Consider the following 57213-nt stretch of genomic DNA (forward strand, 5'->3'; position numbering starts at 1 on the left):
GTCGGTGTGCGGTCCGGCGAATCTACCCCGATCGGCACTTGTGGTTCGCTCTGAGTCGGAAGGCTGGGGTCTCTTCGACGTTTCCGCCGAACTTCCAGTGGGGGGTCCCCGGCCTGGGGGACTCCCAGCTCTGCTGGAGCAGAGGAAACAGGATCCGCTTCAACCTCCGTTGAAGCGGCTGAGGTGACTTCTGTTTCAGGGGCGGATAAGACCCCGCTCGGCGAGTTCTCTTTTAGTCGCCGCTTCGATTTCCACGGACTTCAACTTCAGATGATCGGTGGCCTTGGAGCGCCACATGACTTCAGCTGCAGTAAAAGAAATTAAAATCAATTAGACAAAAAAGACTAAGAGTAAAGAATCCTTACTCATGCGGATGGGGAGGTTTGCCCGAACGGGAGACAATCCGAAAATATACAACACCCCCTTGAGAAGCAACTGGTCGATCTTGTATCGCTGACCGGATAACCAGTTCGCCGCATGAAGATAGGATGGGTTGCTTCTGAACTTGCCGAGCTCCGGCTGAGTCGGCACAGCGGTCTGCCATTTGGTGCGGAAGGCTGGCCGCTTGGGAAGTCGGATGTAGAAGAAAAACTCCTTCCAATGTTTGTTGGAGGTCGGCATATTATCAAAAAATCTAAAGCCTATTCTACTTTGGAAGATAAAGGTGCCCGGCTCAGATTGTTTAGGGTAGAAAAAGAAGTGGAATATTTTGGGGTCGAGAGGGATACTGTGCAGCTTAAAGAGGACGACTACCCCGCTCAGCAGCCTAAAGGAATTCGGCACAAGTTGGCCGAGCGGGATGCGAAAATAATTACAAACCTCCAAAATAAAGGGATGGGTAGGAAACCTAAGGCCGCCCTGGAATTGGTCCAGAAAGAAACAAATGGTGCCGATCGGCGGGTCATGGGGCCGATCAGACGGGTCGGCTACAACTATTTCATAGTCATCGGGAATCCCGTACGTCCGAACAAGGCGCCGAGCGCCCTCCTCATCAAATCGGCTCTCCATAGTCAGGTACCAAGGGCCCTGAACTCCAACAGCGGGTTCAGAGGAGCTTGCCATCTCGAAGGAGCAAAAAGACAGCGAGAAATCGAAGGAATGGGAGCAAAGAAGGTAGAACAAGTGGGGAGGGCCTTGTAAGGGGAGGGGAAAAGCTTACTGAGGAAAGGTAGACAGAAAGGATCACCAAAGAGCCGAAGACCACCGAGAGGCGAAAGCTGGGACGGCCGGAATGATGCAGCAGCAGCGGGCACCTTCGACTGAAAATTCGCGATGAAACAGAGAATGCGGCGTAAAAAGGCGAAGACGAGGGCTTTATACGAACGAGGCTGGTCGGCCTCGTCCGTTGGATGCAGGTCACGGAAGACGAAGTCATCATCTAGCCGTCCGTTTCGAAATAACCAGCGTCCCATCGTACGGATCATCACCGCCGCGCAAGAGGAGCCACGTGGCGCTCTGTCGCCAGACACAATTAATGCGCCCATACCGCGCATGCTTCGACTTAATGAAAAGGATTTGCGTGATTTTCGAGAAGATCTAGACAAGCAAACATCTATGTTGAGCGACAAGACAACCGGAATGAAGAGCCGAACGGCTGAATTTGGAGGAAGGGCCGAACGGCCCCACGGATACTATAAGCGACGGAAAGGCGACGACCGCCCGCTCGGACACATAGTCCAGTCAGTCGGACTCACTGCCTCCTTCGACTAGACTTGAAGGGAAGGCAAGTGATCCAGCGGTAAGAATGGGGGGCCCACCCTCTGAAGGGTCCCAGCCTAAGGATGGAGGGAGGGCTGGCCCAGCGGATAATGGTCCGAGCAGAGCTATAGATAACCCATCCATGGGCTTGGGTTTCTGACGCCAAGGCAGGAGGATCTAAGGGCCGAGCAGGAGTCCGATCGGCTAGGACCTAAGGGCCGAGCAGGAGTCCGCTCGGCTGGGACCTAAGGGCCGAGCAGGTGGTCCGCTCGGCCAAGATAAGGGCGAGGGTACAAAGGTAGCCGAGCGGCCTATGCGCTTGTCTCGAGATATGGGATGTCAGAGAAGGCACGTCTGATGATAAGGCCGTACCCGAGATTGCACGATGGAAGCTCCCGCCGTCACATCAGGGAGAGGTGGATACAGTAGCAGTATGGCCTCATATATGCTCTTCTGACAGGCCCATACTTGGGTATGGTCTGAAGTAGATGACTGCTTCGATCGACGTGCCTGGGCTCTTTCGATAGCTCTATATAAGGCCTCCATTTCTTCACCGGAGGTACGCGCGTCTGGATCTCTGAAGCCACTTCTTTGCTATTTCCTCGCCTGACTTGAGCGTCGGAGGGCCGTCGCCGGGACACCCCCCCCCGGCTCGGTCTTGTTGCAGGTTCGCCGGAGCACTCAAGGATCCAGCAGGGAGCGCCACGTCCCCAGCGTCCGTTGACTCCTAGTTCAGACAGGATCAGAGTATTTGGGTGTAAGGTCTATATTCTAAACACCAAGGATCACTTGGGAAAGTTTTCCGCTAAGGCGGATGAGGGGATTCTTGTAGGTTACTCAAGTCATAGCAAGGCATACCGAATTTACAACAAAAGATCAAAACTAGTTGAAGAATCACTAAATGTTGTATTTGAAGAAAATCCTTCTTTAAACTCTATAAGAATAAACGATGAAGAATTACAATTTAAGTTAGAAAAACTAACACTAAATGAGGTAAATCATCAAGGAGAAGAAAATCAAGAAAGTGATGGTGAGAAAAAAGAACCTTTGCCACTTGAACCCGAAATTATAACAAATCAAGACTCAAGACCTACTAGGATTCATGTAAATCATCCCTTAGATCAAGTAGTAGGAGACATTACTCAAGGAGTGAGAACTCGATCTTACTTTAGAAATGAAGGAAGTCAAGTTGCCTTAATATCTCAAATAGAACCAAAAACCATTGATGATGCTTTGTTTGATCCGGATTGGATTTTAGCAATGCAAGATAAATTATCTCAATTTGAGAGAAGTCAAGTTTGGGATTTAGTTCCTAGGACTACCAACAAATCAATTATTGATACAAAATGAGTCTTTAGGAACAAACTTGATGATAACGGGATTGTGGTGAGAAACAAAGCTAGATTGGTCGCTAGGGGTTTCAATCAAGTAGAAGGGTTGGACTATGATGAAACTTATGCACCTGTAGCAAGATTGGAGTCAATTAGAATGATGTTGGCCTTTGCCGCCCACAAGGGCTTCAAATTGTACCAAATGGATATAAAATCAGCATTTTTAAATGGTGTTATAAAAGAAGAAGTATATGTTGAGCAACCACCAGGATTTGAGAATTTGGAGTGTCCAACCCATGTATATAAACTTAAAAAGGCCTTATATGGACTAAAACAAGCTCCTCGGGCTTGGTATGAATGATTGTCAACATTTCTAGTCTCAAAAGGGTTTCATAGAGGAAAAATTGATCCTACTTTATTCTTGAAAAATAGTGGTAATGATATGTTTGTGGCCCAGGTATATGTAGATGACATTATTTGTGGTTCCACAAATAAAGATTTTTTATATGAATTCATTAATCACATGGAGAGTGAATTTGAAATGAGTTTGGTTGGTGAGTTGACATTTTTCCTAGGATTACAAATTAAGCAAACAAAAGAAGGCATTTACATTCATCAATCCAAATATGTCAAAGAGCTATTTAAGAAATTTGGGATGGAAAATGCAAAGGAAATATCTACTCCCATGGCCACAAATACTAAATTGGATAAAGACATTGAGGGGAAAGAAGTTGACTCCAAGGTGTATCATAGTGCTATAGGAAGTCTTCTCTATCTCACGGCTAGTAGACCCGATATACTTTTCGCCTTAGGTATATGTGCTAGGTATCAATCTTGTGCCAAGGAGTCACATTTGAGTGCCGTTAAGCGAATTCTTCGTTATCTCAAGGGGACTCAAAATGTTGGTCTTTGGTATCCTAGAACTGAAACTTTTGACCTAGTGGGCTATACCGATTCTGATTATGCCAGATGCAAATTGGATCGCAAAAGTACTAGTGGTAGTTGTCAATTTCTAGGGTCCTCTTTGGTAAGTTGGTCAAGTAGAAAACAACATTGTGTAGCTCTCTCCACAACCGAAGCGGAATATATTGTCATGGGAGAGTGTGTATCACAATTATTGTGGATGACTCATACTCTAGAGGACTATAAACTTACTTATAGCAATATTCAAGTTCTTTGTGATAATGTGAGTACAATCAACTTGACCAAAAATCTCGTTCATCATTCAAGAACGAAACACATAGAGGTTAAACATCATTTTATTCGTGATCATGTCACTCGAGGAGATATCATTTTAAATTATATTGGATCAAAATCAAACCTAGCCGATATCTTCACTAAACCTCTTCCCGAAGTTGAATTTAGCTTTCTTAGAAGGGAATTAGGAATGTGTTGTATTGATTAAATCACATCCTCCATGATCATTTCATCGGTAGAGTTCTTTAAGGTTTATTTACCTTAACATTGCCTCTCACAAAAACATGGATTGTCCCCTTAATATGATTTAGATGGGGTGAGAGGTTAGGGACATTTATCTTAGTCATGATACTTGTTATGATGCATTATTTTGGTCAAGATAAGTGGTTTTCATATGAAACATTCATTTTGTCCAATCATAGGGAAAGCATATGTACAAATCATGTGCACGTTGCCCTACGATTATGATTGGAAATTTTTAAAATCACCATAGGCACCATACTTATTTTTGAAACCTTGATAAGACTCACTCGAATCATTGCTGTTTTCAACAATTTTTAATTTTGGTAATTTTGTTTTTAATTTTTAATTTTGTGTAAATTTTTCCTTGATGATATGAGACATGAATAGTGTTTACACCAAATTTCATGATTTTTAGAGGAATATACAATTATTTGTGCATTTCCAAATCTTGGATCTGAAAGGCTTTCAGAAATGCAGAAATATCAGACTTCCCAATCGATCCGTCGATCGATTGGGAGGTTCACGTTTCACTCCAGAGAGCATCTGAATCGATCAATGGATCGATTCAGATCGTCTGAATCGATTACGACGCATTTTCATTTAACTACAGAACGCGTACTCGAATTTTTTTCCAGAAGGCATCTGAATCGATCAATGGATCGATTCAGACCATTTAAATCGATCAATGGATCGATTGGACAACGTTATTCGATTTCCACATAAGGCATTTTAATCGATCAATGGATCGATTCATCCCGTTTGAATCGATCATTGGATCGATTGAGACGCCTGTTCACTTTCTCACAGAAGCGTCGTGAATCGATCGACCGATCGATTCACTTGTTCTCAATCGACCGATCGATTCACTTGTTCTCAATCGATCGGTCGATCGATCAAGAACTTAAAACCCGTCTTAATCCCCTAAATCCGAATCGATCCACTTATTCTCCTCTCTTCTTTTTCTCTCTCTCGACGTTGTCTTGCCCTAGGCGACTTTCCAGGCGATTCTTCTGTTTGCCTCGCTCGTTCACTCCGGCGTGCTTCTCCGACGAAGGGGAGCTCTTCCACTTCTCTTCCAGTTCTACTCGACGTACTGGGCAGCCCTTCTTCCTCGTCACCGCGTCCTCACAAACCATGCGGTCTCAAAACCCTAAGCCTAAGTAAATTTCTCTGCTCTCTTCTTCTTCTTCTTTTTTTTTTTTTGGGTTTTGCTCCTATATTTGACCTAATCTATATGTATTTTGTGTGTCCTTCTGCATTATTCCTCATGCATTGCATTATCTGCACTGTCCTTGCGTTTTTGCATCTCCTTTCCTGTTTATGGTTCTGGTTCATTTCCTATCCCGCAGAAAGAAACAAAAGGTTCGTGCATCGGGTGAAGGATCATCCGTTCCTCCTTCCCGTCCTCAACCTCCTACTGATCAAAGATTTCCTAATGCTGTAATGCAGCACGCCTTTAGCAAACACGCTTTCAAACTCATAACCCCTAGATCAGTTGATTTGCAATACTATAGGACATCCTGTTTTGACACCTATAACCGTTTCAAGCACTACAAACTTGATTCCTTATTAACCTATGAGAGGGATGTCAATGTAAGTCTTGTCTTCGAATTTTATAATAATTTGCACACTTCTGATGGTGTAAATTATCGCACTCGTGTTGCGAAACGGAGCTTGGACTTCTCCTATGAGATTCTTCAATGTTATCTCGAATGTCTACCTTCAAACAATGATTTTGTCTTTTATCCCAATCTTCCCGATGAGCTGTCTCCACCTTTTGAGCATATTAGCATTGCATCCATGCATCAGTTCCTCTTTGGTCATCCTCGTCCGGATGGGCCAAATGCTCAAATCACTAAATTCTCTTCGCTTGAGTTGTCGGCTGAAAACAATGCCTGTTTAAAGTGATCATCAACTGCCTTTTCCCCATTGTCTCTCGTGCCTTGGCCGCTCTGCGACCTCCTCACATGTTTGCTCTCTATGCCATTCGTCATTCCCTTGACATCAACATCACTCTGAACATTTTTCATTACATCATTCATTTTACCTAGCCCATGCAGCAGACGATCCATATGCCTTTCGGGCATCTTATCACAGACTGGCTGGAATCTCAGAAGATTGATGTCTCCCGGGGACGGCTGGAGCACATGACCGTGGCTTATTCTCGGATTTCTTCTCGCTCTTTCAAGAAGACGGGCTTGATTGGTGGTCCAGCAGGCGTTCGATGGCTCGATGGTCGTGCTTTTGGTGAGGGACCCCGGACTCGCCACAGGGGGGATGCACAGGCCTTGGTCCCTGTGGCGGATGATGCTGAGGAGGATATTCCCGAGCCAGCTTCTCCGACATTCGAGGAGACCGTCGACACTCGTCTGGAGGAGCTGACCATGGAGGTAGCCGACTTGCGTATCTCGATGGATACCATGGTCCAGCAACAGACTTCGATGCAGGCGACTCTGAAGACACTGGTGGACTTGGTGGGCTCGTGGGTGACGGTTCACCCGTCTCAGTCTGGTCCATCCACCGCCCCTGTTCCTGCGTCTGCGGTTGCTCTAGCTCCGGCCACTACGTCTGCTCCTTCTGCTGAGCCTGATCCCACTCCTCCGAGGGATGATCTTATTGAGTTCTATATCCCGCTATGACATGTTATTGTATGCTATATGGATGGTTGTTGTTATAGAGTCACTGTGTGAACTTCGTCTCTTTTTGAATGTATGATATACTCCTTATGATGTATTTCATTTTTTTATATTTCAGTGTTGTTCTATTCTGTGGATATATGTGTTTTAGGGTGAGTATCCCTCGGATTTATCGTATTTGCCTCGTGCACTTATTGAGGGGGAGTTCTGTTTTTTTTTTTTTTTGACAAAGGGGGAGATATATGTTGAAGTTTACGCTTAAGATAATTAAAATCAAGCTTACTGCTTAAATATGTTCATGTTTATTGCTTATGTTTAATTTAGATGATTTTCAGCGTTGTTGCAATCATTATCTATCATTGTATCATTATGATATTTTGGAAGTTGGCTTAAACTTAAATAGATTGTCAAACATCAAAAAGGAGGAGATTATTGGTGCAATCATGCCCTGAAAGTTTCAATGTGTTGACAATTATTTAAGTTTAGGTTAATACGTTGAAACTAACATGCATTGTGAGTTTGCAGGAAGAGTTTCTTGCAGGTTGGAAGACCAGATGCAAGAAGTCCAAGAAGGTCGAGGACTGGATTCTTGGTAAAAAGGTTTCTTGCAGGTCAGAAGACCAAATGCAAGAGAAGTCCGAGAAGGTCGGGGATCGGATTCTTGGCAAAAGAAGTTCCTGCAGGTCACAAGATTATATGTGTGTTAGGCTCACTATCAGAGATCGATTGGTGAATCGATTCAGACATGGTTGTGAGGCAGAATGCCTTTGAATCGATCAGCCGATCGATTGAAAGTAAGTCAATCGATCGGCCGATCGATCGGAAAGGATCTGCGCGAAACATAGAACCCTTCTGAATTGATCAGCCGATCGATTCAAGGTATTGAATCGATCGGCCGATCGATCCGTGAACATTCTGTGAAGCACAGAATCATCCTGAATCGATCAACCGATCGATTCAAGGTATTGAATCGATCGGCCAATCGATTCACAAAGCTGCGATTTCATGAGCAAATGGCTGAATCGATTCAAACTTTGCCCCAATCGATTCAAGTCAAATAAAAGAATCTGCACCGTTGATCTTGACGCGATGGCTTCCAACGGATACTTGTGAATCAATTGGGACATAATCTCAATCGATTCACGGCGACGGCAGCGTGAGAAACGGCTAGTTTTCTTGATGTTTAAAACGCTGGAAGAAAGAGGAATAAGCACCGATTAACGAAAAATACTGTTCTATTTCTCTGGTGTGAAGAATCCTTGAAGTGCTCAAGATCTCTCAAGCGTTGGAAGTTAAAGCTCTCAATCTCTCCAAGCTTTCAAATCTCACGCCACAAGGAAGAAGCTATTTCAAGTTTGTAAATCTTTTCTCTTCCTCATTGTAGTGAGTGTGAGCCATTTCCTTTTGAAGAGGAAGTTTTGTAAGTGTTGTAAGGTTTCTCCACCTTCGGTGTGATTCCGAGAATGAGGGTTTTTGAATAGTGGAAGTGTGGTAAGTGACGTGGATCCTTGGACTAGTCACCTCCTTGAAGAGGTGGATACCAAGTAAATATCGGAGTTAGCATTGGCTTCAAGTTTCCGCTGTGCAAAATCAAAGATCAAGAAAACGAAGTGAGTCATTCACCCCCCCCCCCCTCTAGCTCAACCGATCCTAACATTCCTCACCGCTTTCGAAGGGGCGCGGGCCGGTCAGCTAATGTTGACGTCATCCGAATCTCCTCGTGATACATGCAAATCAGTTCCATTAAGACCGAGCATGCGCCCATTAAATGTTGTCCTGTGGGATGACGACATGTGTCATCGGCCCAGTTGTCGCACGTCCGAGGTGACAGCTGTTGATGTGACATTTGGCGGTTCAAATTCGACGGTCGGATGTGTGCTCCGATTCCTGTGCCCTAGATCGGACGGCCCCGATCGGTCGCGCCCATCTTTATAAAGCCGCGTTGACGACTCCTACTTCCTAGTTGTTGCTTTCGTGTTCGTGTGTTCCGGCGATTGTCCGCGTCCAGTGCTCTGGCAATCGTTTGCGTTCGGCGCTCCGACGATTCCCTACTCTCTCCTTCGGCACTCCATTCTCCTGTAAGCTTTGAGTTCTATTCCGTCATCTTCCTTTCTTGCCTTTTGGCATTTTCTGGTGTGCCGTCGTTCTGTCCAGTGATCTTCCGCTTTATTTTTCCAGTGATTCCCTCAGCGACTCCTTCTGCTTCTCTGTTTTTTTATTATGGTCGGCTCCTCCCGCTTTATTTTTTCGGTTAACTAAAAATTTGTTATGTATATCTTTCCTTGACAGTTTTTTAATTTTCCCTTTGTGATATTTAAATTTCCAATGTAGTTCTTCATAATTTCTAAAATTCGAAGCAGAGAATTTTGAACATGTATGATTTTTCAAATTTTCTACTTCTATTTTCAAATTATCATTTTCTAGCTTTAATTTATCAAAATCTTCTAATGGACAAGATTTTGCTGGAATTAATTTTAACTCTATAATTTCTTTTTCTAATTTATAATAATCTTTAGTTAGTAATTTAACAAATTTAAATAACTTGTCAGGTGAGAGAGATAGTACCTGACTTAGCTTGCTGATCTCGTTGTCCGTAGCTCCCCTGAACTGCTGCTTTCTTCTGATGTAACTCCCCCTTCATCGATGCTCTCGATGCTCATTTTAGACGAGCTTTCTTCGTGTTCGTCTTCTGTTAGGTACTCGGCTATTAGAGTTGTTCCAACGATTTCCTCAGTCTCAGATTCTTCTGATGACTTGGTGTCCATCGAGGAATTGAATTCGGCTGCTTTTGGTTCTTCATGAAACTTCAAGAACTTTTCCCAAAGTTCTTTTGCACTCTAGCAGTCGCCGATTTTATCGAGATCTTCAAGCGATAGTACGCTTAAAAGATGAAATTCAGCCTTACCATTTGACGTAAAATCACCATGCTGCTTTTTGGTCCAGAGGCGTTCTTCGATTTCTTCTCCGTTCGTATTCTTCGGTGCTTCATAATCATATTTCATTATTAATAAAATATTAAAATCTATTTTAAGAAATACCTCCATTCGTCGCTTCCAAAATGTAAACTCCCTCTCGAACATTGGTGGGTAGATGTTAGCTCCGGTCATCTCATTGCTTCAGTCGGCAGTTAGTCATTCTGAGGCGTTCTGGCTCTGATACCACTTGTTAAGACCGTTGGCCGACTAGAAGGGGGGTTGTATAGCCCCTACACAAAAAATAGAGCAAACCTTTCTCAGACTTAAAAGAACACTTGCATAAACAAAATAAGAAATTAACTGAAAGACAGAGGCACTGAAGTTTTACTGGGTTACAACCAGGGAGATTGTTAATCCAAGGAAGTGGAATGCACTAATATCTCCTTCAGGCGGAGAAGTCTCTTTACAGCAGTGAAAGCTCAGAAAAGAAGAAGCTAAATGAAAACTGAAAACATACAAGTGTTGTTACTCAAAATGCTTGTTCTCTCTAGTTTCTGGGACCAAGGCTGTATTTATAGCCTTGGTCGGGGCGTTTGGAAGGGTTTCAAGCGCCTGGAGAGGAATAAAATTTTATCCCCTTTGCAACGGATCGCAGTCAAAAGTGATCCGGATATAATTTAATTTCGGGCGCCCGGAAGGGTTCCAGGCACTCGGAGTTTGGGCGCCCAGATTGAGTCAGGGCGTCCGAAACTAGAAAGTCAACCACATTGACTTTTTCAGTCCGGGCCTTCCGCTCCGACCGCACGCTTGGATGATTTTGGTCATCCGGAACAGAGCTCACCCCAACCCAACTTCCAGCCTTCTCCTCGAGCAAGCTTCCACTCCAGCTTCTCGTACCTCGGAATCGTCGCATGCTTCCTTCTCGTCCGCCAGCGTATTTTTCCACAGCTTCGTCCCTCGGACGCATTGAGCCCATCAGCTCTCTCCCGTGCTGACTTTCTTACTAGCTGCGTCTTTTGCTCCCCGAGCAATCTTCCGCTCTAGCTTCTCGTCCCTCAGAAACATCGCACGTTCCCTTCTTATCCATCGGTGTACTCTTCCGCAACACCCCGTCCCTCAAACACACCGAGTCCGTCGGCTCTCTCCCGTGTTGTCATTCTCGCTAGTTGCATCTTTTGCTCGACTTTCTGTCTTTCTAAGTTCCTGCACACTTAGACACAGGGTTAAACACAACAAGACATAATCTAACTTAGTTGATCACATCAAAACCACCTTGGGGCTCCAACACCTTCCACCAATAGGAGGCCACCGTACATCCTCTCTCACCCGACAAACCCTGACATTCGACATTCTCTAACAATATACAGACTTTGAAGGTATGCAGCGTTATATAAAAAGGGAGGTCATCTTCCTTAGCCAGGTACGCACTCGTCTTCAACAGTTCTTTTTCCATCATGCATTGTTCTTCTGGGGAAAAAGGACTTGACTTGAGCCTCGGAGGGCTGCGCCGGGAAATTTTTTTCTGATTTCTGATCTCTAACACTCCGGTTGTTTATCTGAGTGTATGTTGAGTTCAGGTACTACCGGTCCTCATACTTAGATTAGGGTGTTCCACGTGAGAGTTTGCTTTTCGGACGTGCATACACCGGGTGTGTCAAAGTCGTCTCTTCCTCAACACCAACGTCATCTTCGCCGACCTCCGTCTGACTCAGACGATTCCAGACAGGATTAACATATTTATACATTTGACACTATCCAAATTGTGACAAACTATTTTTGCGAGTCACATAAGCTTGGAGAGGGTGAATTTGGATAGTTTAACATGGAGGACTAAGTAGAAGCGCATCAACTACTAGGAGGTTTTGTCGAGTTGTTGTCAGAGGATTTTCCTCCGATGTTACCTCCTGATGACATTATTTTAAATTTGAAGATGAGTTATTTTCAACCCGGGATGACTAATGCAAATTTTTTTAATATTTAAGGTATTTCATCTTTTAGGATTTTGAACCTATATAAGCGTCTGTTTAGTTGATGTTAGGGAAGATCTTTTGTTAGTGAATAATTTTTTTTTTTAATAAAATCTAGTGACCCTGCCTTGCTTTTTTTCCACAATTGCTCTCTAACTTTAGCCACAGAATAATGGTTATTCTGTCCTGGGTCAAAATCTTTGCTGCAATTTTTGTTCAAAGACAAAAATTTTGTTCAGAATGACATGGCTTTTGAAGATATTAAAGCCTAAAATGTTTAACAGTTCTATATTTTCTAGGTGGCAAAGAACAAATGGCAGCATGGTTAGCAACTTTAGGACTGATAAGTGCCACAGGGAAAGGTGCTTCATCATGCTCTCCCTCCTGAGAGTATCTTGGTAGTAGAATCATGATTTTTAGTTGTCTTTTCGATATTCTGTATGAAACCTACAGAAACAAGACTGCTACTAGGATGATTCAATTTTCTCGCCCTCATTTTCACATTCATGCACAATAGCTTTCACTTTCATTTTCACTAGCTCCCTTTTTTATTTGTTAGAATCATGAATGCTCTATTGATCAAGAGATTACTTTGATACAAAGTATTGGAATGGATGAGTTCAATCGGGATTACTTTGATACAAACTATTGGGAGTATTGAACAGCTCAATTAACATCTTAATTTCCACTCTGCCGTTGGTCTTGACAATTTTGTCAAAGCATTTATTTCTTATTAACCATTTGATCGATCTTTATCTATCCTTCATTCAGCAATTTTTTTTTTTGTTCTTTTCGTCAATTTTCCTTTCAGTGCTTACTTTTCACCAAGGACGTTAACTCCTAAACCAAAATCAACTTTTGAACATTCTGAATGCTTATTGTTCACAAGCATAGTTTTCAATCTCATATATATATGTATATAAAAATCTTAATTATCTTTGACATTAGCTGTATTTTCCATCCTTGCAACAACAAACTCTTTTTCTACGAATCTCACATCAACACTAGAAACAATTTCCGCATACATCAAGAACACTGCATGCATTCTTATTTCTCCAACCAAAATATAAAAACAAAAACAAAAAATGGATAACTTTCTCAACGGATGTGAATGCATTGCATGAGTGGCATAAATTTGAAGGACTTTTAACCACCCTCTACCTGCTCCAGCCATCCCCATCTACAGTCGGTCGTTTTCTCATCACATAGTTGACCAGCTGGTTCATTCATGCGACGACTCCATGCGGCTTTAGTACGTGAGGGGAGCCGGATGAAGGGTGGAGCTTTGTCAGCTGCTTGAGGAGAAAGGCTTGTGCAGCCACCGCGACGCCGGCTCTCATCGGCCTTCGCTGAAAAGTGTGCCCAGGTACGTCCTCACACGGCTAGCCCTTCCATTAAACCAATGATATATGCACAAGGTTGGAATTAGCAACGGCAGGGGAGATTCTTTTGACATTTCGATCTGATTTTCTAGAAGTGTGGTTCCATCGACTGGTTTGATGGATTTTTTTTAATCTATTTTGTAGCACGGACAATCTATGAACTAACATGACACACAAACAAACAAAAAAAAATATTTGATTTCAATTTTTTTCTCTGATCAAACCAGAAAAAATGGACATGACCTGCGGCAGCCGAATCCTGCTGCTCGCCGTTGCTCTTCTTTGTGCTCTGCTCGCAGCAGATTCAGCAGTCGTGGAGCGCACTTTCCATGTAAGTAAACAGTAGCTACCTTTGATTTCTTTTCTTGCTCTGTTAAATCTGAACCAAAGATCGATAGTAATGACATTGAATTTGTGGCTTCGAGCAGGTCGGAAACTTGACCGTCAGCCGGCTGTGCGAGAGGAGGATCATCACCGCAGTGAACGGGACGCTGCCCGGCCCGACCATGAGGGTCCGGGAAGGCGACACACTGCTCGTGCACGTCGTCAACCTCTCGCCCTACAACATAAGTATTCACTGGTGCGTGCGATCCATCGAAGAAGAAGCTTTTTTTATTATTCAGAAAAAAATGGCGATTTCGATGGGTGTCAGAGTTTAATTATTTATTTACTTGGCGGGCAGGCACGGGGTATTCCAGAAGCAGAGCGGGTGGGCGGATGGGGCGAACATGATCACGCAGTGCCCGATTCGACCCGGCGGCAGCTACAACTACAGGTTCAACGTGAGCGGGCAGGAAGGCACGCTGTGGTGGCACGCCCACACCTCTTTCCTCCGCGCCACCGTCCACGGCGCTCTCATCATCCGCCCCAGAAACCACTCCTTCCCCTTCCGCAAGCCGTACCGGCAAGTCCCCATACTGCTCGGTGCGTACGTGCGTTACACCCCGAAAAGCTCGCCTTCTAGTTCTTGTCCTAATTTGGTGTCCTAATTTGGTAGGAATATGGCATGGGTGATTGCAGGCGAGTGGTGGAACGCCGACGTGGTAGACGTGGAAAAGCAGGCGTTCTTGACCGGCGGCGGCATCGTCAACATTTCCAATGCCTTCACTATCAATGGCAAGCCCGGCCACTTGTACACCCGATGCAAGAATCGTAAGCACGGATTGATATTAATCACTTCCTCCGAACTCTTTGGATTGAGGAATGGTGATTGATCCTTCTTTTTTTTTTTGTTCTTCAATAGGCATGTACAAACTTGAGGTGGTTGCCGGAAAGACCTACCTACTTCGCATCATCAACTCCGCAATCACCAGTCAGCTCTTCTTCAAGATCGCCGGCCACGCCTTCACAGTGGTCGCCGTCGATGCCAGCTACACCAAGCCCTACGACACCGACGTGGTGGTGATTGCGCCGGGCCAAACGGTCGATGCCTTGATTGTCACGGACGCTCCCTCTGCTCGCTACTACATGGCCGCTCGGCCCTACTTCAGCTCTCTCAACGGCCCGCCCAGCTTCGACAACACCACGGCCACGGCCATCATGCGCTACACCGACGCCGACGACGAGCCTCCGCAGATGCCACGTATGCCGGCGTTCAACGACACCTCCACCGCCCACCGGTTCTACACCAACTTAACCGGTCTTCGGAGGTCAGGGGCGCCCACCGTCCCCCTGGAGGTGGAGGAGCACATGTTCGTGACCTTCGTCCTGGGGGTGCTGCCCTGCGATCCAGCCCAGTTGGTGTGCAACAGGAGCCGAGGCACGTTGGGTGCCAGCATGAACAACGTCTCCTTCCTGTTCCCCACCGCCATGTCGCTGCTGGAGGCGCACTTCAGGGGCTTCCACGCAGAGTACCAATCAGACTTCCCAGACCGCCCTCCGGCGATGTTCGACTTCACGAACAACAGCTTGAACACCGATCCCCGCCTCGCTCCGCTCCTCCGCACGCAGAGGGGAACCAAGGTGAAGAAAGTGAAGTACAACGCGACGGTGGAGATGGTGCTGCAGAACACCGCCATTATCGGCATAGACAACCACCCCCTGCACCTTCATGGCTTCAACTTCTTCGTGCTCGCGCAAGGCTTCGGAAATTACAATGCCACGACGGCGAGAAGTCGATACAATTTGGTGGATCCACAAGTGAGGAACACAATTGGTGTACCTGCCGAAGGATGGGCTGTAATTAGATTTGTGGCCAACAATCCAGGTAAATTCAACTAACGTAACTACGTATATTGATATATAATCCATATCGATTAAGCTTTCTGTCATGTGTTTATAGGAGTGTGGATTATGCACTGCCATTTGGAGCAACACGTGCCATTAGGGTTAGCAACAGTTTTTGTGGTAGAAGATGGAATCACGCCGGACTCAGTTCTTCCTCCACCTCCTCCGGACTTAGTTCGGATCCTCTGTCCCGAACCCTTTCTGTCCCCGTGTCCCACTGCCGATCGGATGGTCCAGATTATATCTCAAGGATATCTTGCACATCACAAGGATACTGCACACATCTTAAAGATGTCATGATACCTTGAGATGTTATCTGGACCGTCCGATCGGCAGTGGGACATAGGGACAGAGGATCCGAACTACTCCGGACTTCCTTGCGTGTTAAAAGGAGATAAAGTAGAATTAACCAGTGGTATTAGCTATGCAACCTACCCATCCGTAAATATGTCTGTGATTAAATTTGTATGATATACATTACAATAAAGTGTAGGGGAGTTTTAAGGCGAGAGATACGGGATATAATGAGTAGACCCTAGGAAAATATGGTGGTCAAAATTAAGATGACGTGGTGGTTAAAGTCAAGGAAAAATGACATTCCCCGCCCGACTTTATTATTTGCACAGCGTTAAGACTAAGTTTATTCCTGAACTGGGAATCGAGCATGTCTAATCGTTCAATAGTCGAGAAAGTTTATGGGGTATACAACCCACCTCACAATCGACCAACTATATGTCTGTAAAGCATAAGGGTCAACCTCCCCGATTCTTATAAATCTCTCTACACACATCCTATCGATCTTATTACTGGTCATCCCTATGGGTTTCCACATGACAATATGCTTGTGTATTTATTCTGTAATAGAACCAGACGGATTTATATGGCTACATATTCGTCTCTTATATGCACAAGTGTAAGGTAGCTATCTTTATAAATCCGGACAGAATTCCAAATCTCAGGTTCACTTTTCCTACATTTTATAATACTAATGATTGGTTTAAAGTACTGATCGAACCTCTCAGAGTATAGCTCTATCACTCTGGGCAGCCAGACATGTATACAAGATCAATCGGGCCTAAGACACTTAGCTTCGTATTACTTTTCGAACGGATTTCCAGCACGCCCAATGCATTATATTATTTTTCAAACGGATTGCTAACACCATTCATTACATAGCCAGGCAACTTAATGCGAGGACAGACATAAAGACAGTCGACCTTATAAGTCTACCGAGATATACTCTGCAGATAACATGAGCAAATAATCCTAATAACTTGTCAAAATAACAATCATATGTTAGAAAATATTCCTTTAGAACTTTCTTCGGGAATTATCATGTTTCTCATTAGCCGACCACGTCATAGCATATTCTTTTAATCACCTTGTCAATGACATAAGTTATAAACGACAAAAGAGGTATAAATGTGGCTAATGAAGATTCCTTGAACAATTATTGAACATTACCTAGGTTATACACTCTCATTGCTCAACAACCTCTGATATTCTGTGTTGCCTAATGATTACAGAGGATATAAGAAGTGACATATAAAGGCGTCCTCCCCGTTGACAAGGCACGCTATTTCAACATCTAAGGTTTACTCTCACGTGTACATTTTCTACTATTCTTTATTTGTCCGTCGAAAATTCATACTAACTTGAATGTCGTAAGCCTTGGTAAGAGACCCCGCCCTTAGGGGGCGTTTGGTTTAGGGGAATAGGAGTGGGGAATGGGAATGAGAATCATTGATTGTCATTGTTAATGTTTGGATTATAGGAATAGGAATGCAAATAAGGGAACAAATCCTTGAAATTGTGTAATAACTCATTCTCATGTACCTCCCCTTCAATGAGTCATTACCCTATTTTCATCAATCAAAATATTCCCTTATTCCAAAAATACCCTTGACCTAAAACTAAAATTTTCTCCCTTAATATCAAATATCAAAATATATTTATTTATTTTTTTTCTTTCATATCACTTCTCTCTCCTTGTTCTCTCTCATCATTTTATCACACACTTTCTCTCTCCTTAATCTCTCCTATCACACTCTCTTTCTTCTTTTTTCTCATCATACTTTCTCTCTCATCATACTTTCTCTCTCCTCAATCTCTCTTGTCACACTCCCTCCTTTTTTTTCTCAACGCACTTTCTCTCTCATCATACTTTCTCTCTTTTCAATCTCTCCTATCATACTATCTTTTTTTCTCATCACACTTTCTCTCTCATCATACTTTCTCTCTCACCATACTTTCTCTCTTCTCAATCTCTCTCATCACACACTCTCTCCTCATTTTTCTCATTACATTTTCTCTCTCTTCATCCTCTCCCATCATATTTTCTCTCACATCATATTTTCTCTCTCATCTTCTCTCATCATGCTCTCTCCTATCACACTCTCTTTTCTCATTTTCTCTCAGCACATTTTCTCTCTCTTCATTCTTTCTCATCACACTTTCTCTCTCATGAGACTTTTTCTCTCATCATTCTCTTTCATCATATTTTTCTCTCACATTCATCTTTCTCTCATATCTAATTTTTTCTCTTATTTTCTTTTAAGGGTAAAAAAGAAAATTTTAATTTATTCCGATAGAAAATATGTAACTAACCAAACATTACTTTTAAGAATGATATCCATGCTCATATCCATTCCTATTACATAATATAATGATTCTCATTCCAATTTCTATTTATAGGAAAGAATCAAATGCCCCCTAAGATCCTGTTTACTCATTCTAGTATACCCAAGGTCAAAGGAAAATCTATCCTAGGTTAAAAAGGTCTTTCTCAATTAATAATTAAGCCATCGTTATCAGCACCTCATGTCTTCCGTCTTACACAGGCTTAAATACAATCATGAAATTAATACGTGAATTAGAAACTAACAAAGTGTATGTAAAAAAATTGAAAAAGGCTTTGTTCCCACTCCACGACTCACGAGTTCGTGTTGTTCTCGATCAAATCCAACTGCTGCACTCACCGTCCACTACGCACGCGACGCCACAGTAGTGTGGATTCATGATTTGCTCGCTTCTGCTTCACTGTCTGTCCATGAAACCAGAGTTGGTGGCACAGCTGACAACTCATTAACTCATGCCTCCACCCGAACAAGCTGCCAAAACAAGAGCAGCGAGATCTTAGAAGAAGCTAGCCATGTCAAAATCCCTGCCAGCTGCTGCTTCTTCTTCTCCTTCCCCAAACATGCATCCTCTGCTTCCCCTGTTCCTCCTCCTCCTGCTGCTGCAGCAGCAGCAGACCTCTGCAGAAAGTGCAGCCGCGGGGGCGCTGGCTTGCGGTGGGAATGGAAACGGAAGGGGATCATGCTTGGTCGAGCAGGGCATGGCCGTGGAGATGGAGCTGAGCTCGGAGGAGAGCAGGAGGCTGCTGTGGGCCGTCACGGAGAAGAAGTACATCAGCTATGACGCTCTCAAGGGGGACTCCGTGCCCTGTTCCAAGCCCGGAGTCCCTTACTACAATTGCCACACCTTCCCCACCGCCGGCCCCTACACCAGAGGCTGCCAAGTCATTAGCGGCTGCAGAGGCGACACTCCTTAGCAGAAAAGCCCCCTTCGGCACATGAATTAAGCTTCAGGAGAGATCAAGAACCCTACTCAATTACATATTGTTCTAAGCATTACGATGTTTGCAATGCCACTCTTTCTCGAGAGGATGCAAGTTCTTGCAGCTTCTCGCCTGCAAATATAATCTGATCGTACAATTTGATTGTCAATTTAGTAATGAACTTGGGATTCCATCTTAAAGATGCTGGAAAGATGAACAGAACAAATCAAAAAAGGAGCAAGGATTCTTCTGAGATCTCTACGATACCATTTTAGAAATTTTTTTTGCAGATCTTCTCTACATCAACCCCTCTTTCTATAAAAAAACAATAACTCGTAGTATGAAATCGATGAAAAAGATCCAAACCAAATAGAACATGAGCACCTTTGTAAGAATGGGATTCTAGAGTTTTGTCTGTTTAACCACTTACATCTATCATAATTAAAAAGTTAATTAATTAATTATTATGAAAAACAATATGCTAATCATCATTTATTAATTCGTCGGCAGACTTTTAAGTAGAGAAGAAGATTTTAACTCCCAAAAAATTTGAGGTGCGGAGGAAAAGTAGAAACAATCTAATAATTTAAGGGGAAAAAATGTTTTGGGAGCTAAAGTAGCATAGTTTTTTATTTAAATAAATAAATAGATTCATTTATATTTATATATTTATAATTTCTTATTAAAACAATAAAACATAAGTAAATAAAGTCAGTACTGTAATTAAACAAAAACGCTTACGTTTTTATTATTTATTAAATCACCTATTATAATTAATTAAATGAAGGCGCATGGAACACTTACTATAATTTTTTTTAAAAAAAAAAAACGTCACCAAATAAAATAATTATAATTAAATGATTATATTTCCTTTTTACTTATTTTTTTTTTAAAAATAAAGTTAAATACCAAGTGTATATATAAGTAATAATCTTGCCTTTTAATCATATATTTAATGTCATAAAATACGCATACGTGAATTAGAAACTTTCCTGGACTTATTCGGAAACCACGAACGCGCATTGCACTGGGAGATCGAGAAAGGTTGTACTCCGCCGAACTCGGAGCGTCCTTTCATTTCCTATTGAAAGAGAAGAGAAGAGAAGAGGAGAGGAGAAAGGAGAGAAGAGACGCGAAGAGCAGAGAAGGAAGGTATCGCATTCCGTTCCTTGTCTCATCTGATCCAAACCCAGCCACGCGGCACCACTCGCCGTCGCATCCTTGGAGTCCGTTGGGCGGCACGGGCATTTCGGTGTCGGCGTCTCCGAACCTGATGTTTGGGTCTTTCCCGTCGTTTCCTGCGCAGCGAATGAGCTAAATCGGATTCAAAAGCTTGGTCTGGGCGTCGGTTGACGAAAACGAGCGAGGCAAAACCATCTGTCTCCTCCTTTCCTTTGCTATACTCGGTAGGCGTTTGCGGAGAACACGACGGTTCTTTTGTTGCGCGTACTGTGATTTGGCGTTTAGTGCTCTGTTTCTCCCGAAATCTGTTCGTCTCTTGTTCTTCAATTACCACGAGAGGTTTGCAGCAATTTTGAAAAATATTCTTCCTTGAATAGTGCTGTTCGTCTTGGTGATTCAGGCTTAAACAATGGTAATATCCACTGATAATGTTCGGGGCTTTTCTCTGGCCCTTTCCTCAAGCGTTTTTATCGGATCAAGCTTTATAATAAAGAAGATCGGTTTAAAGAAGGCAAGCTCCTACGGAATCAGTGCAGGTTGTTTTTTTTTTTTTTTGCTCTTCTTAATCATCATTTATCTTGCACCATCAATTTCACTACTTGATTTTGAATGAACTTGTACGTTTGTTGATGTATATAATTTGGTATGTATTTTTTTTTCCAGGTTCCGGAGGATTCTCATATTTATATGAGCCCTTGTGGTGGCTGGGAATGGTTACTAGTGAGTTTCTAAACTTTGTTGTATCTTGCATGCCTATTTTATCAGATATTATAATCTTGTGTACCGAATGCTACATGCTGAGGCAAACAAAAAATCAATATGGACACCAAGAATTGTACCATAATAAAATCAGCTATGGTTCCTACCTCCTCCTACATTCCTCCTTTCCTAGACCGAGCTCAAAACAGAAGACATAAGAGGGTCTGTCATTTCACATCACCTGTGAATTGTGATGATAGTTATGTTTTCTTAAAGGGGAATGCAAGATTTAGCCAATATCTATCTTCTACTCAGAATTGTTAAATATCTATTCATATTGCAAATCCTTTCTGTCAATTACTGAATCGTGAATCATAATGTTCACTTAAGATGATTGAAAAGGTACCTACCTAGATGTGATTTTTTTTATATCTTTAAATATATAAAATAATGCAGTATCATACTGGAGCACATTGAACATGATTCATAATAATAATATAATAAATCCAGGCTTACTTTGAACAAGAAAAAATAAAAAATTCTGTTTCTTGTTCCACAAAATGACATTTTTCACTCTCAAATACTAGAAAATCATTGTTGGGTCCCCTTTTCCTGTTGACCTGAAATTTTGATGGTAACATTGCTACTAAAGTAGTGCTGTCTTAGAAAAGACCATTTCTTATTTATCTATCTTTGCATTAAGATGTTTATTCCTACCTCTTGCAAAAAGTATGGTAAGGTTGCGTACAATGGATCCTTCCCCGGGACCCCGCATGGCGGGAGCTTCGTTCACCGGGCTCCCTTTTTTTTGTATTAAGATGTTTATTGTTAACTAGGGATTTGTTATTTTTTTATATATATTTAAGAAAATTTAGCCAAAAGAGAATAACAAATATTCCAATACTGCTCATTCTTCTAGTAATGGATATTGGCTTCCTCAATTACAGTCGTTACTCTATTGTTCTCAGTGAAAATAAGTTCTTCATGGGCTCATTTATTTTTATTTTTAACTAACTCATTTATATGTTTTTTTCTTCTAGTGATTGTTGGTGAGGTTGCTAATTTTGCTGCATATGCATTTGCTCCAGCAATACTTGTTACTCCTTTGGGAGCTTTGAGTGTTATAGTCAGGTATGGCACCATGTTGCTCTGTAAGAAATTGTTTGTTTTAGAGTAAATGGTCTCTCTTTCTTTCTAAACCTAGTTCATGCAGTGCAGTGCTTGCACATTTTGTGTTGGATGAGAAGCTACACATATTTGGTGTCCTTGGTTGTGTCCTTTGTGTTGTGGGATCAACTAGTATAGTTTTGCATGCACCTCAAGAGAAGAATATTGAGTCAGTTAAGGAAGTGTGGGACCTAGCTACAGAACCAGGTAGCACTAAATTTATTTGCCAAAGGGATTACAATGCCAAGCATAATTTTCATTTTGATAGTTGTTGATTCTATAAATTTCATTAATAAATGCTCGTCCCTATTGCTTTCATGCATTCTTATCAATATTTGATGTTTTCACAGGTTTCATTGCTTACTCATGTGTGGTTATCATCCTAGTAATTGTTCTAGTTATACAGTTCGCTCCGCGATATGGTCGAACGCATTTGATTGTCTATGTTGGCATTTGCTCATTGATGGGCTCTTTGACAGTATGTTATTTACTCCACACAATATATATTCAATGATTTCTAGTTTTCTCATTAAGCATTGGTTCACAGGTTATGGCTGTCAAAGCAGTGGGTATTGCTTTAAAGCTTACGTTTTCTGGAATGAATCAATTTGTATATGCTCAGACTTGGTTTTTCACAGTTGTCGTGATAACTTGTTGTCTTTTTCAGTTGAACTACTTGAACAAGGTAAATCCAGTTCACTCATGCAACTTCATTCTCTTAACATCAAGAAACTCTGATACTTAAGAAATGTGACACAAAAAAATCAAAGTGACTATGAAATAAAATATTCTTTACTTTGAATTTTTTTAGCTTTTGGGCAGATTTGAGTTTGTTGTATGTGACCTCGACTACAATTGTATTATAAAAAGAGAAAATTTCATTTTGCCCCATACATCTCACTCACTATTCCCTTTTAAACCCCCTCCCCTCTCTCTGTCCCTAAACATTTCCCAACTTCCTACTCAACCATAAATATCCCGAAAGTTATTATAACTCGTCTGAACCATCTAGAACTTTGGGTGGATCACTAGAAAAATAGTGTTTGGATGAATGCAATTTTTCTTCAATAAAAGTGTTTGGATGCCTGATGGGCCAAGATTTTTGAGAAACCGAAGAGTTGTATAAAGTTTTCAGGAGGAATTGTAGGTTCTAAAGATTGAGTAGTAGTCAATTTAAACATGAAGTTTGCTGAGTGGTTTTTGTTGCAACGTAATATATTCAAACCTTTACCTATAACTGTTCCAAAGAAGAAAGCTACAAACCATCAGAGACCAAGTTCCATCCATGTTAACTACAGACTACTAGTTTGCGTCACGTGGGCAAAGTTTTATTCAATGATGATACAATGAATAGTCTCAGTTATCAGCTCAATAAGTAGAACATAACAAAAGAAGCATATTGTTGGTTGCCACGATGTGTGTCCAATGCTATTCTCTATGATAAAAATCTGTATTATATACTTGTATGACTCATACTGTATACTGACTAGCATAACTTGTGCATTTGAGTTAGATATAACAAATTTGAGGCCAGGATAAGGCAGAAAAATTGATGGTTAAAAATAAATAAGAACTTCTGTATGTATGTCCAAGGTAAAACACTGCTAGCAAACAAAAGAATGAATGGAGAAAAAACATTGTTATAATAAGGATAAGGCAGAAGTTATCTTATAGTAAACAAAGGAAGCTAAGATGCAGTAAGATGAAGATAAGCTCAACAGAAATTCAAAAGTACATTTAACAGACAGCATAAGCAAGTACACCGCTAAATCTGCTTCTTGAATGAATAAGGTATCATATTCTGATGGCCACTATCCTGTTTGTCAAAGTATCTATTGTTGGTTTCACAATTCATTCATAATATTTTTGTTAATCATATTTGCATGAGTTAAATATGAACTATCCCAGTAAGGATATTTGCTTAGAAATGCCCAAAGGATCCTTGTGCATGAAGTGTTCATTCTAGAATAATTTTTCATGACATGAAGATTGCTATAATAGCATATTCATGAGCTACAAGGAACTTGATCATTATGGAATTGAACAATAGGATTAAGAAAACATTTTTATCTTCTGCATATGTAACAGCTTGGAGTGGTCTAAGGTTCTAACATACACACAATTTGCAGGCATTGGACACTTTCAACACTGCAGTGATTTCTCCTGTCTACTACGTTATGTTCACTACTCTCACTATATTTGCCAGCATGATCATGTTCAAGGTAAGTTGAAAAAAATTGTCCATTTTTCTAGCAACTTCTTCACATTATTGACATTGGACCTTCGCACCAATTCAACATACCTTATTTGGGGCCAATGAAGTTAATATTTCCACATATATCTGAATGTGATTTTTCTTCCAAAAAAAGACCTTTTTTCTGAGAGAAACCATCACTACAATGGGATTCAGGGGGAAAAACACATTAACTTCAATGAAGTTTGCTCATGGTACTAGGCCACAGATTTTTATTTTTTGTGAAATTCTAGCATTTTATTTTGTATCAACTGAGTGCAGGCAATAAGAAAAGAAATGACAAACTAAGTTTGAGCCGTATTGCATTATTATGCTGCTGTATTTATCTAATTGAAATTGCTCTATTTCATGATTATGTTCAATATCACTTCTTTGGACCTAGATTGTCAGCAGTATGAGTTGCAGCATGTCCTAGTGCTGATTTCTCTAGACCTTCTGACATCAAAATATGATGGCTTTATGAAATAAATCATTTCGGAGCCAACAATAGCTCAATGTTCATGACCAAGTGTTACTGCACTCTCTTTGGAATAAGTCGTAAAAGGGAGAAATGACCATCACCTGCTGAATCCTTATTACACTACATGTTCAAGTAATTGCCATATTGTTTTGTGGAGACAATTATTACCTTGATTTTTGAAAGATTTCTTTTGTCTAATTTGTTATTGTTTCAGGACTGGTCTACACAGAATGCATCACAGATTGTTACGGAGCTTTGTGGCTTTATCACAATTCTCTCAGGAACTTTCCTTCTTCATATGACAAAGGACATGGGGAATCCTGTGACCACAGAGCCAACCAGATTGACGGAGAGAGAACTGTCAAACCACCACTAATCACACTTGTTTTAGCTGTCTTGTTACGGTCGCCGATGAATTGGCTCCATCACTAAATTGCATTTTTAGGAGATTTCTTGATTAGCTTAATCTCGCTAAAATGCAACAGAAAGCCTCTTCTTCAGTTAACAAGCTCAAGACACCTTGAGATGACCTCATACTTGATTTCCCAGATTCCTTGAAACGAGTTTATACATGTTTGTCAGTTAATATTTCTTCCTTTTGTTTTTTTTTTTTTCTTCTTCTGTACATAAACAGCAATTGCTTCAAACTGATACTGTGCAGAAAGAACTAAACAAGTCTCGAGTCAACGTTTGTTTTATCAAATTTTCTGAATTAACATGGCAACCCTTTTCTCTTATGCATTGCTAGCTGAAAGACTTGTACAGAGCGACATTTCAGTTCATATCTGTGTTTATCTTTGCATATTGAGCTTCATTCCTTGCTGCCGCTGCGTGTAAGCTTCTTCATCCCTTTGAAGACTTTGGAGAGCTTTGCCAAATTGCGCTTCCCCATCCCCAGATTCATCTTCCCGGCGGACAGCCGGAACGCGTCTAGGCAGCACAATTGCACAGCACTTGGCTCCTCTTCTTCCTCCTGCTTCACTGCATCTCTCTCTTTCTCCTTCTTCACCTTCTTTTTCCGACTGGTTTTGGCGGCGTTCGGATCGGCATTGGCCTCGTAAGCCTCCCAAAGCAAATCCATGTCTTCCTCGCCTTCCGCCACCTCCCGCTCCTTGCACAGCTTCTGCGTCATCCTCTCCTCGTAAAGCTTGCACGCCAGCGTCCTCTTCCACTCTCTCTCGTTCCTCACCGACCCGTACCTTTGAAGGCTTTCGACCGATTCGCTGCTGTCGCTGTGGCTGCGGTTTCTGGTTGGGCGGAGCGCGGAATCGCTTCCGCTCTGGCTCGGCTGCTCTGTTTCACGAGCAGAGACAGCGTGGTCCGTCAATGGTAGCTGGCCGAACACCACCTCCGCGGCGCTCCCGCGGGAGCTCGGACTTGCGTCGTCAATCGGCGAGAGGACGAGGGACGCGAATTGCTCTAAAAGATCGATCTTTTCGCTGCCCCGGAGCCCGTCCTGCAGCGCGAGGAGCACAATGCGGGAAGTCGCGCCGAGGAACCGGGGTGCCGCCGTCGCCTCATTGCGGTCGAGGTAGGGGGAGGCGGTGAGGAGGAGGAAGAAAAGGGCGGAGGTGGAGAGGAGGAGCGGAGACAGGTAGCGGAGGAGCGGGAGGAGGCGAGGAAGGAAGAGGAACAAGTAGGTGGAGTGCAGAGGATGGGAGGCCAAGAAAGACAAGAAGGAAACGATGTCGAAGAAGAGGATGGCCGAGAGGTGGGCGACTGAACCACCACAGCTGCGCAACCGCTGCATCGACTCGACTCGACTCGATCGTTGCCGTTGCAGGCTATCGCTAGAAAAGAAGGCGAGTGGAAGGAGGACGACGGAGCGGTCACTTTTGGTGCGCTTCCTTTTCCAATTCCGGTCGGTGCAGCGACAGCGAAAGCCAGGAAAAAGCGAGGAAAGAAAATGAAAAGACAGGAAGAGTTTGCAGTGTCTAGGCGTGAATTGTGGGGAAGCACAAGCAACCAGCGAGGGACCTTCACATGAATTTTGCATGAGGAGTTTTTTTTTTTTTCCATTTTTCCTACAGATCTGCTACGACGAGCACTGTTGATGCAGCGACAAGAAACACACTTTCTGTCACAGTACTGCTTTTGGCATTTCATTGTCAAAAAGGTCCAATTTAATCATTCTCAATTGCTTTCATCAACTCTGGCCCCTCATGCATGATGAACTTCCAGTACCGACCCCGTGGGTCATCCGAGACGATATGGGACGGGAGTTGTTGCAATAAGGTCATCGGGTCGAAACTCAGTGACAGTGGGGGAATAAATTCTCTATCCCTGTATCTCACCCGGTCTGTCCCATACTAGCTCGGGTGCTGCGATTTACCTCCCTCACGATGGTCGTGGGTCCGGTCGGTAGGGGCCATGGGGACGAGGGCTTCGTCTTTTACTGCAATGATGAACTTCCAGTACCACCCCCATTCCAAAAAGCTTCTTCTTCGTCCATGGTGTCTCCAGTTGACGACGAGATCAAGTATACAGTGTGGAGTGACGTATAGATTGATGTGATGAGAGTATCCCGGGGCTTCTACCGGTCGCAGACGACCTCGAGTAGGAGTAAGCCACCTTAGCCCAATCCGACAAGGAGACCACATCAATTGCTCGAATCATCAGGTGGGAGTGTGTAGTATGGTCTGGCCCGGGCCAAGTATAAGGGAGAACTAATAAGTGAGAGAGTGTGGGAATGGGAAGACACGCTTTGATTACGTGGGGAAAATTGTCGGAAGTGCGTTATGAGGTCTCTATCCACTTTCCTCCCTCTTCTTATAAAAAAGTTGTCCTTGCGGATTGACGGTGGTATGTTATTCATCTTAGAGCATCACTCTTCTGTTTTTTCACTTAGGTGCGTCTCGAAGTATTTTTAAAATTCAGTTCATAAAAAAAAATTAGTTTTTTTAAATATCAGTTATCATAGTTCAATTCAATTCGGTTTTAATCTCCCTTCTAATTTTACTTTTGTTATCGTAGTTCTCCTGTCCACCCTATCCATCCGCTAAGTGTAGAGAAGCTCCTAACTAATTATGATATTCGTCGTCCCTCCAACTTCCACACCAGTCGAATGTGGTGCTCCATTGTTCTCCCTCTCCATCCGATCTAATATCCATTGCCAATCTGATAAGAGTTGACCGATAAGAAATGACTCGACGACAAGAGTATGTATAGTGACTTATCCATAGTCCTCAAAGAATCAGCCCATTACTTACCCAATTTCAATCAGATCATAGATGATTAATGCCCTGTTTCCTTCAAAGTTTGGATCGAACGAGCGAAGAGAAGATAAAAGAGAAAGAAGGGGAGAGAAACAAATTATGTAGAAAGCGTGCAGAAGGGAGAGGGAAAGGATGAAAAAAAAACTATGAAAAGAAGAGAAAGAAACTGCCAAGGGAGTCGCCGGAGAGGATCGATCAGACATGAGGCGGGCGAAGCCCTTCGTGCATGCCGGTTCCTTGGGCGTCTTTGTCCTCGTCACCACTGCAGGTAGGTCCGACCCCAGCGAGGTCTGAACCGAACCCAGTCCGAACCTGAAACCGGATCAATGATTCGGATAATTGTTGGCCAACTTCTGATTCAAAAACCATAACCGACCCGACAGGATGCAGAGCTGATTATGGTTCAATCCCTCAAAAAATCATCAATCGGTGGCTAACTACGGGTTCGAACTAATGGTTCAAGTTTAGTTTTTTTTATTGGATAGTTAGAACCGACAATTTTAACTGTTAGAACCATCGTTGGGATGAAAGAGAGAAGAGTTTTTTATATTTTTTTAATGGTTTAGTTCATTTAGCCATTTTTTTTATTAATGACTTTTAATGTCTATCACTATCCAAATCATATAAATAGAGAACTTATTTCATTATTTTTATACACATCTTCTTTCTCAATTCCATAATTTCTAAACATTTTCTCTTTGAGTTCCGACTATAATTAAAGGAGGCCGAGGTTAAGAAGAAGTGCAAGAAAGTTTATCATCTTTATCTCAAAAGGGCAAAGAAATAGCAAATCCGAACATTCAATACACCAATGATGAAATTTAGCAACTTTTGAATCTGACTGCGACACCCAAAACATAAGAAAGTATAGATGCAATTATTTCTAAAGTTGGGAAAATCCCTCTTTTAAAATATTCTATTTTTAATTTACTAGATATTTTAATAAGATTACTCTTCCGTTGGAAGAATTGCACCTACAAATTCTAAGTCGGGAGAGATTATGAGTTATTAAAACGACACGTAGAAGTGAAACATTCACAAAAATATAACATTTACCGTGCTCAAGCATAATTATCTAGGTTTTTTATTCCGAAATAGGTAACTCTAGTTGATTTTTATATTATGATAATAAATAATTAAAAGTATCATTAGTTAGATTTATTCCCATATAATATCTTTCATTTAATTCTAATCTAAATATATTTTTAATTTTTTTAAAAGAATATTCTAATCCGCCTAGTAAATATGTTACTAAAACTACATTTACAAAAATAATTAAAAGATCAATAAAACAGGAAAAAAATTAATTGAAGAATTTAGTAAATTAAATCATAAATTTTTTATATTCCGATATATGAAGATCATTGGGTATTTATATATATATATATATATATATATATATATATATATGAATATGACTTACCATTAGATCGAAAACTCATATAATATCTAAAAGAAAATTGTTAATCTATACATTTCGATGAATCACATAATATTCATAACATCTCATAATTATTATATTTAATTTTAGAAGAATATGAATTAAATTATAAAATATTTTTAATATCATTTATAATAATGCTATCGAAATAATATTATATATAATATTAGAAATTATTTATATGATATTTATAAAAAATATAATATAAAATATGGAATACAACATAATATTATTTTTGAAACACGAAATACTAGTAACAGTAATTTAAAACTTATAAAAGCAAAAATTTTATTAAATGAATGGATGAAATGTCCATGAAAACTACAAGTTCTAGCCATAGACTTCAGAAGTATTTTATGATTTTTTTTATTTTAATGAAGTAGATAACGAAGTAGATTTTAATATCATAAAGACAGTCATAGAATAAGAAAGTTTTTCCATCTCTATGATTCCTAAAGAAATTTTAGTTTATCCAATATCAACATTTGCTATTAAACAGATGTTTAGTGTTAGTGACAACATATTAAATGAACGACGATCAATTTTGTCTTCCGACTAGTTGGAAGTCCAAACATTACTCGATAATTGAACAAGAGCTGAAAAAAGAATCCAAAAATAAAACTTTCAGATAACGAAATCGAAGAATTTGATACTAAAGAAACAAATACTATGAGAATGAGAAATAGAAGTGAGTAACAAGATCACTTCATAAGGTAAAAAAATATAAAAGAACTACGTGAATTTGATTCTCCTATATTCTAAGAGGATACGTAAGAAACTTAAATAAATCAATACAAACTCTTTATTTATGAATATATAATTTTTTAATATAATAATCTTTAATCATCATGTGGTAAAAGGCGATTCGCTCGCCCCCAGCGCCCCCGCCAACCCGTCCCTAGGCCAATACGGGGAGGTAAATCACGGGTGGCTACTAGCCATTAGTGCAAATGGCCAAGACATGGGGGAGGTTATGCTCGGTCATGTCGAATTTCGACCCCAAGACCTCATATGGTAACATCCCATGTCTTAACCATCGCACCACCCCGAGGGGACAATAATCTTTAATCATCATGAACCATGGCGAACTACACAAGAACTGTGCATCATTGCAAATAGTGAATTGTCATTTTGAATCGTGAATCGTAATTATTTTGGACAATTATGGGCCAATACCACAGGAATCGTCAAACGATTCCAAACTCTTAAACCATTGGATCTAGCAGTGGGACGGAAGGGCGGAAGGCAGGCCGCCTCGCGAGCCACAGGGCAGAAGCAGCACCAGCGTCCGACAACCATTGTTCGCTGAGCTGATGTTCATCTTTGCCTCTAATTCCAAAACAAGGAACCTACGAGGATAAAGACGAGGAAAGATCCCCAAATCTTCTAAATGGAAGTCATAATTCCAGCTACTTGTCTTTTGGTTTCTTCTTCGAGCGGAATAACAATTTCTTCTATCTCCTTTTGAATCTAATTAATCAACAAGAGGATTAGGATAGATGAACACGAGGAAAGATGCTCAAAATCTTAAGTAAAGAAACTATACGAACAAAAGAGAATCAGCCACTGAACAGCCTCCATATTCAAAAGATATTGTTGCATTTATTAAATTATATTTAAAAATTATAACTATTTTTATTATATGAATTGCTTTTATGATTATTTATGATATTTTTTTTTAATATTACTTTATAGTTTATGCACATGAATTACTTTATAACTCTTACGGGCCCCATTAAACCAAGCTAATTGGCATGGCCCACTGCCGACCATGCAAATGATCCCAAACGGAAGCAGCGGACACACAACTACCTATTCCGCACGTGGGTCCCACACGAGAACACAACGCCTCCCCAATCCTTCTCCTGTCTCCTTCCTCCGCTGGCTTAGCGGATCTCGTCGTCCGCCCTCCGACCTCCCCTCGCCAGTAACCTTCTTCCCGCTTCCAACCTCCCGATCCCCGTCAGCCTGCCGTGATCGTGAACCCTAGGTCGGTCGCATGAGGATGGGCGAGTAACAGCTAGGGCTTCTCAAAGCTGACATTTTTCGTCGTCTAGGGTTTCCCTCCCGCCACCATGGTGCACATCGCCGAGATCGCCGAAGGCGCCGCCGAGCCCTCCAAGGAGGATAATAAAGATGCCACAGAGCCGCTCGCGGCTGCTGCAGATACCGCCGTCGAAGAAGACACTTCTCCTCACGAGTTGGAACAGCTGCCGCTCCCTTCGCAGTTCCAGGAGCCTGCCTCCCTGTCCGAGCAGCAGCAACCTCCACCGCTCCCACTTCTGGTTTCTTCGCATGAGACTCCCTTGGCGCTAGCTGAGATCGCTCATTCTCCGGTACCAGAGCCAGAGCCGGATCCGAAGCCGGGCACAGCAACAGTGCCTCCATCCTCCTCTGCCCTCGTGGATGATTCTCAGATCGTGGCTCCAGCCCCTGCCCCTCCCGCCCCTGTCAAGGCCCCCTACAACGAGTACGCCCTCCGCGTTGCCTACATCATGCGCAGCTACCTCCACATGCGCCCAGGCGGGGCTACGGCCAACGCCACATCTATCGCCTCCAACGGGGAGTCATGCTGCAGGGCAATGATGGAAGTGACTCGAAAGGACAATGGGCGGTGGGGTGTATCAAAAGTCGAGCTTGAGCACACCCATCAGCTAGACCCGCCACCGGACCTTGCAGGCGCTCTGGCTTCTGGTGGTTTGGTTCCAGTGTTAGGCATGGAGTTCGACTCCATTTCAGCAGCTAAACAGTACTATAGTGCTTACAGCGAGAAGATGGGTTTCCAGTCCAAGACAGGTTCGGGGAAGAGGTCGAGGGGGACAAGACTCTTGCACATGCAAAGGTTCCTGTGCTCCAAAGGGCACTTCTCCACTTACAGCAATGCTGCCGAGAGCGCCACAAGGAAGAGGAAGCGCATTCCTAATAAAAAGGCAGCTGAAAAGGAAGTAAAAGAAGTCAAGACAGATTGTGATGCATTGGGGGTGATTCAGGTCGAAAGCTCAATGAAGAAAGATGGCGTGACTCTTGAGGATCAGAGAAGGGAAATACACACAGAGAAGGCTTCTTCTGGTTCTGGAAACGATAAAAGGAAAGTGAATGACGGTGGGAAGGTTGGTAAGGTGGCACTGGTATCCAATCCAGGACAGTCCCGGCTGTTGAGAGAGCTTGGTATAAGAGTATCACGCTACAGTAATGAGGAAAGAAGGAATATAATACTTAAATACATGCAGAAAAGGAGTGGTAGACAAGCAGTCGATAGATCCCTCAAGGTTTCATTCATGAACTTCTCTAATGAGATTTGATTGAGGGGCTTGTTTTCTATTAAGAAGATCATGTTGAAATAGAACAAAATTAGTTCCTGCTTTGGTATATTTATTCGGTTTAGTCTATGTTGTATTTTTATTTTATTTTTAATTCATGCTAGATTCCCTCTCGGCAAGCTTTGGCTGAAAGGAGGCAACGTGGTGTTGGAGGGAAGTTTCTTAGTAGAGAAGAGACACAGGTAGCTATGAAACCCTTGAATTTACATCATCTTTGATCCGTGTGAAAGTTTAGTGATTTTTCATACCTTTTCATGTCTTCTCTACTTGCACAAACAACATGCCTCTCCGTTTCTCAAATAGATACATTGATATTTCATGGAAATTCTCAAATTTAAATTTTTGTTTTCTTCTTTAACTTAAAAACCTTTTCTGTTGTGGTGTAAAGTTTAGTCTTCATTTGGATTTAAGAGGTTTAAATGGAAGTGTACTAGTGACATGCGATTGAATTGCCATATGTTGCATATGAAGAAATTATTTAACTTTGTTCTGAATATTTTACTAGTCAATTTCGAAAGAGAGTGCAGTAAAGAATCACTAAAAGGAAGTAGAGTGGGTGGGGATGAAGGTGAGCAGATTTCTTTAAAACAAAAAAACATGGATAATTTATCACAGAACAATATCTCAACCGATACAAAGTATAAAACAATGTAAAGAAGCAGTTGTTTTCTCCTTTGATTACCCTCAGTTCTCCCCTCTAATTTGAAAGCTAAACCCTCTTTCTTTGCTTATGCTCTGACATATATGTAGCATATTCATTGCAAAATTGTTCACTGCTTAGGCCAATTTGATGGACTTATAAGGAAGTGTTTCTTACTTCTCTCTTCCACTACCACTTGATCTCAACCACAGCCACCATCCCTTTTCTATTCTTGTCCTCATAGTAAATACCCTTTCCTTCCCTTCGCTCTATGTTCTTGTCTTTTTTCTCTCTTTCATTTTTTGACATCTTTCATGTCGGCCTTGTAAGCAACACTAGTTTGTCCTTTCTGCTTTTCCTCTTTGGTTCTTCATTCACAACACCTTTCTCTATCCCACAAGATTATCAAAGTTAAGGATGATAAAGGGAAGAATTTCAAATGACTTTAGGAATCTAATCAAGTATATTTAAAAGATTTACACCTATAGATTGCAACAAGAGGACTCTAGGATTTTACCTGCAGTGATAAATTCTTCTTTGTAGTTTTACTCATGGAGCCTCATGATTGCTGAGAAGAAAACCCTCATCTTCTTATGTCGTACTTTACATATGCCACCATGCACCTCTTAGTTACTCTCATAATGACAGAAGCAATTTATCCTTTACTCTCTCTCAATTATTATATTTAACTGCTTCGTCTTTAACCTTACTCAATTCCTTGATCAATACTGGGCCAAGTTTCCCAATCTGCTGGTCCTAAATTTTTCCCTTCCACTGAGTTTGGAAACAATCTGAACTAAGTTTTGTTTAAACTCTAATCAAGTCATACCTTTATTTTTGAATGTTTTGTAACATATCATTTATCAACATCCCATACTTAGGCATGGCTTGCTTGTTTGGCAGTTTTTTTTTCTCTCTGATAGGAATAGTCAGTAGTATACTATATCATCCAACATATCTCAGGTATACTATGTTTCAAAACTAATATGTGCCTCGACATCAATTAGAGGTCACAAGCAAATTATGCTAGTTGAGTCCTGTGATCGAAAAACATGCGGCGGAAGCATAATAATTTCCTAAATTATTATAACACACATCACACATATACACAGGAACACACATGTGTAGATATAACCATAAAATAAAATTCATTTAGGAATTATTCATGACGTTTAGGGGAAACGACATCAATTAGCAATCCTAACGAGGATTGCCTCTATTCGTATCCACGCCGAGATACCTTCAAGACAACTCTGTGAGCAACAAGCCGCATCTCTACTTCGTTACTAGCCAAAGGAATGAGACAACTTCGATCCGAGAGAGAAACTTCGGCTCGACTTGGTGCTTAGTTGCACAAGGCAACCCGGCGACACCAAGTGAGGTGGACGGCAGCCACTGTCTGGTGTTTGGGAGACTGGCGGTGGGGAGAAGCAGCCAATGGCAAGAGGACCAAGTTGTAATTCGGCCGGAATTCTCTACTGTCTGATGGCTTGGACGCCGGCGGGAAGCAAGAGGGCGCAAATCATCTTCACAATGACTTGCTCCTTAATTCATATCCTCTTGTTCTAAGAAGTGGTATTTATATACCTCTTCACAATGACTTGGAGAGCAAATCATCTTCCAAGCCCAAACCCAATATCTAGCCCACATCATATGTGTTGGTTCAATCCATTAGTAATAAGCTTGGTTCAATAAACTAAACCAATTTTGGTTCATAACTAAACCAAACCAATTTGGTTTATTACTAAACCATAATGGATCCAATTCGCCTACAGGAGGCATGGACCACCATCATTTCCGGCCAACAAATATCTTCCATATTTGTCCATCTAGTCCTACCAGATTCAATCTCTTTCAATCTGAGAATCCAATTCTTAAACTTGTTTCATAGTACGTGTGACCCAATAGGTTCCCGGTTATGTTGGCAGTTCATAATTAACCGTTAATTATGAATCGATCATGAGTGACACCTAATAGTTCATCATGACCTCTAATTGACCAGAAAATCACAATTGATCTTAGAACAATTCTGAATCCTTCAGCAACTGCAATCAATAGTGTGTTTGTTCCTTTCACTCATCTTATACCCACTTAGTTCACGATATGGTTTATGTGTTCGTCCTCACTAGGCTGACTATGTCACATCTAGTCCAAGTAATAGTTCCTTGTCCCGTGGATTCAAATTACTCAAAACACATGTCCAAGAAGATCATCCTCTTGACATGTCTTGCTTTGGTCAAAGACTTACGAGTAATAATCCCGACAAGAGGTCGTAGGGCATATGTCTCCTTATAAAAAGAAGTGGTGAATCCTCTATGAGCTATTCAAACATCTTCGGGCATATTAACTTATATCCAATTATCCTAGACTTGCACTTCCTAAGAGATGATTGCAAACTATAGGCTTCCATGATCAAGATTACTTGAATACCTCAAGACTAAAGAAATTTACACTCGAGCTCCAATGAGATCTTCATTGACATGTAATGAACAACATGAAGTCTCATAGCAGGTGACATCCAATGAACTAGTTATCCTTAACCAGCATCCATATGTTAATCCTCAACATCCCAATGTTTCTTGTCAATGAGGACCGATTGCTTGGATAAACCAAGGAGCATAACATATGTTAGTCTTATAGAATTGATGATGCCTAGTTTCATCAATTCATTGACTTGGGAATATTTTAATACGTACATAATTACAGAGAGATACCCACTAATTATGATCCAATCACAATTTATCCCATACTATGCATTGTATTGTAAACTTCATTAATTGAGTTTAAGATCAAAAAAAAAAAAAAAAATATATATATATATATATATAATGCACACTTAAATAAGGAATTTTATTTATCCAATAAATATTACAGTATCTAAGGCGATTGCCTTAGGACACTCTCAAATATAGCACTGAACATGTAACTTCATTATTTATTCCAACTGATGCTTTTCTCTAGACCATGAGCAGACAGGAAGAAATATTGGATGATGAACCAGAATTACCAGCAGAAGTAGTTGCAAATGCTGGAGGAGTTCCAATTGTCGGTATGCTGTTTGAAAATGAGGACAAGGCATATGACTATTACATCAAGTATGCAGGAAGTGTAGGTTTTAGTGTCCGCAAAGGCTGGTGGGATAAATCTGCTAGAAATGTTACTAGATCACGGGTTTATGTATGTTCTAGGGAAGGTTTTCGACCAAAAAATGAAGCAAGGAGACCACGAGCAGAAACAAGAACTGGCTGTCCTGCTCGTATGGCAATCAAACTGACATCCAGTGGTAAATACCGCATAACTGAATTTGTTGCAGAGCATAATCATCAGCTTGCTGCACCCTTAGACATGCAGATGTTGAGCTCAAAAAAGCTGTTAACTAATGTTCAACCTGCAGCACGTCAGAATGCTAGTATTATTCCTGTTGGATATAAAAATTATCTCCGAACTAAACGTTCTAAGGTGGTGCAGTTGGGTGATGCAGGAGCCTTGTTTGAATACTTTCAGAGGATGAAAGGTGATAATCCATCATTTTACTATGCTATCCAGGTTGATGAATATGATCAAATGACTAATGTCTTCTGGGCAGATGCAAAGTCCATGATGGATTATCACTATTTTGGTGATGTTGTATGTTTTGATACATCTTATAAAGAAAATGAATATGGCAGGCCATTAGCTTTATTTTTAGGTGTTAATCATCACAGGCATATGGTTATTTTTGCTGCAGCATTTCTATATGATGAAAGTGTAGAATCTTTTAAATGGTTGTTTGAGACTTTTAAGGCAGCAATGTGCCAGAAGCAACCACATACAATTTTCACTGATCGATGCTTAGCTATTAGTGATGCAATAGCTGCTACATGGCCAGGTACAGTTCAACGTTTATGTGTTTGGCAAATATACCAAAACGCCACAAAGCAACTTGCAGATCTCTTTGAAAGCTCAGAGAACTTTGCTCATGATTTTGGACAATGTATATATCATGATTTTGAGGATGAAGATGAGTTTAATTTGGCATGGAAATTGATGTTAGATAAGTACAATCTTAAGGACAATGAGTGGTTGACTAAACTGTATGAAGAAAAGGAAAATTGGTCCTCACCATATGGCCGGCAAACATTCACTGCAGATATAAAAAGCACGTTAAGAGCGGAAACCTTGGGTGGTTATCTAAAAGAGCATCTGAATTTGGAAAATGATCTAAGAAGTTTTCTGAACATATATGAGTTACTGTTAGAGCGGCGAAGATATAATGAGTTGCAGGCTGATTATAATGCAAATCAGGGTCACTCAAGAATACCTCCTTTAAGATTACTCTGGCAAGCTGCAAATGCATACACACCTGCCATATATGATAACTTCAGAAGAGAAGTTGAATTGTTCCTTGAGTCTATGGTGTACTGCTCTGGTGAAGCTGGAATCCTATCTCATTACGAGGTCACAGTTAAAGAGAAAAGTAAAGTGCACTGTGTCAGATTCGATGCATCCAATAGTTCTGTTATATGCAGTTGTGGTAAGTTCGAAGTTGTTGGGATTCCATGTTGTCATGTGTTAAAGGTATTTGACTTCAGAAATATTAAAGAGCTTCCATCACAATACATTTTGAAGCGGTGGAGAAAAGATGCCATGGCTGAGAATTTAAATGAGAATCATGGCATCACCTTAGACAGCGACGCTAAGTCATCTGTATCAAAGCGTTATAGCTCTCTTTGCCGCACATTGTTCAAACTTGCTGCAAGAGCTACTGAAAATGAGGAAGCTTTCACATTGATGGTCAGCCATTCAGATCAACTTCTCGACCAAGTTGAGCAAATCTTGCAGGCGAAACTTCTTGAGAAACCATCTATCAGTGGCACATCAAAGGGTCATCCTAATAATCTGATTGACAGTGGAAATTCAAGTCATGGCACTGGTAATGATCCTCAAAAGCCTAGTGGAAAGAAAAAGAGCAATGGAGGTACACGTCAAAGACATCAAAATGAAGTTGAGTTAAATAAAAGGCAAAAGGCAAGAAAAGGTTTGTCCATTTCTGTTATCATGTTGCACTTATCCTCTGTGTTGTGGTGACGAAGGTTTTTTTATAGACTTGTGATAATGTGAATTCTAGGTCAAACTGATGATGCAGAAATGTCAACAAGAGATAATGAAGCACATGCACCACCAAGCAATGTCTCTCAACCAAGGAATCCTGCAAATCAGTTTCTCGTGTCTAATCAATTTATGCAGGTGTGCTTTAAGAAGGAGTCATATACATCTTGAGTTTAAATAATTTTTAGGGGTTGTTTTGAATTTTCATCACTTTATTTTCCTTTTTTTTCCATAAATGAAGGGCCCTTTTATGACCTCTCACCAATTTGGCGTTGGTGCCATGCAAGGATATCATCCAGTGAACCAATTTGGTCAGGTCAGTACAAGTTTTCGTATGATCTGTCTTTTCAAGGATCTTGTTTGTTAATTGACTTCATTCAATTCTGCCAATATTCAGGATTCCTCAGCACCAACTCTATCTCAACAGCCATTCCCTAACAGTTCGCACTTTACTCAGGTGATCGAATCTTATCAATTACTATCCAAGATAAACATGCAATCATGATTATTTTCGGCATAGAGTTAAATTATCATCAAATTATCCTGACAGTGCTTCTGTTGTCGCTTTGTATTGAAAGTTCCATAAATTGTGCATGCAACTTATATTTGCCTGTATACTGCCTTCTCAATACTTTTTTCTAGGTTGTGCGTTGGCACGGTGTTAATTTTCTGAATGGTCTGTGTTTTAGTTTTATATTGAACATTAATTTTATTTTATCATGTCTTTGCTCTAGTTGCCTTAATCTGGTTTGCATAGTCAAACTGAATCATTTGGAAATTTTCATGCAGGGTTTTCCAACTCCAGACCTGCAAGCCCTACAGTTCATTGGGAACAATGCTCAACTGGACCATCAAAGTAGTGACCAAGGACAATGTGCTATTCCAGTTTGGGATTTTCTGTGAACTATATTGGTTGTGTTGCTCAATGATAGTATTAGCAGTAAAATTAGATCTTTGTGTGATGCCAGTGTCAATCATTATTGTGCTGAGACAACTCCGAGCAACTTTTCTGTCTAATGTTGTAAATGTGGTACTGATTGCCTGATTCTCTTTTTTCTGCTCCCAATTTCATGTCCATTAATAAAGTGTAATATCCCATCGGCCTTCCTAAAATGTAGTGTGGCAAAGCCATGGCTTGAATACCTTTTCATTCTTTGGATCAGAGAAGGTTTCTCCATCTTAAGCAGCAGGGCAACCATGTACCTGGGAATAAATGTATTGTTCTTTATTATTTTCTTTTCGATATGGCTTCTATGGAGACAGACGTTTATTTGAAAAGAAGATACTAGGGAAAAAAGTTTCCAGCCCTACTTTTAGAGTTTGCTTCCATGACAAATAATAGTATGTTGGGTGCCAAAATATCAATTCAATCTATTAAACCAAATACACCCCTATATATATATATATATAAAAGGTAGATCCGTTATTTTAACAGTCTTAGTACTGATCTTTTTGATATGGAGAGAGGTAAATATAGATACACATGTGTTAGGCGTATGATGGGGAAATCTTAAGTCTTGAGAATTGATTCTAGATTGTTATGTCAGAGATGTTATGCGTCCATCGTTTGTGTTATACCCAAGGGTGTGTGTGTGTATATATATATATATATATATATATACACCCTTGGGTATATCACAAACGATGGATGCATAAGTTGTGAGCCTGAGTGAGACAAGGTGTCCGAAAGTGATCCGAGCATCCCAAATGAGTCAAAGTTGGGGCGACTGAATCACTTCCTGGTATGCTGGGCACTCCTCGTCACCACCTAAGCGCAGCGGGGTGTCTAGATTACTTCCAGGCACCCCGCATGCACTTAGGCGTCCAACATCGGTGCTCATGCGGGACGCCCAACATATCACTGTCATGTATATATATAGAAAGGAGGTGATATGCCTTGACTCCCGAAGCATGACTGTGCGCTATTTTCACTATAGTAATGCTCCATCACAATTTTTTTATTTTCCTACTGTAGCAGCACCTCGTCAGAATTTAAAAAAACTCTTTCTCTATCAAAAATCCAAATATTTCAAGCCATCATTTAAACTCCCTTGGTGTCAGCTCGCCTCCTAGAGCCATTGATCACCATCTTCACTAATCAACTCCCTCGCTGTCGCATCGCTTTGCTGAACATGCCTACCGTCGTTCATCTATAGTGTGTTCCCCATGTACGTGCCCTAAACATCTTTCTCCTCCATCCAAATACTATAGTTTTGGGGTTTATACAACGTTGTAGTATCTATGATTTTATAGTTGTTGCAACATTCTTAAACCAAAATATTGTAGCAACTATGGAACCGTAGCTGCTACAACGTGGGAGGTAGACATGTTGTAACAACTACGAAATCATAGATGCTGCAGTATTTCGGTCTAACAACGTTATAGTAGCTACAACATTCTTAGACTAGCACGTTGTAGCAGCTATAGTATCATAGCTGTTACAATGTGCTTAGAACATACCAACATGTTGTAGCACCTACAAAATCATACCTACTACAACATTCTTAGACCAACACGTTGTAGCAGTTACGGAACCATAGTTGCTACAACATGCTTAGATCAGCACTAGCATGTTAATATCATTTTGTTATTCAAAACTAATATTATAATGTATCACTAAGATATTAAATATTTGTTTATAGAATTAAATGGAATCTAGTGTTTCAACGTCCCTCGGATACTATACTTCTCATGCATATTGTAAAAAATTACAATAAAAAAGTAACGTCTCCTAGTTTAAATTGTTCATATTATCAGTAGAACTAAATGAGCGATAGATGGAGTTGATAAGCAGAAGCTCATTTTGTCTAGGCCTTAGACATACTGCACAATACAAAAATCAGAGGTCTTATACAAAATATGTTTGACAATTAGGACTATCATGCTAAGTTTCTTTCAAAATCAAAAGATTAGATTCATAAGAAATGGTAGCATTGTTTCTAGGACTTCCAAATCATGACGATGAAATCTCTTTACATTTTGATGTTACCTCCACCTCACTCTACTTTCAACATTTCATAGATCAGAATTATTCAAAAAATGAAGTAGAGAATAAGCTGATCAACATAAGCAAACAACCAGAATCATCTCCTGAGTCTAATTTTTATCTTGTCAACTTGTTATTTTATATTTTTTTATATGCTTGTTATTTACTACTACTACTACTAGTATATCACGACTATCAATAAATTTACTATTTGATTGAGTAGTTAACTTTAAAATTTTAAGTAGATATAATTGATTTAAAGTTGTATATGACTATATCACTCCACAGATGAAGGACATTGGTGTGATGCACTGCCTAAGGCCCAACCCATCGAACCTTACCAATGATGAAAGGATTTGCATACTTACTTATTGTAAGTTGTTAAATTTTACTGTAACTTTATTGATTCAAAATTTATAACCATACTTATTGTATTGTAGGTTTGGATGTGTGAATATGTTAGAATCATAGAGCCATATAAGAACTTTTCCCTTCCAGGAATATACCGATGAAACTGGACAATCTCACGTGTATGTACAATAAAGACCATGATTGGCCAGTTGCCTTCATAAAAAATAATAGTAACTTTGGTTCCATCATATTTAAAGAAAAATATGTTATTAATTGATTTCCAAGAAGATGTCCAAGAGTAAATTAATGATCAAATTGCACAAAACTTTGCCAATGTATCTTTTCCGAAGCAAGCAGAGGATATTCAGGAGGAGCATGTAGCAAAGGATGTTCAGATTCAAGCTACAGAGAATGTTCAAGAGTTGAATGTCAATGTTGCTAAGTAAATTGCTGAGGTACGAACTTTGGTTGCTGAGTTGATCAAGGATATTGAACAGAAGGACACAAAAATAAGGAAACTCCAAGAGTTATTGGATATGAGTACCATTAATGCTGACATTAATAGTGTTGAGAATGACAAGACTATAGGTGAAAAGGATAAAATTTTAGCTATAAAAGACACAATCATAGCTGAACAAGAAAATAAAATCACAGAGCTCCAAATATTATTGTAAAGGAAGGTATCAGAAGAGCAATCAGCAGCCCCTTCCTCGGATAAAGAGGTCATAGTGCCTAATGTGCTAACACATATAAGAATAAAGAGGTGTGCTAGAAAGAGTATTGGGTCACTATCCACAAAATTTGAACAAACCCCCAAAAGAAAAAGAACTCCTAGAAAATAAACAAATAAGAGGAAAGAGAAAGGCAAAGAGTTGTTCACATGAACATCTATAAGCCCTTGTCCCATCAAAAAGTGAAGCCACAATTTCATCAAATCAACAAATCAAACTTACTAAGATTCAGAAGCTTAAAACCAAAATATCAATGGTAGGATTGATTATAGTTAATTCTTATTATTATTAATCCTCAATGGCATATTTGTCTATGTATTTGTTCAACAAACAACATGTTTTAAGAAGAATAAAGATGTTGTGGTAGCATATGCCTTATTGAAGCCCAATCAATTAAAGTGAGTAAGTTGGTAGCGTAGTTATATAAATATGTAAAACAATGATGATTAATTTGTTGAAGTCTCAATAAATATATATTAAAATAAGAATAATATTGTTTTCATTTTTTTCATGTTGTATGGAAAATAATATATTTGAATGTTAAATTTTACTATCAACACTGAAAATAGTATTCACTATCAACACTGATAATATTTTAATATAATTTTTTATAGCTGTTACAATTGTAGCACATGTAAATATTATTCAATTATAATAATAGTGATAATTTATTATTATATTTGTGTTTGTTTATGTAGATTTATGGTGCTTTCAATATGGTCCAACTCTATTTTCTCGTTAGAATTAGAATTTTTTATGATAATATTTGATTAAACTCAGTACACCCATGGTGATTGTATAAATGCATATTTTATAATTATAGTAAATGAAGCTAAAATCTCTAACACACCATACTACCCATCCATATTTTGTGGGATTAGGTTTAAGGTAAGTATTTGACTATTTGAGCTAATTTTATTTATTTTTTTTCTTGGATTTAGTCCACTAAAAATTATTCTTATTTACATATGATATGTTTTCAATGATGCATGCCGACGCATTGCACTAAACTGTGACAAGTGATGAAGATAAAGTCATAAGATATATCTTCTGTCCCCTTAATAATGAAGATGATCACTAACATCTATTGGTCATAAACCTAGATGAAGGTCAAATAATTCATTATAACTCTCTCGGTACTACAGAAAATTATACTGTTATCTTTCAGAAAACTGTAAATATTAAGTTCTATATTTTATTGCAATAAACTTTTGTTATATATTGATTACTAATGTCATTTATGTATAAATGGATTTTTTTAATAGTCTCAATTAGTCATACTTTCATAGATCACATCGAGGTTTAGCACCTATTGTCGATAGGAAATTTGAAACGATTTAAGTAAATGTCTCCACACAAAGCAAATCGTAAGTATTTGGTTATGTATCATATTTTTTTATTGCAATTAGATTCTTATACGTTAAAAAAACTCTTGCAGATTAGATTATGTTTTTTTGTAATGCGCTATGTGGAGAGTTTGATATTTTAGAGATCAACTGAATTCACACAATTTGAAATGAAAGCTTATAGGTTTAGAGTTTGACATAAAATTATGAAAGACAAAAACTAGAAGTCTGCGCTTGTGTGTTGTTGTTTTCTATATAATACCAATGACAAAATTCAAATTATATATTTACATGATGTTGATTTTGTTGTATTAAATTTTAAGTTTGTATTTATACAATCACGATGTAGCAGCTACGAGTCCGTAACTACTACAACATTAAGTTTGTATTGTAGTAACTACATAATCATAGCTACAACAACTTGGTGTCCTGATAGTGTCCAATCATGTTGTACCAACATGACTCCATAGCTGCTACAACGTTAAGTCTGTATTGTAGCAGCTACAGAACTGTAGCTGCTACAACATGGTCCCCTAACAGTGTTCAATCATGTTGTAGTAGCTACAAGTCTGTAGCTACTATAACATTAAGTTTGTATTGTAATAGCTACAGAATCGTAACTGCTACAACGTGATACCTTGATAATGTTCAATTACGGTGAAGCAACTATGAGTCTATAGCTACAATAATCTTAAGTCTGTGTTGTAGCAGCTATGGAACCATAACTGCTACAACATAGTCCCCTGATAGTGTTCAATCACGTTGTAGCAACTATGAGTCCATAGCTACTACAACATTAAGTCTTTGTTGTAGCAGCTATGAAATCGTAGCTGCTATAACGTGGTCCCCTAATAATGTTCAATTATGTTCTAGTAGTTATGAGTCTGTGACTACTACAATATTGAGTTTATATTGCAACAACTACAAAATCGGAGCTGTTACAACGTGGTCATGATTTGTCAATTACTTTGTAGCAGCTACAAGTCTGTAACTACTACAACATGATCTTTATTAATTAAATTTAACCAATTCCTCCCTTGCATTAAATGGGCTATAACTCTAGAAATGATGTTTCAACTCTTTAAATTAAATGTCATCAACTCCTCTCTTGCATTTAATATCCTATAACTATGGAATTGATGAGATTCACATCATTATAAAGATACATCTTGGCGTATGTTGACCCTTCACATTCAAATCATGGTGCAAGATTCTTCTAAATCATGGTTTGTTTGAATCACCTGAAACCAAGACCTTATTCTGGTCCCCTGATAATGCTTGATGATTCAAGTTCTATCACTTCTAGGGGTTTTGGGAAGACTCTTCCCCCTTCGTGCCTCTAAACATCTTAGCAAGTTCTTGTACACTACCAATTCCTCAGTGAGATCGAGCGGTGAGCGTTAAAGGATGCCCTTCAAACACTGGAAAAGACCTATGCCACACTTGCCAAGCTGAAGAGCAGGTGACATAGGTTAATGCATATCTAAAAGAAGCCATCAATCTGCTAGAAATGCCTTAGGATCATTTTGTTGATCTTCCTTTAGGTTTATGTTATAATGACTATTTTGAGTCATCTTTTGCATGTCTTATACTTTTTTACTTTTAATATTGAACAGTGGGTATTAAGTTCTATTTAGCCTTGTACAAAGGGTTATAACAGCTACAGATTCTTAACTACTACAACACAAGTTTGAAGTTGTTATAACTATGATTTTGTAGCTGTTATAATGTAGTTCTTAGCCTTGTACAAACATGTTGTAGCAGTTACAGAACTGTAATTACTACAACACAAGTTTTAGGTTAAACAACTACAAAATTATAGCTGCTACAACGTGGTTGTTAGCATTGTACAAACACATTGTAGCAGTTATAAGTCCGTAGTTACTATAACACAAGTTTTAAGTTGTAGCAGTTACAATATTATACCCGTTACAATGTGGTTATTAGCCTTATATAAACATTTTGTAGCATCTATGAATATGTAGTTGTTACAACACAAGTTTTAGGTTGTAGCAGCTACGAAATCGTAGATGTTACAACGTGGTTCACAACCTTGTACAGACATGTTGTAGCAGCTATGGGTCTGTAGCTACTACTACAACACAAGTTTGAGGTTATAGCTGCTACGAAACCATAGCTACTACAATGTGGTTCACAACCTTATATAGACATGTTGTAGCAGCTACAAGTCCATAGCTGCTACAACACAAATATTTAAATAGTAAACCACAGCCACAGAAAAAATATTCAAAAGAACCATCGAGATCAATCAACAAAACAAATGAGACTAATTGCATAAGAAAGTACATAACTGATTACCTAAACAACTTAGCCAATTGACATTAGGAACTAATTCTAATATATTATAGTTAACTAAGCACAACTGCACTGAACATAATACAACTACTTAGGGCATCTCCCCAGTAAATGTATAGACTCTAGTATAATAGTCTAATACGTGGGAACTCGACAAATACAACTCCAAAACAAGTCATTGTTGTTTGATAAACTTTCATTCATCCAAGCATATGTTGTGAGAACTTGCAACAATAAAGATAATTATTTACTTTCCTTATTCAACCACTATAATTTAATAAAATAAACTTTGATAGTACCAGTTAGAGATGTCAAATCTTCTTTATATGTGTCATCTTCGCTGTTATGATTATTATCTATAGTTGATTTGGCAATCAACGCATCGTCATATTTATAAAATTTAATAAAAAATAATTGATATGCAAACAAAAATATAAAACAAATGAAGAATTAATCTACATACCCTTGTTGCAAAATGGTACAGTTGCGCTTGTCATGTGACACACCTTGATGCTTGCATTCATGACATAACCATGACTTTGAGGTTGACTTCTCCTTTGATGATTTCAATCACTTCATACATCCCTTTGTTCTTACTGAAAAAGGATAAAAAATAACAGGCGCTCCATCCATAGATTTCTTCCATTAACTTTGATTGTCACATTTTCGACTAATATTCATCTCTTGAATTTTGTTGTATATACAATCGAATTGTTCATCCAAGAAGTTTATCCCCTCATCAGTCAAAGATGCATCATCAATTAATATTGAAGCTTTGTAGGATAACCTCGAGTGTCTTGACATAAAAAATGTTTATGGATCATCGATGAAATTTTGCTTCCCAAAGCATATATTGCTCTAACCTTTACATCTCGTGTCCATCACTTGAGTATATACTTATCGAGCAAATAAAACACATAATTAATAGACAAAAAGCTAACATATACCTGCATGGAATGCCATCGAACTGAAATTTTCTACAACTACAGGATATGTAGTCCTTTTTTTTTATCATGCGTGAGGACCCTTGGTTTGGAGGAAGAACAACTTTGAAAATTTATCATATGGTAAACCACTAACTTAAGTCCTATAGATGTTTGTTGCATATAATAACCATGACTCTCACTCATTTTACTTTGAAACTCTATCCATTTTTTTTTTCATTTAGAACTTAACCATTTGAGTTTCCATTAGCCAGTTTGTCTTAATTCTAAGGTACTCATTCATATCAATATGGTTAACAACTAACTCATTGTGTTTTTAGTATCTCAGTGCTCTATTGAAATGGGTAATAAAATTTATCAATGAATTCTTATTTGAGGTGTACCTCTTGAAAAATGACTGTGATCCTTCATATCTCTAACTATTTGATATTCCATCACAAAATACATGGGTAAAATATGTTGGCACTCACTTGTGTCACAATTCGTACATCAATGACAACTAATTATTTTTCTCCAAGTTAGAATACTTGATAATTTCTTCCCATGATTTCTTAAATTCATCAAGAATTGTAGATTTCCCATTGACATTCTTTATGCTTTGATAGTAATAAAAAAAATCAACAGGTTTAATTTCTCTAAGAATTTGTTAAGTATATGTGATAAAGTTTCGTATCCATATCCCATGGTTGGAAGTTTCATAGTAGGATATAACATCCATAGTGGAAGTGGCTATAAGTGTTTGTTTGACACTTTTCCATGATACAACTCCTCTTGCCATCATGAAAACATAACTTAAGGTGGACCTCCTGTTATCTAAGCGTCCAACAAAATTGGAGTTTGAATATCCAATAATCTCCAGATGACTTGATCTCTGATATGTGAGCATGTAATCCTTTGTTCTTTGCAAATACTGCATAACTCTCTTTATAACTTTCCAATGCTCTGATCCAGGATTATTTAAATATTTGCCCACAATACCCACAATGTACATAAGATCCGGACATGTACATACTTAAGCATACATCAAACTCCCTACTATAGATGCATAGGGGAATTACTATATTTCTTTAATCTCAAGTTCATAATGTGAACATTGTTGCAAGCTAAGTTTATCACCCTTTACTACCAATGTGTCATCAGGAGCACAATTCTGTATGTCATATCGAATGAGCACTTTTTGTATATGGACCTTTTGTGATAGTTCAAGTGTGTACCTTAAATGATTATATACAATGTATATGTCTAAGACAAAAGATGTTTTACCAAGATCCTTCACTTCAAATTCACTGAATAGAAATAACTTAGTTTCTAGCAGCAGACTCATATCATTGCTTACAAGCAATATATCATCCACATAAAGAACAAGTATGATAAACTTGCTTCTACTGAACTTGATGTACAAACATTAAGCAACTGATTTCTCCTTAAAATCGTATGAAAAAATTACTTGATCAAACTTCAGGTACCATTGACGGGATGTCTATTTTAAACTATAAATGAACTTTCTTAGTTTACATGCTACATGTTTTGAATCTCTTGACTCAAAGTTCTTCGATTACACCATGTATATAGTTTTCTCAATGTTTTCATTGGGAAATATAGTCTTAACATCCATTTAGTGTAGCTCTAGCTCATGTCATGATTACCCTAGGGAGTCTTTCGTCAAAACCATCTAAAAACTCTCCTTGTAATCAATGTCCTCCTTTTGAACCAATCTTTTGGCAATTAAGCGTATCTTATACTTTTCGACATTGCCATATGAATCCCATTTGATTTACCGCCAGTCAATTCGACAAGTTTCCAAATATCGTTGTCCATCATAAACTTCATCTCTTCCTTCTTGGTTTTAATTCATTTTTCTTGATGAGGGCATTGTTTGACTTCTTGGAAGGATGTGGGATCATCTTCTAACTCAATGTCAAACACATGCTCTTGGAAATATACATAATTATGAGAGATCATGAATTTCTTTCTCTAATGGATCTCCTTAGTGATACTTAATCTTGAGGTGGTTGGGAGTCATTCTCAACCATAGAAGGGAATACTTCAATTTGAGATGGCGTACCTTCAAATTTAATTAGAGGTGGCATGAGAATATCATGGTTAACTATCCCTTTCAGTTGTACAACTTCAACTATATATTGAATGGTAAATATTTCAATATTAACTCCATCAGTAGTTATCATATTAGGATCATCAATGTTCTCTTCAAATAATATTTTTCTAACTTTATCACTCCCACCATCCTCAATAAATTTGAAAATTTTCATCTCGAAAAAGGATTTACTCAAGAGGTTAAAAAACTTGAAACCTCTTGAGTTTTTAAAGTATCCTACAAAATGACAGCTAACGGTTCTTGAGTCCAATTTCCTTTCGTTAGGCCTATAGGGTCTAGCTTCAACTAGCCAACCCTAGACATGTATATGCCTAAGATTAGGCGCTCTACCTGCCCACAACTCATATGTGATTTTTGTTACCAACTTACTAGGAACTCTGTTGAGTGGGTAAATCGTAATCTTGAATGCCTCACCCAATAATAACTTTGATAAAGAAGAAAATGCAATCATACTTTTTACCATATCCTTAAGGATCCGGTTTCATTGTTCTACTACATCATTCATCTCAGGTGTCCTAAGCATGGTGTATTGTGTCACAATACTGCACTCAGCAAGGTAATCTGCAAATGACCCAAGATGTTGTTTACCTGATCTGTCAGATCTACCATAATATTCACTACCACAGTTTAATCTTACGGACTTAATCTTTTTACCAAGTTAATTTTCAACTTCGGCTTTGAAGGTTTTGAACATGTCCAAGGATTGCAATTTCTCATAATAAGGTATAAATATCTAAATCAGGAATATTCATCTATATAGCTTATAAAGTATGTTTGACCGTTTCAAGAAACCATAAGAAACGGTCCACGTATATTTGTATGTATAAGCTCTAATACACTATTACTCTACCTTGATCTCTTATTATTTTTGTTAGTCATTTTCCCTTTGATACACTCAATGCAGATTCCAAAATCTGATATATTGAGGGAATCGAGAATTCCTAGTGGCATTAACCTTTTTAGGCGTTGTTTAGATATGTGTCCTAAATGTCTATGCCACAACATGGATGAATTCTCATTTGTCACACCATGCTTCACACCTATACTATGCATCATAATATTATTTGTATAGGTTATAATGTCTAATCTGTATAGTTTGTCAATCAAGGAACCTATACCACACACGCTAAAATTTTGAAAAATATTAAACTTTTCATTTCCAACTGAGCAAGTATATCCAGATTTATCCAAACATGAAATAAAAATTAAGTTCCACCTAAAAGATGATACTACAAATATATTTCTAAATTTAAAAGTACATTATTCCTCAATCAAACTCTAAAGACATATATTGCCTCTACTTTTGCCTTCTTATCAGTTTCGATATAGATGAATCCTTCAGCATCAATTGACATTCGGCTCCTGAGACAACCCTGCATAATTATAATTATGTGAGTAGCTGCACTAGTATTTATCTACCAAATGTTAGTAGGTACAGTAACTATATTGACTTCTGAACTAATAAAGTTGAGAATTATACCCTTTTTGACAAGTCAGTTGACGTATCTAGGAAATCCTTCTTTAGATGACCTTTCTTTTTACAAAGAAACAAGTTTGGTCCAGATCTTGTTACTTTTGATACTTTATGCCCTGAAGCCCCAGTCAGTGTAAGTTGTTTACCCTTACCTCTTACCATTGTCATTTTTCTTCTTCTTGTTCGAATACTAAGATGAGAATGCATAGTGGGTACTATGAGATGTGTCACCTCTCAATCTCTCTTCTGGCTGTACACACTATGCTATGAGCTCGTTTGGTGTCTATTTCTCCTTTTGATTATTATAGCTAATATTAAAAGGAGTGAACTGTATAAACAGAGATATTAGGATAAGGTTTCCAATGACACTTTCAGACATATCTAGCTTTAGTGTCTTAATCTTTGTAATCAAGTTAGACATCTCCATAATGTACTCCCTAATGTTACCCTTCCTGTTGTACTGCATGGACACTAACTTCGTGAGAAGTGTAGTAGTCTCAACCTTTTCGTTTGAGGTGAATTAGTCCGCTAATTTCTTAAGGAATGTTTTGGCATCCTCATTCTCAGTTCTTGAACCCCCTAAGTGATTCTGGAATAGACATCCTCATGATCATCAAACTCATACGATTTGATCGCTCTCACTTGTCAATGTTCACATTTTGATCTGCAGTGGAATCATCAGTTAAAGGTGCAGGGTGATCATGCTTTAATGCAAAGTCTAAATCCATGCAACCAATAAAACTATAATATGCTCTTTTCATTGTCCAAAGTTTGTGCTAGTAAGTACGAGAATGTTGTTTAGATTAGCAGACATTGAGAGTACTACATAAACAAAAATAAAAAACATAGCTCAATTTAACAAACATGACATATATCTTTATAGTTGTGCAATAACAAAATACAAAAATAAAACATGCAACTATATGGGCATTAATAGAGATACCTAGTGTAACATTACATTAAGTCTTTAAACTAAATTGTAATATACTATTGGTAATCTCTAAACAACTCATAATTACCTTCATCTGCCATATAACTCGCTTTCCTTTGAGTTGACACATTATGCACATGATACTTTATTTATAAGGTTCCTTAGTTAGCTTATATTTTCAACTAACACTCACAATACTTCTAATAGGCCACATCAATCCCCTTCTTTTGGGCTGACATACTATGTTCATGACTTGGAAGTTTAACTTAATTTATGAGTACCTTAAACATAAATCTAGCATAACAATGACTTTCCTATAAGTCAATCACCCTTCACATGGATATACATCCCTCTACACTAATATTCCTAGCCTCCCCAATAGTTCTTACTTTGGCGATAGTATAGGTTTAACTAAGTAGCAAGAGCGAAGAATAATTCAGGAAAAACTATTAAAAACTAAGTTAAATTCAGTTATTAATCGATTAATATCAAATATCAATCAATTGGCATCCTTCTTAATCAATTAAGAATAGATAGGAATCGATTCACATATGTGTTAATCGATTGCCCAACATTGGTAATCGATTCCTACGCAGCAATCAATCCCCTGATTAATTTAGAAGGTCAGTATTTATAGTTCATCCACTCTAATCAATTAGCTTAATCAATTACCGGACACTAATCGATTCAGAAACCCTCCGTGGACAACTTAATGAATTGTAATCGATTGGTGAAAATCAACCAATCAGCTAATCGATTCAGAAACTCTCTGTGGACAACCCAAATAATCGTAATCGATTGCCCAATTGATTGGTGAAAACCAATTGATCAGTCGGTCAATTCGAAAACTCTCTATGGGCATTCTCAAATTCTATAATTGATTGGCTTCTCATAGTAATCGATTGATGAATGTTAATCGATCACCCAATCAATTTAGAAACTCTCTGTTCGCAAATCAGTTTCAAGTAATTGATTGGCTCAATTGATTGGTGAACACCAATTGATCAACCCAATCGATTTGAAACCATGTCGCAATCTGACAATCCTAATCGATTGGCCCTCATGCTAATCGATTAGTAAACACCAATCGATTAGCCCAATCGATTTGGGAACTTTCCTCACGATCTAGCTATCCCAATCGATTAACCCTCATCCCAATTGATTGGTAAACACCAATCGATTAGCCTAATTAATTTGAGAACTTCCTGTTTATGATTTTGGGCATCTTAATAGATTGAACCAGTATGGTAATCAATTAGTGAACACTACTTGATTACCCAATCGATTGGTAATTGAAAAACCTAATTTCTAATCATGATTTCAACCCAAAGAACCCTGAAACCGCGCGCGAATCATGCTCTTCACAGATAATGTGAAAATCTTTATTCATAGGTTAAATCCTAACCTATTCATGCTACATTCAACGGATATACACCAATTTCACTTATTCATATGGAATCAAATGAAAATTTGATGTATATATTCCAAATTATTGAAAAATAATCCTTAAACCTTAAAAACTAACCATAACCTAATCTCAAGATATGATACCAATTGTTAGAATTATGATACATCAATAATGAACTAAAGGATGCATCTATATCAAGATCTAGCTATCATCAGTCTCTAAAGCAATATTAAAACTAAAACAATAGCTACGAAGAGCTGACCTAAATCTATCGCAAGGCTATTGCTTCTTACTTGTCGCCAGTGATCCTATAAGAGTAGTGGGAGTTTTCCACAGGATTGAGTTGGCAAGTCAAAGGTTGTTCTCAATGGGGAAGAAGAAGCAAAAGGAAGAGAGCAAGGTTCAACATTCCCTAATTGAACCAATCTTTTCTTTTATATAGCTGACCCAACCTATGAGGACTATGTACCATAAAGCACATCCCTTATTAACAGTCTATCAATGTTAATGAATCAGATTATTGGATCTATACATTAAATCTACATCTATTTAATCTAAACCTCCTTTATATACAATTAAAGTATTAGATCACTTAATTAGGGTTTAGTTTTCATAATGACAATCAGTTGTATATGTGTGTTAATCAAATGTAAGCTCACTTTATGGAGATTAAGTCCACCCATGTGGACTTAATTGGATTTAGTCCGCCCATGTGAACTAATCCTACAAATGCATCTTTAAAGGAATTGAGAGTGGATGATTATGGCTTTCCATAAAGTTAGTGACAATCAAATTAAGTTTAGTTTGTTCCTTGACAAGTGAAATCTTTGGCATACCATTCCCATTCCATAATACTATGATACTCATTCTCATTCCGATTCCTAGGAGAGAACCAAACGCCCCCTAGGTTCACTTTATGGAGATTAAGTCCACCCATGTGGACTTAATTGGATTTAGTCCGCCCATGTGAACTAATCCTACAAATGCATCTTTAAAGGAATTGAGAGTGGATGATTATGGCTTTCCATAAAGTTAGTGACAATCAAATTAAGTTTAGTTTGTTCCTTGACAAGTGAAATCTTTGGCATACAACCAACTCTAATTTTGCCACGTGCTCTAACACTTGTCCGTTAATCACCTTTTGCATGTTTATTCCATCGCATTTGATTTGTATGTCCTTTAAAGCATGCAAATATTTTCCAAACAAGCTTATTTATCTTCTTATTTTTTGCTATTGTTTATCCTTGCACTAAATATGGTTTCTCGTACATATTGGTTATGTTTGGGTTGCAAGGTTGCAAATATAGTCTTACATTGAAAACACATGGGAAAGATCATGGGTTTATAAAAAAAAGATATCTCCATTGGTATGAGGCATTTTGGGTAAAGCCCAAGAGCAAAACCATGAGGGCTTAGGTCCAAAGTGAACAATATCATACCATTGTGGAGATATCTAAATTCTTTTCGATCCTACAATTGGTATCAGAGCGAGGTCGTTCTTCACCGGACTAACCGCCTGAAGAAGCACAAGCTAGAGCCATGATCTAAGATCGAACCATGTGGGTGAAACCTTAAAACAAAATAAGGGAGGCCCTGAGCAGGTCAGTGACCCGATACTTGAGGGGAGGCCCTGAGCAAGTTAAGAGTGACCCGATGCTTGAGGGGGACTCTGTGGTCCTTTGTTTGAGGGAGGGATTATTGGGGTTGCAAGGTTGCAAACATAGTCCCACATTGAAAACACATGAAAAATATTATGGGTTTATAAGAAAAAGATATCTCCATTGGTATGAGACCTTTTGGGTAAAATCCAAGAGCAAAACCATGAGGGCTTAGGCCCAAAATGGACAATATCATACCATTGTGAAGATATCTAAATTCTTTTTGATCTTTCGGGTTATAGAACGAAAATGTATCCTCTATCGATGAGAATTTCATCCCAATTTTTAGCTTTTGATCATCTACAACTTGGAGAATCTATAACTGTCCCTTACTGTCAATTTCTTCCATTGCTGGGGAATGTCATATTCTTTAATTATCTAAAGTTCTCAACTAGGTCTTGTTGCATCATAGAGATTCAAGCTTGTTAAGAAGAATAGAGGTTCTGCTCTAGATTAAAAAGTCGTTTTAAACATTACATGGTAGGTAATTCAAATAATAGTATATTTCATATATTGTGCAAGTTGTCACAAATTAACGATATTGCTTAAGCATTACAATTTAAAGAGAATAAAATCTGATTTAATAATTCTTTCTAAAGTAATTTTCTTTGTTAGTATTATAAATTGACATATTAACTAGACGTTGTAGTAGCTAGGGTACCCTAGCTACTACAACGAGCTGGTCTTAACACTCGTTGTAGCAGTTACGATTCTGTAGCTGCTATAATGTGCTGGTTTGGTTTAAGCACGTTGTAGCAACTAGGGTACCATAGCCCCTGAGCAGGTCAGTGACCCGATACTTGAGGGGAGACCCTGAGCAGGTTAAGAGTGACCCGATGCTTGAGGGGGACTCTGTGGTCCTTTGTTTGAGGGAGGGATTATTGGGGTTGCAAGGTTGCAAACATAGTCCCACATTGAAAACACATGAAAAAGATTATGGGTTTATAAGAAAAAGATATCTCTATTGGTATAAGGTCTTTTGGATAAAGTCCAAGAGCAAAACCATGAGGGCTTAGGCCCAAAATGAACAATATCATACCATTGTGGAGATATCTAAATTCTTTTCGATCTTTCAGGTTATAGAACGAAAATATATCCTCTATCAATGAGAATTTCATCCCAATTTTTAGCTTTCGATCATCTACAACTTGGAGAATCTATAACTATCCCTTGCTGCCATTTTCTTCCATTGCTGGGGAATGTCATATTCTTTAATTATCTAAAGTTCTCAACTAGGTCTTGTTGCAGCATAGAGATTCAAGCTTGTTAAGAAGAATAGAGGTTCTGCTCTAGATTAAAAAGTCGTTTTAAACATTACATGGTAGGTAATTCCAATAATAGTATATTTCATATATTGTGCAAGTTGTCACAAATTAACGATATTACTTAAGCATTACAATTTAAAGAGATTAAAATCTGATTCAATAATTCTTTCTAAAGTAATTTTCTTTGTCAGTATTGTAAATTGACATATTAACTAGACGTTGTAGTAGCTAGGGTACCCTAGCTACTACAATGAGCTGGTCTTAGCACTCGTTGTAGCAGTTACTATTCTGTAGCTGCTATAATGTGCTGGTTTGGTCTAAGCACGTTGTAGCAACTAGGGTACCGTAGCTACTACAACGTTCTGGTCTAGGAATATTGTAGCAACTATGAAATCATAGCTGTTATAACGTAGTTAGATCATAATGTTATAGCAGCTACAATTTAGTAGCTGCTACAAAGTGCCTACCACTTTATAGCAGCTAGGAAATCGTAGCTGCTACAACATTCTGGTCTAAGAGCATTATAGCAACTACAAAATTGTAGCTACTTCAACGATTTCATAGTTGCTGCAATGTTGTTAGACCAGAATGTTGTAGCAGTTACTAAATCGTAACTGTTACAATATGGTAGGACTACAAACAAAAGTATTATAGCAGCTACGATTTCGTAGCTGATACAACACTATATAAACTTTAAAATTGTAGCATTTGGATGGAGAAGGAAGATGTTTAGGACATATATATGGGGAACACACTACATATGACAACGGTAGGTAAGCTCGGCGAGGTGATGCAACAATGAGAGAGTAGATTGGTGAAGACATGATCAACAACTCTGGGAGGTGAGGTAGCACAAAGGGAAACGAGGAAGTTTGAAGGATTGTTCGAGATGTTTGGATTTTTTTAGAGGAAAATGATTTTTTTTTAAATTCTCACGAGACACTGCTATAGTAAAAAAATTTAAAAAAAGTGGTGGCAGAGTACTGCTACAATGATAGTGACAAGCAAGAGTCAGGAACATATCATTCATATATATAGAAATTATGATTCTCTTTATCTCAACACAC

General features: G+C 39.0%; 4 protein-coding genes across 4 annotated transcripts; all 4 read left to right on the forward strand.

Moving 5' to 3' along the window:
• Positions 1-13797: 13797 nt before the first annotated feature.
• LOC122053441 (laccase-14-like) lies at positions 13798-15895 on the forward strand. Its single transcript, XM_042615496.1, has 5 exons — positions 13798-13949; positions 14052-14293; positions 14390-14521; positions 14613-15575; positions 15651-15895. The coding sequence occupies exons 1-5, from the start codon at positions 13876-13878 to the stop codon at positions 15893-15895; spliced, it is 1656 nt and encodes a 551-aa protein (XP_042471430.1). The 5' UTR covers positions 13798-13875.
• Positions 15896-18647: 2752 nt separating this feature from the next.
• On the forward strand, positions 18648-19323 carry LOC122053497 (rapid alkalinization factor-like). The gene has a single exon (XM_042615552.1). The coding sequence runs from the start codon at positions 18747-18749 to the stop codon at positions 19146-19148; it is 402 nt and encodes a 133-aa protein (XP_042471486.1). The 5' UTR covers positions 18648-18746; the 3' UTR covers positions 19149-19323.
• A 920-nt stretch (positions 19324-20243) lies between these two features.
• Positions 20244-25468, forward strand: LOC122050928 (probable magnesium transporter NIPA2). The gene is made up of 9 exons (XM_042611803.1): positions 20244-20560; positions 20737-20872; positions 21000-21056; positions 22076-22166; positions 22249-22409; positions 22553-22680; positions 22750-22887; positions 24332-24424; positions 25131-25468. Exons 2-9 carry the CDS (start codon positions 20746-20748, stop codon positions 25290-25292), a joined length of 957 nt encoding a protein of 318 aa, XP_042467737.1. The 5' UTR covers positions 20244-20560; positions 20737-20745; the 3' UTR covers positions 25293-25468.
• A 5925-nt stretch (positions 25469-31393) lies between these two features.
• Positions 31394-39711, forward strand: LOC122050930 (protein FAR1-RELATED SEQUENCE 12-like). Its single transcript, XM_042611804.1, has 7 exons — positions 31394-32841; positions 32997-33074; positions 36494-38549; positions 38640-38758; positions 38862-38936; positions 39018-39077; positions 39410-39711. Exons 1-7 carry the CDS (start codon positions 31648-31650, stop codon positions 39521-39523), a joined length of 3696 nt encoding a protein of 1231 aa, XP_042467738.1. The 5' UTR covers positions 31394-31647; the 3' UTR covers positions 39524-39711.
• The last annotated feature ends 17502 nt before the right edge of the window (positions 39712-57213 follow it).

The sequence above is a fragment of the Zingiber officinale genome, chromosome 3A, assembly GCF_018446385.1.
Source record: "Zingiber officinale cultivar Zhangliang chromosome 3A, Zo_v1.1, whole genome shotgun sequence".
Lineage (NCBI taxonomy): Eukaryota > Viridiplantae > Streptophyta > Magnoliopsida > Zingiberales > Zingiberaceae > Zingiber > Zingiber officinale.

Coding starts and splice junctions, on each gene's coding strand:
- LOC122050928 (XM_042611803.1), top strand. CDS start 20,746: ATGGTAATATCCACTGATAATGTTCGGGGCTTTTCTCTGGCCCTTTCC. Junction 22,681..22,749: donor CATTGATGGGCTCTTTGACA/GTATGTTATTTA, acceptor ATTGGTTCACAG/GTTATGGCTGTCAAAGCAGT. Junction 24,425..25,130: donor CCAGCATGATCATGTTCAAG/GTAAGTTGAAAA, acceptor TTATTGTTTCAG/GACTGGTCTACACAGAATGC.
- LOC122053497 (XM_042615552.1), top strand. CDS start 18,747: ATGTCAAAATCCCTGCCAGCTGCTGCTTCTTCTTCTCCTTCCCCAAAC.
- LOC122050930 (XM_042611804.1), top strand. CDS start 31,648: ATGGTGCACATCGCCGAGATCGCCGAAGGCGCCGCCGAGCCCTCCAAG. Junction 32,842..32,996: donor CAGTCGATAGATCCCTCAAG/GTTTCATTCATG, acceptor AATTCATGCTAG/ATTCCCTCTCGGCAAGCTTT. Junction 38,759..38,861: donor TGTCTAATCAATTTATGCAG/GTGTGCTTTAAG, acceptor CCATAAATGAAG/GGCCCTTTTATGACCTCTCA.
- LOC122053441 (XM_042615496.1), top strand. CDS start 13,876: ATGAGGGTCCGGGAAGGCGACACACTGCTCGTGCACGTCGTCAACCTC. Junction 14,294..14,389: donor GCAAGTCCCCATACTGCTCG/GTGCGTACGTGC, acceptor GGGTGATTGCAG/GCGAGTGGTGGAACGCCGAC. Junction 15,576..15,650: donor ATTTGTGGCCAACAATCCAG/GTAAATTCAACT, acceptor ATGTGTTTATAG/GAGTGTGGATTATGCACTGC.